The sequence below is a fragment of the Adelges cooleyi genome, unplaced genomic scaffold (assembly GCF_023614345.1).
Source record: "Adelges cooleyi isolate 19-005CV unplaced genomic scaffold, UGA_ACOO_1.1 ACOO_flye_CR_arks_rails_tigmint_CR_PRNA_30, whole genome shotgun sequence".
Taxonomy (NCBI): Eukaryota; Metazoa; Arthropoda; class Insecta; order Hemiptera; family Adelgidae; genus Adelges; species Adelges cooleyi.
The window spans coordinates 23,985,540-24,057,628 of record NW_026095971.1 but is presented as its reverse complement, the minus strand read 5'-3'; the positions used below and the strand labels follow the sequence as shown (position 1 = coordinate 24,057,628).

Genomic DNA, 72,089 nt, shown 5'->3' with positions numbered 1-72,089 from the left:
TCTTAATTCAATAAATAACACACAACTTAAAACGTGGTTTCGATTCGATTCCGGGCAAAAGTAAATAATCGAGTATTTAGAAAAGCAATAACAACGATAAAACCATAAAATATTACAAAAGGTTTTGAGTGAATTTAAAATTAAAATAGTAAAATTATTCATGACCGGATATTGTAGATATTTTTAGGTGCCCTAAGACCAACTGTAGCTTATTATTGCTTAAGTAAAAAAGGAATTGTCCTACAATATAATAATAATCTAAATTGTTTTGACTATGGGGAGTTTAAATAATACAACTAGGTGGATTTTACAGATGTGGTTTTTGTTTTTAGATATATTTCTTATTTAGTACAGCAGGTAACGGTTTGAACAAGCATGGAAAACAATCACAAGCAAATATTTTCTTCTTATTTCAATAAATAACACATCTTAATACGTGTTTTCAATACGTTTTTAAGCCATGCAAGATTTTTTAAAAGGTTTTAAAATATGAATATAAAAATAATAATATAGTAGGTAACATTATTCATGACCGCATGTAGACATTTTTAGATATTTTAAGACCAATTGTAGGAATATGGATAAAAATAAAATACTATACAAAAAAAAAAAGTTTTTTTTTTATAATATATTATATACGTATTTTAAAATAAACGTATTTAAAATTGTCTCATTTCTGTAAATTCTGCCTAAAGGTATACAACACCTTTGTGTCTATACAGAATATGTTTAACATAGTAAAACTTCAAGGTCTTTTATATACTAACGCATTTAAAAGTACGAAAATCCGTGTACGTCTACGATTATGGAGCTTTTTTATGTGTATTATTATTGCTCATATTTTTTTTCATACCGATACGAATTTGAGGTAAATAAGACGCAAACAAAATATTACTAACCGTGTGTTGTATACACACTTTATCGTTTTTTTATAATATACTAGCGCATTTCATAGGTACAACGAAAATTCAGAGCAAAAAGTAAAAACTTACACATTATTATGGTTTGGAAACCCAAATTTGGGCCTCTGGTAAAAGAAATCTGTACACAATAGAAAATTTGATTTCACCTCGTTACAATTTCTTTGAAAAAATACCAAGCCAGTACAGTTAGGTCGAGGCATAGTGGGCAGGGGGAGGTCACGGTCTACTGGGAATTATTATAGCTGAATGTGAGATAATAATTTTTAAATAAACGCTTTGATGCAAATCTATGGATAGTTGGTTCACCCCGGTACAGTCTCAACTAAGCACATTAGGAAAATATTATATATAAGTGAGTGAGTAGTAGTAGTATGTGAGTAAGTAAGAGAAGTCCAGTGTTCACAGATGAAAATACAAATGTCGATAGAAGCATTTTACCTAATGACAAATATTTGCTTAGAAATTAATTTTTAGTTTAAGGGTGGATACGATTCGGGTTATTCGCGATTAAACTTAACCACGACCTCGACTTCACAATCAAAATAAATAAAATTTTATAAGATTAGATAGGTGAAATTCTAAAACAATACATTGCGTTGGATACCATAATCTTTGTTGGCTGGGTATTTAGCGGGTTTGTTACCCTAGTACCACGCAGAAAATATTATTGAAACTTTAACTACCTATTACATACTAGCTTCAATGGTTTCTCGGTTTTATTGACGAACACACAAAAACCACTGTGTCATATTTGATGTAAACGATGAAAAACGCGTGCGAGGATGCGCACTTGTAACATAATACGTCATTATCTTATATCTCGCCGTAAGTTTATGATACACAATTAGTAAATTTTTGGGCGATTTTTCTCGACTTTGAAAGAGAAGGGATGAACATTTTAGAAAGACACTGGTTTGTTTATATTATAAAATATCAAACGCGGTTTTAATGAATTATCCATTTATGAATTAACCAGTTTTGTTGGTATACCTATGTTCAACATTACTCGTCGCCTGTAAAACCGTTATTTGCAAAATGAAAACGTGCACCGCCATGCCCCGACCCCACTGCACGTATTGCGTTGAAAAACCCAGTCTAAACTCCGCTTTCCAAGTAATGTATGTACACGGTAAGTTACAAAAAAAAAAAAAAAAAATGACCGAGTCGTGAGTCGTGTAAATAGATGACATAACATTTACACTGCCAAAAAATATTTGGATTGTGATTTTTCGGTCGAAGTAAAGGCTCATCTATCTAAGTCGCAAGTAGTACATTAAGTTTCAAAAGCAGAACAAGTCGATTGTTGTCCAAGAACCACTTTCGGACTTCACAATAATTTAAGTAAGTATTTCTATTAAACTCTGAAAATTTTAATTACGGTGAAACTAAAAAGGCATGAGTTAAAATGAGTCTAATGAGTTATAAGTTGTAGTGTAAAAAACCCGTAGTAAGGATTTTATATTGCAAGTTATTTTTTTATTGATTCGTAACCATCGTTTTACATAATCCAAATTTTGGAGAGAATTTTATAATAGATTCTCGATTTTTTTCGTTATTGGGCTTGAAGTGCACTAAAGGATGCGTAGTAAAAAAAAAAATCAGTTTTTAAAATCGTTTTCATAATATCTCACTAAAGTAGATAACTTTTCGTATACAACCAAGATTAACAAAAAAAAAAATATATATTTAGTCCGCCCCAAGTCAAAGCATTGACATTTATAAAAACCCATTTAGATTTTCTATCATTTCCATCAAAAAGTTTCAACTGTACAAAGATGGAAAAAACAATTGTAGGAAACAAATTCATATACGTGTAAAATTTAATTATTTTTATTTTTAATAAAATTTCAAAATTGAAAACCTGCAAAAATAAATTTCTTTATACTTTGACTTAATTTTCAAGAAACATATTTGTCATTTTCCAAATGAAAAAACAAATTGATTATAAAACTAAAAAGCACTTATAATTTATCGTTTATTTAATACACATTTAAATCAAAAATAAATCAATTTAAAAAAAAATTGGTCCGCCCCAAGTCAAAAATACAATTTTTATTATTCAGCAGATTTCCCATTATAACTAAAAAAATGTAAATAGCACCAAGATGAAAACAAATTACTGTAGGGAACTGAATATTCATATATGTGTACAATTTAATTTTTTTTTTCGCCAAAAAAATAATTCCATAATTAAAGCATACAAAAACAAGTTTTTTTGACATTTTCTTGTCTTAGCTCTTGCACATAACCCTGGCACATAACCGAAAAAAGTGTTACGCTGTTATCTGATATGAGATAAGAGATATGTTGTACGTTCAACGTTCAAATTAGAACTAAATAATAAATTCAAAATAGTTTAATTCTCTATGTTAAGTTACTTTTGGCCAGATAATAAGCACTACAATTTTAGCCAGAAACTTGACGTTTTTAATATACTAACTTGTTACCGCTTGTTAATATACTATCTATATCTATAATTCCACCACTACTGTAAATTTATTCGGTACTTCAACGAGACATGAAAATGCTCTTTCGTGGTTGCAGACTCGGCTGAAAAACTTTTTTTACTATGACTTAATTTTTAATAAAAATGATTTTTTCTACACTGTAGACTAGTATATTTTAAATCAAATGAAAAAAAAAATGATTATAAAACAATTAAAAAACGAAACATAAAACCCGAATAATAGAAAACTGAAAATAATGTTTTTTTTATATTTATAAGAACGTGGCTGCCGTCCAGAAAAGAAAGCCTATATCTTACACAAAAAATAATTTTAATGCTAAAATGTAAGATACGTCTATTTTCTTGTTTGACGAAATATTTTCTTACATTTATTATCAAGACGTTACATTTGTGAGGTATTAGGAAAACCGATTAAAAAAATGCCTTTATTTACTACAATTTAGCGAATTACTTGAAAGGATATTTCAATACTTTTCATAATGGCAATAACTTTCTAAGGACATTTTTTTAAAGCGAATTTGACATCCCAAAAAAAGTATAATGTCACTTCACAAAATCTAACTGTAATAACAACATTTAGTAAATAATTTGTTTGGTATCTATTTTAAATAACGACCCCTAACTTTTTTTATACAGTACAATTTAAATAGTTGACACAGACTTAGGTTTGTCTATTTTCATTGGGGTAGATTAACACCAATTTTGGCTAAATAAAGTAATATTCAAGTTAGATTTTTACTTAGCTATACAAAAAAATCTGTTAGTGGTCTAGGAAATATTGTTGGTCTAGTAAAAAAAAACGTTTAATTAAATGAATATATTTTTAATTTTTTAAAAATACCTCGCAAAACCATAATCTTCTCATCTCTGAACCGGATACAACAATTAGTAATATAAAACGTATTTTTGTTTACTATTATTTGCAGATAAAAATGAAACTCTTCTTTTTCTTAATATCTTTTTTATTCGTGGATGTTTTGGCAAATGAATATGGTAATTATTTTATTTTCACAGTTATCAAATTAAAGTACTTGAAATTTAAAAAAAAAAATCAATATTTAATTTTATTACAGATAAGTATATGAATTACGTTTCCTTTACAAGTCAGTAACATTTTTATTTTATAGAAAAATGTTTTTTTTTTAAACCCACTGATTCTTTACATATTTTTTAAATTATGTAACACAGCTGCTACCATCAAACGCGCTTCTTCTATGACTGTTGGAGGTAAATCTGGAGCAAGTAAGATAATATATTATTTAAAATAGTATACTAATATATTTAGAAGCTTTTTTATATGTAACTAATTTTCAAGTTTTTACCTAGTAAATAAAAAATTGCAGTTTTTATCAATAGTTAAAAAAGTGCACCAGATATGTAGAACGGCCTACATTAGCGATTTCTAATAATATAATCTAGGGAGAAGCGTTAAGTTAAATGGCTACTGCTCATAGCCGGGTTCAAAATTATTCTAAACATTTGTATGGTACCTAATATTATTTAATTTTAATATTTTAGTATAGACAAAATCTACATTTGTTTATTCTAGATAGATTGGAGTGTCTGATTGAGACAATGGTTGATGGTGTCAAGGATGACCCTGACTGCAAGGATTTCCGTAATCATAATCATATTAATAATTATAACAAAAATCATTAAGACAAGAGTAGAAGAAAAATATTTGAAAATAATATAAAAAATTCATATCAAGTTTATCTTTATGAAATCGATGAGTTTTATAGTTACTATATTTTTCACCAAAATCTACATAGAAGCTTTATGAAAAATACTAATGTTAGCTCTATCACAACCTCGTCTGATTAATATGTTTTATTCTTATCGCCTTAACAGCACCAACTCAGGCATTACGTTTCATAAGAATTCCCTAGTCCATATATTACAGTTTTTTTCTACATTGACCTTTGTCTTTTAATTTATAATCTTATATTGTAATCATTTTTTTATAGCAAATCCAATTCAATGTCGTTAATTTATGTATTGTCGATTTCAGGTAAAATCAATTTTTTGATTGCTATACCGGGTAAGAGTTTTTGTTGAATTTTATAAAATTATTTCCAATATTTTATTCCTTTAGGGATTAAACCCTATGAGATATTTAGTGGTTGGTGATAAAAGAATCACCCTGTATTAGATTAGAAAATTAAATGCAATATCAATATTAATTTCAGAATGTATGGAAATTGTCCCCAGCACACCACGTAATAATTTTCATAGCTTTTTATGAAACCATTTCGACACAGTTGTTTGATATTCTCTATGCACATAAGAGTTCTGTTTAAATTTCAGGTTCTAGAGACACAGGGGAACTGGAAAGTAACTGCATCTTTATACTTAATATTTTATATTATTACTTTTATATACTATGAGAAGAATCTTATGTACCTATTTTCAAATACCGATATGACATATCTGTTTCAATCATAAAAAATATGAAGGTACATTTAAATTTATTTTGTTTTACATTTTAGAAGCCAATTATTACCTTCAAATAATGCTAAAAGACATAGAACGTATATTAGGTAAATATATAATTAAAATATAAAGAAAGTTACATATGTTTGTAGTTTTAAAGAAAAACTAGATTTATAATTCAAATTCATAATATGTATGTTTTATGTTTAAGCTTTCAAGAATCATTCGAAATATAATTTAAACCATTTATTTAAACATCGCTATAAAATATAAATTAACAATTATATATAATATTTTGTCTTAATTAATATTGGTCTAATTAACTTGAGTTTTAGAGTGAATGTTATGTATAAAATGTATTAAACTGGTGTCACTAACTGTATAATGATTTGATGTTTATGTATTTGTTAGGGAAAGGATTTGCGTTCAATGGATTAAAAAAAAGTAATAACGAATATTTTTTAAGTATTAAATGCTTGTTTATGGTTGATATTTGTTACGTTTATTTATTTAATGATTCATGTCAAATAATAATTTTAATAAACTAAACTTTTTATTGAGGAGATAGAGAGAGAAGGGGATGACTACAGAGTTAATGTGTAATACATTCTTTGAGTTTTCAAGTACAGAAAGAATACATTTGTTAAGTTTCAACACTAATAAGACGTGGTTGTACAAAAAGTTAGTTCTTTTTACAATTCTTTGAAATGTCATGCAATAATTCTGTATAAAGGGCTACTAAAATATTATTAATTTGTATTATTTCTTCACAACACGGTCATTTAATAATTATTTTCATAGATTTGGGAAAATTGGAAAACCTTGCAGACGAGAGGAGAAAATATGTTGCTCAAGCTTTATTAAGTATAATCAACCGTCGTTTAAAAGGTAAATATTATTATTGAATTGTTTGGCCTTTGAACTATTAATATATTTATATATATTTGCTAAGTTAATAAACATAACAAGGATACTACCGATTTTAGTTTTTAACAATTAACCAAATAAATTATAACTCCTTCCACGTACTTTCATGTAATACAAACAACACAAACCTGATAGTTAAAAAGTGCCAAGTTCCAGACCCCCTCTCAAATAAGTCAGCCTATCAAAGTAGTAATGTCGACATTGTGGCCAAGTTTGCTAATTTTTTAGATCATAACCTCACTTCACTCCTACTTTCATTGGCAACACTACTCTTTTTTTTTTTGCATTGCTTATCGCTTGGCCAGTTTCTAAATTAAACATGACCTTTCTGAGTAAGGTAAATATTGTTATAGAGTTCGATGGTTTTTGAATGCTATCAATATATTTATTTATGTATACAATTCTTTTTAAGTAATTTAATAGGAACAAGGATACAACTAGTTTTCAGTTTTAACAATTAATCAAATAAATTACTACTAGCATGGCTGTACAAAACGGACACCATGCTTATTGTGTTATTTTTTAATGACATCGTATAAACAAATAAAATATTTGTGTCCTGCATTATAAAGAAAAGTAAAACGGCAACTAATATCAGCAAATTAAAAAAAAAACTTCAAATTTTTCAGATGGATATGTGCACCATGAAGATCATGAAGCCTCTTTATTACCTCAATGTCGTTTGCTAGCACTATACTTGAGTGCACAATTTCCAAAATCATACATAAAAGACGTTGAGATTAACTTAACTAACCATAAATGTATCTTTACGGACAAAAATAATACCGAAAGAACATTGGACATCTTTAAGTCCCCCCCAACCTAACCTAATGTTAGAAAAACACTGGCGTCTATATTCTGTTCATTCCATAATATATTATAACTTACCATGTTATTATCACTATATTCATTATAATAACTAAAATTGTAAAATATTATATATATATATATATTCTTAAGCTGACGGGTAAAGAACCGTCGGTGGATTTTTTCAATAACATATTCCACATAATACACATTTTTTTGTAAATACATTTTACTATATGTCTATTCTGTTTTACGTCATATCTACCAATAAAATAAATATATACCGAATAAGTAAAGTTGTATTTTTTTTATCTAATATTGAATAATACAAAAAAACTGGCAAATAGACTGTTATTGTGAATTTTTATGTGTATTATAACTATTACTCATATGTTATTCCACATCGATACGGATTTAAGGTAAATAATATAGGAGCGTATTTATACAACGAATGTTCAATGTATAAAATAAAATCTAACACATTATCAGTTGGAAACCCAAATTTGTGCCACTGGTTAGATAATTCTGTACACGTTGAAAAAAATAATCGTTCTATTCGTTAAAATTGTTCTAGATACAAAAAATAAAATATTATTAAATATTTTAATATTTATTAGATGTATCATAAATATCCAGTAAAATAAAATAAGATGACTGGTCGACAATTTTGAGAAATAAGCTGGGGGAAAAGCCATAAGGTTATCGTCGATAATAGAAATTATTAATGTTTTATTTTTCTATAAGTCTTAAATAAATTGTTTTCTATAAAATTAAATCTGGAGAACAACTGACAGCTGTTGTCCTACAATTATTGAAACTCTCAAGGATTGAAATATCATGAGTATGTGTTAAAATAATATTATACAAATAGTATGTAAAATGTAATAAGTATTTATTTAAAAAGAAACAGAGATTTTGGAATTATTAAAGTCGTTATGACGTATTGTATTTTGAATTATTTTTTTGATAACACTGTAAGAGATTTCAAAAAAAAATTATATCATTATTAATATATTATTCAAACATGACATCTCCGTCTAGCTCATCTCCATATTATAATAGATCTATTTCTTGTGTTCTTAAAGAGATATTCATCCAAATCATCTTCTTTACCTTACTTTTTATCCGTTGCGGTTTTTCTTTGTTGGGCAATTACTTCAACAGGCTCTTTTGATAATTCACAATGCATTTTAAAAAGATAATGAAATTTAGGTAAATCTATGTTAACTAAAACAAAACAAAGGCGTTGAATTTAACTATAGAAAATATATGTTATCATAGAAGCATAATATGTTGCAGTTGTCAATAACATAATTTATTTTAGCTTCGATGTGCAGCTGAAAATATATTGTTTTTATAATAGTGTGTTTTTAAATGTCCAAATATGTGTCCGGACGAAGGGGTAGTAATTTTGTTCTTAATTTTACTTATTTTGAGCATCATTGGGTCTCAACATATTCAGTAGTATATTTTATTTTACATGGTGTGTTTGATTGAAATTAATTTCTTAAAACTAATAACTGCTTTACAGTTTTGCATCGAAGGTAAAAAAAATATTATTAAGCGATATATAACGTGTGTAAAATTTTTTTACAATATATTGTTTCATCTTCTTGTATATAGCTTTCTAAGTATGATCTTATAAAATTCCATTATTTTTCGTTGTCACCATTTGTCCTTTCTTCGTCGAAGCCTACCCACTTTTTACATTTCGTGAACGCCTTTTTTATTACCTAAAAATTGTTAACCAACACAAAGTTTAATTTCATAAAAAATCTGATTATAAAATGTAAATACGATAAGACTTAAATAAATACATGATAATTAAGAATCAATAAAAAATAATATACAAGATGTTCCACAATGATTCGACAAATAAAATAACTTTTGTTTTAGTGAATAAATTTAAGATTTTTTTTAAAATAAATTATACTCATTTGCGCTATAAGCACCCCATTTTTTACTGCACTTAACTATTTTACTTTTTTCAAATAATTTTTTTTTGTTACATTTTTATTAAGATTTTTGTTGTAATTATAAACCAAACACCATATTATATTACATAGTTAGTAGGTCGATATAATTATTAGTAAGCATATTTTGTATTTCGTGTACATCGAGTATTTAATTATTGTTATTGGGAAACAGTCGTCGTTTTTACTTATCCGTGTACACATATTGATATTAAACATTTTATTTGATATACTTATTTAACCCTTTTATTATTTGATACGCTTCTGAATAATGATTTTATTCCGACAATTTTTTTTAAGACATTTTATTAAGAACAAGCTGTCCGGACCCGGCGTTGCCCGAGATTTAGTCTGCCAGGGCTAAGTAAAATAATTCCCATTCCCTCATTCCCACCTCCATCCCTCATCTCTAATCTTTAATCTTCTATCTCTTATCAGATAACATTGTGACAGCGTTTTTGTGACACTTTTTTGGTTATTATGTCCTCATCTTATTCAAGGGTCCCAGTCCCGGTTCCACGTCCTGTTCCAACAGTTAAAGCTTGCCCAGAATCGTGGTACATAGATTTGGCCTGTTCCTTTATTAATTTACTAGAGTACCGTGGCTACCATGGTTACAAACCAAGTGTTTATTTTGTGTTACCATGGTTACAAACATTTAATTTATTTACATTTCGTATTTAAAATACAAAGTTCGTGTTTGAGGTCATCCTTAGGGGTGGAATTTTCGAAAAGTACTATGCCAGCTAGGTTCGCGGCAGTGTACTCAACCACATCCCAAAGTTTCATGGAGATCGGATGAATGGTGTACTAATGCATAAAGGACAAACAAACAGACAGACAGACATATATTCATTTTATAAATATAGATAATTTATTTCGACTGGTCGACAACCAGATTAGGATAAACACTTTTCAAGTTACTTAAGGTTAAAGGGTAGGATGAGAGGTGGAGTGCGGTAGAAAAAAAGTGTAACGTGTAGAATATTATAGTCTAAACTCCGCTTGCTAAGTAATGTACGTACACGATAAATCACAACAAAAATGTACCAGTCGTGTAAATAAACGAACATATCTATAGTGAAAAAAAATATTTGCATTGTGGTTTTTAGGTCGAAGTAAAATCCCACCTATAAGTCGCAAGCAGTACGTTTAGTATCAAAAGCTGACCAAGTCGATTGTTGTCCAAGAACTTCTTACCAACTACAAAATTTAAGTAAGTATTTCTATTAAACTCTAAAAATTGTAATCACGCTAAAACTAAAAAGGCATGAGCGAAATGAGTCAAAAGTTATAGTGTTAAATAACAGTGATACGGATTTTTTTATTGCTAGTCATTTCTTAATCATCGTTTTACACAATCCACATTTTGGTGATAAATCTATATTAGATTTTGGTTATTTTCTTTAAATGGCTTTAAATGATCCTTTAGTTAAAAAATTAATTTAAAAAAGTTTTTTAGCCGAGTCTGCAACCACGAAAGAGCATTTTCATGTCTCGTTAAAGTACCGAATAAATTTAGAGTAGTAGTAGAATTATATATAATGAAATAGTATATTAACAAGCAAGTTAAGGTGGCTAGTATACATATCAAGATTCTGGTTTATATTTTAGAGATTTCATAATATCTGGCCTTAAACAATTCACAGGAAATACAACATACCTCCCACTCCCATCTCCCAACCCTTATCTTCTACCCTATCTCCTACGCCTATGTTCTACCCCCTATGTCATACCCATATCTCCTACCCACTGAAACGCTTTTGTAAAGAATGCTTTTGTAAAGAAAGCTTTTGTAACGAACGTTTTTTTCGGTTGTGTGCCAGAGCTAAGAAATGAAAATTTCAAAAATGTATTATCCGCCCCAAGTCAAAGAAGCAATATGATTAAGATTTTCCATTATAACTCAAAAAGTTTCGCAAGCACAAAGACGAAAAAATATAACTTTGTAGAGAACTAAATTTTACATCATATACAATTACTGTTTTTTATTGTAAATATTTTTCAGTAATAGTATTACAAGAATTTTATTTATTAATAACACAATTCCAAAATTAAATACATGCAAAAATAAATTTTTTTTTTATACTTACTTATTTTTTAAGAAAATATTTTAGTCATTTTCCAAATGAAAAAAAAAATGAATTGTAAAACAACAATAAAACAAACAATAAATATAAAACCCAGATTACAGAAATTTGCAAATAATGAATTTTATATTTGAGAAGAGAGTGTGCGCGTAGAGCTATTTTGATTCACGCGCATTTCTCCACCACACTCAACACATCATCCTACCCTTTAACCTTTATTAACATAAAAAGTAATTATCCAAATTTAGTTTACAAACCTGTCAAAACTGTCAGCAAATTATTCTTAATAAAATAGCTATCTTGAATTTTTTAATAAAAATGTAACAAAAAATAGTTAAAATTTTGAAAAATATATTAAATTTGTCCCAACTAATAACTATAAAAGTATAAAAAAAAAATGTTTGAATAATCTTATATCTTCTAAGATATTAAGTGGTCCATAGTTAACCAATCACCCGGTACATGCAAAATTATTAAGCGGTCTAGGAAATATTAAGGTCTAGTAAAAAAATACTTATGCGTATATTTATCATATTAAAACTGCCTCACAAAACCATAACCTACTCCTCTCTGAACTGGAGGAAAATATGACTTTATAAAATTGTTGTTTTTATTTTTACTTTTCGCAGATAAAAATGAAACTATTTTGTTTATTTATATATTTTTTCTTCGTGGATGTTTTGGCAGAGGATTTTGGTAATCATTTTATTTTTACAGTTATCAACTTAAGAATTTTAACATTTGAAAACAAATTCAATATCTCACTTTTTTACAGAGAATTATTTAAAGTATAATATCTTGACAAGTCAGTAACATTTTTATTTTATAAACAAATGTCTTAAAGTTTTTAAAATCCACTGTTTTTATAAATATTTTTTTAAATTATGTATCACAGCTGAAGCCATAAAGCTTGCTTCTGAAAAGAATGATTTAACTGTAGAAGGTAGATCTGGAGCAAGTAAGATATTATATTCAAAATAATAAACTAATATAATATATTCGCTTTGTTATATATACCTATTCGTAATGTTATTAGTAAATTAAAAATTATAGTTTTTATCGATAATTAAAAAAGTGCAACACATATGTAGAACAGAGCAATATTGTGTTAGCAATATAATATACTAGTGAGTGTTTTCTAATAATCTAATCGAAGAAGAAGCGTTAAGTTAAGCGGCAACTGTTCATAGCTGGGTTTAATATTATTCTAAACATTTGTATGGCACCTAATTTGGTTTAATTTGTATTATATTAGTATAGCCAAAATCTTTATTTGATTATTCTAGATGCATTGGAGCATGTGATTGAGAGAATGGTTGATGATAATATCAATGATAAACATAACTACGGGAATTTCGGTAATCATAATAATATAATAATAAACATTGAGACAAGAGTAGAAAAAATATTTGAAAATAACATAAAAACTGCATCTTGAATGTATCTTTATGAAATTGAAGAGTGTTATACTTACAACACTCTTACATTATAATAATTTTATCCAATAATTTATGATAACAAAACCAATTCAATATCATTAATTTATGTGATGTTAATTTCAGACAAAATTAATTTTTTGATAGCTCTACCGGGTAATAGTTTTTGTTGAATTTTATGAAAATATTTCCAATATATCATTCCTGTTGAATTTTCCTAAGATACTCTCGTCGTTTTTAGTACACATGTGTATTCTACCTTGAAATTCGTCTTCCTGTTTATATTAAAATAAAAATTTAATGCAATATCATTAATTTATGTGTTAATAATTTCAGGAAAAATTGAAATTCTCCTTAGAATACCGGGTAATAATTTTGTAATGCTTTTTATGGCAAAGTTGTTTGATATTCTTCATGCACACAAGATTTTTGTTTTGATTTCAGAACTTCCACATCTTCCTGTAATGCAAAGTAAGAACCTCTTTTTGTATTTCATATTTATTATACTTGTTGCATATTTTTTATTTATAAATACTTTGAAGTAATCATATGTACTTATTAATAAATACCATAATGACATATAGTTTTCAATCATAAAAAATATGTAAGTACATTAAAATTGATTTTGTTTTAAATTTTAGTAGCCATTTTATTCCTTCGAAGAATGCTCGAAGACTTTGAACGTATATTAGGTAATTATACAGACCACTTTTAAGGAGTTTTGTATAGGCAATATTTAAGAAAAAAAACGGTTTTTAATAAAGAATAGATTTGAAAAGCGCAGACTTGAAATGGGCAGATTTGAAAAAGGAATTTTAAGAGTATTATAATTCAGAGGAGCAACGTATACTGTTGAGAGAAAATTTGAATAAGAGAGAGAAACAGGAGGAAGAAAGTTTACAGGAGTATATTCTGAATGTTGTTACCGAATGCAGTTGAGTGAACGATAAAATGAGTGAAGATGAGATAACAAAATTAGTATTGAAGGGGATGTTTATTGGAAAATATATACATTGGATAATCCGTCAGCAGAGAAAATAATGAAAAATCTAAAGGCATATGAAAATGCTAATGCGATTCGTAAGACGCCTGCAAAGGAGATTGAGTTTTTGAAAAGAGAGATTGAGTGTTTGACTCAAGAAGCTTAACTTTATCCTTAAGAACTCCAATATATCTACGAAGGCTAGCGTTCTCAGCCTTAAGTTCGGTTATTTGTCTAGATGAGAAGTTTAAACTCTTCTTCAAGTCATTAAATTCAGTAACTTGAGAGGCTGCAAAAGTTTTACTTTATTTTAATTTATTTTAGGCATTCGAAACATAATTTAAACCGTTTATTTAAACATCGCTATAAGATATAAATTAACATTTTTACAATATCATTTTTCATTCATATATAGTGATCTAATAAACCTCAGCTATAGAGTGAATGTTGTATATATATATAAATGTATATAAACTATATTAACTGGGTTTTAATTACTGTCTAATGATTTGATGTTTGATATATTTGTTACAGGAGATAGAGTGACAGTAAATAATGTGGGTAATTACGAATTTTTCGATAGTCGTAAATAGACTTAAAAGCTTGTTGATATTTGCTTCATTTGCTTCATTTAATTTTTTAGGTCAAATAATTATTTTAATGAACTAAACTTTTTTTTGAGGAGAGAGTAAAATTTGGGACTAGTTTTTCATTATTTCCTGGAAAACTGATTTGTTTGCAGATTTGTATATTTTAACAAAACTACATTAAATCATAAAAAAAGGCAGTGTAGTGGAGTCGGGACATTCTGCGGCCGGGGAGGTCACAGATTTACAAATGAAAATGATAAAATTATTTTTGAACAAACGCTTCGATGCGAATCAGTAGTTAGTATTTTCAAACCAGTAAAGTCTAAACCAGCATAGTAAGAAATAATTGTAGTGTTTACAAATAAGCTACAATGCGTTTATTTGAAAGTGATTTCACTCGAGAGGACTAATAGAGTAGGTTTGAGGCATAATGCAATCAAAGCATAGAGCGGAAGGAGAGGTGCCGGTCTAAAGAAATTAATAAAAGTGATAAAATCTCTTTTAAACAAACGCTTTTATGGTAATTTGTAAGCCCTGCACCTCAGTTTTATTCTTTCTTACTGGGTTGGTTTATACTATGCGTGGTTTGGCTTAACTGGTTTAAAAATACTGTAACGTGTCTCTTTAGCGGGATGGATGGCTAAGCAGTAATTACACTTAAATATCCTTAAAGTCTCCTTTTATATTTGCTATATCATTTAAGGAGCTTAACAGGCGATCGTACCTCTAAATAACTTAACTCTCAAGTGTGGTAAACTGCTAATAATGCATATTTGGAGGCGAGTGGTAACGGGCGGCTAATTGTGACCGTTGTCAAAGCGTTTATTGGAAAGTGATTTAATCTTTTTCAGTTGTAATAACTCTTGTAAACCTGTGACCTCCCCGTCCCCACTATGTCCCGACCACACTATGCTCCGTCCCCACTATGCCTTGACCCCCCTATAATGGCTTTTTTAATATTTCTTCGCAACACGGTCAATAAATAATTATTTTCATAGTTTTGGAAAGAGCGCTCAACATTGCAGACGAAAGAAAAGGATATATTGTTCCAGCTTTAAATAATATAATCAGACGTCGATTATTAGGTAAATATTATTGTGGAGTTGTATGGTTTTTAAACGTTATTAATATATATATATATATATATTAGATATTTAATAGGAACAAGGATACAACCAATTTTCATTTTAAACAATTAACCAAAAAAACTAAAACTACTAACACGTACTTTCATGTAATACAAAAAACATGGCTGTACAATACGGACACCATGCTTATTGTATTATTTTTTTTCCATTCATAAAGAAAAGTAGTAAACTAGTATGCTAATATTATCAAATTAAAATTTTTTAGATAGATCTGTGGAGTGTGTAGAGAATGATGATTCTTTATTACCGAAGTGTTGTTTCCTGGGATTATACTTGAGTACACAATTTCCACAATCTTTTACAAAAGAACTTGAGATTGACTCAACTGACCAAAAGTGTATCTTAACGGACGAAAATAACGTGAAATGGATATACAAAAAAATTTGCGGCGTATGGTATAACATGAACCAGCCTCAACAAACACTCGAGGAACAATTAGAACTTGGAATTCAACCAGCTACAAATGAAGACTGCTGCTGCACAGTGAGCTGAAATCCTAAAAAAGGGATCGTAAGTAATATCTTCTAAATTCATGATTAAATTTTTATGGGAACGCTGAATTAAAATTTGACTTTAGATTTACAATAAAATATTTAGATAGTGATACCTAATTATTTTTGTACCTTATACAATGTATATAATATTATATATTATACCATTTATCGTAAATTTCATAAATGTGAATATTACATCTACTATTCTTATTGTTCTACATTGTAACAGATTGCATTAATGAAAATTAAATAAACTAGATAATATTTTTCAGAATATTGTAAATTTTATAGCTCCACTCTACATTCAGTTTGGTTTTATCAACGTATATCGAAAATACAACAACTAAATCACAATCCATACAAATTTGGTGTCGTGAACAAATCGGTCTAGCGATTTTTAAAATCTAAAAAAAATAAAAACGTGTAACGCTATGGTCCGACCCTACGGCGCTGGCTTTTTATACTTAATATTATTACACATAGAAAAAAGTCAAACTGAACGACTCATAGCCGACTTTGCCCTTGACATTGTAAATGCCTTTATCGTTGATAAAGTTTAACGTGCCTGTTAAATGTAATGTAGGTCGCTTTATCAATTTTTCAACTTCTACTTCGAATAATGATAGATGAGAAAAATTCGTGTGATACAGTATTAAGACACGAATCTTCAAAGTTACAGTGTGTAAAATCAACTTTTAATAATACAAAATTAAAGCCAGACAGTGAAGTTTCTCGAGGGTTAAGTCCTAGAGCTAGAACTTTCTTTTACTTGGAATCACTGAAGCAGATCTCTTGGCCTATTACCGCCGAAACTGTTTTTGTAAAACCATAATAAAATTAAATTTAAAAAAAAGTGTATCATGTAGAATATTATAGTCGAAACTCCGCTTTCTAAAGTATTGTACGTAGACGATAAATCACAAAAAAAATGTACCTGTTGTGTAAACATACGAACATATCCATAGTGCAAAAAAATATTTGCACTGTGATTTTTCGGTCGAAGTAAAAGCCCACCTATAAGTCGCAAGTAGTACGTTTGGTATCAAAAGCTGACTAAGTCGATTGTTGTCCAAGAACTTCTTACCAACTCTACAATTAAAGTAAGTATTTCTATTAAACTCTAAAAATTGTAATTACGCTAAAACTATAGAGGCATGAGCGAAAATAAGATTTTATACATGAGTTATGATGGAAAATCTAAATACATTTCATAATCCTTTATACATCAGTTGGATCACCCTGTATTTATACAGGGTGTTCCAAAATGATTAGACAAATTAAATAACTTTTGTTCTAGTACATGAGGCGCTCAGAAGCTAAATTGATTAACTCCATAAAATGAAAATTTTCAGGACAGGCAGTTTAAGTTATTTGAAACAATGTACTATGCAAGTGCAATGGCCAATAAACTTAGCACACTCTAGTGGTGAAAAATTCAACTATGGAGTTGTTTATCTTGGCCTTGTGAAAATTATAAACTTTTGTAATCCAACCGTGCTCTTATACGCAATTTGAAAAGTGGAGTTAATCGGTTTAACTTTTGAGCGCCTCATATATTTTTATGATTTTTATTTTGAAATTAAATTGGTGTGGCTAACGGATCACTCCCTTATCAAGCCTTTCAAGCCATCCTACATACTTATTATTATAACTAACAAATTTACTTACCATATATTGTAAATATTTTCTTAAATAAATAAAAAATAAATTATTTAACACTCATTTGCGCTACAAGCAACACGTTTTTTATTGCACTTAACTATTTTACTTTGTTTAATTGTTTTTTTAAATTTTTTTTGTTAGATTTTTATTAAAAAATTCAAGATAAATTTTGACTGGTCGTAGTCAGATTTGGATAATTACTTTTTATGTTACCAAAGGTCAAAGGGTATGATGGGAGGTGGAGTGCGGTAGAGTAATTAGTACAGATAGAAATAGCTCTATGGGCTTACTCTACTGCACTCAATGCAGTATGTATGTAAGGTACAAAAATGTAACGATAAAAATAATTAAAACAAGTAAAATAGTCAAGTGCAATAAAAAACGTGGCGCTTATAGAACAAATGAATATAAATAAATTAAAACATTTTTTTTTTTTTGAAAAATATTCACTAGAACAAAAGTTATTACATTTGTCGAAACACCCTGTATAAAAATATACATTTATCTTTTTATCATTTGTGTTTTTTACAGTGAAAAAAAGTAAATTATCAAAAAAAACTCTGTTATTCATTTTAAAAATTAAGTCAAACATAAGAAAAAATGTATTTAATTTTTAATTTTATCTTTGACGATTTTAAAACAAAACTCTAAAAACCAATTTGTACTCGTATATTGCAGAGAAAAATTTGGGAGTTACCATTTAAAAATCCAAAGTTAATATGGTTTTGACGCATAAGGGAAGGTTGTTAAAAATTTGAAAAATATATTAAATTTGTCCCAACTAATAACTAAAATAGTATAACATTGTTTTTTTTTTTTAAATCTAATATCTTCTAAGATATTGAGTGGTCCATAATTAACCAATCACCCGGTACATACAAAACCATTTAGCGGTCTAGGAAATATTAAGGTCTAGTAAAAAAATGCTTATGCGTATATTTATCATATTAAAACTGCCTCACAAAACCATAACCTACTCCTCTCTGAACTGGAGGCAAATATGACTTTATAAGATTATTGTTTTTATTTTTCGCAGATAAAAATGAAACTCTTTTGTTTATTAATATCTTTTTTCTTCGTGGATGTATTGGCAAATTATGATGGTAATTATTTTATTTTCACAGTTATCGACTTAAGGTAGTTAAAATTTGAAAACTAATTCAATATCTCACTTTTTTACAGAGAATTATTTGAAGTATACTATCTTGACAAGTCAGTAACATTTTTATTTTACAAACAAATGTTTTAAAGTTTTTAAAATCCACTGTTTTTATAAATATTTGTTTAAATTATATATCACAGCTGAAGCCATGAAGCTTGCTTCTGAAAAGAATGATTTAACTGTAGAAGGTAGAACTGGAGCAAGTAAGATATTATACTTAAAAAATAAACTAATACATATTAGAAGCTTTGTTGTATGTACCTATTTGTCAAGTTATTAGTAAATTAAAAATCATAGTTTTTACCAATAGTTAGAAAAGTGCAACACATATGTAGAACAGTGTACAGAGCAATATTGCTAACACAATATACTAATGAGTGATTTCTAATAATCTATTCGAAGAAGAAGCGTTAAGTTAAATGGCAACTGTTCATAGCTGGGTTTAATATTATTCTAAACATTTGTATGGCACCTAATTTGGTTTAATTTGTATTATATTAGTATAGCCAAAATCTTCATTTGATATATCTAGATGCATTGGAGTATGTGATTGAGAAAATGGTTGATGATGATATCAATGATAAACATAACTACGGGAATTTCGGTAATCATAATAATATAATACTAAACATTGAGACAAGAGTAGAAAAAAATATTTGAAAATAACATAAGAACTGCATCTTGAATGTATCCTTATAAAATTGAAGAGTGTTATACTTACAACACTCTTACATTATAATAATTTTATCCAATAATTTATGATAACAAAACCAATTCAATATCATTAATTTATGTGATGTTAATTTCAGACAAAATTAATTTTTTGATAGCTCTACCGGGTAATAGTTTTTGTTGAATTTTATGAAAATATTTCCAATATATCATTCCTGTTGAATTTTCCTAAGAGACTCTCGACGTTTTTAATACACATGTTTTTCCTACCTTGAAATGTGTCTTCCTGTTTATATTAAAATAAAAAATTTAATGCAATATCATTAATTTATGTGTTATTAATTTCAGGAAAATTTGAAATTCTCTATAGAATACCGGGTAATAATTTTTTATTTTGCTTTTTATGGCAAGGTTGTTTGATATTCTTTATGCACACAAGATTTTTGTTTTGATTTCAGAACTTCCATTTCTTCCTCATACGCAAAGTAAAAACCCCTTTTTATATTTCATATTTATTGTACTTGTTGCATATTTTTTATTTATAAATACTTTGAGGATAATCATATGTACTTAATTATAAATACTATTATGACATATAGGTTTCAATCATAACAAATATGTAAGTACATTAAAATGTATTTTGTTTTAAATTTTAGGAGCCTGTATATTTCTTCAAAGAATGCTCGAAGACTTCGAACGTATATTAGGTATATTTAAAATTAAAAAAATAGTAAAGGGGGCCGCAGCATCGTTTTTACAAAAAAATATTAATTTTACATATCAAAAATATAAAAACGCCACCCCATTAATAAAGATTTTCTCTAAACATTGTGAGAATTTGGTAAGTGTACTCCTTAAGGGGGTCGGAGCATAACTAATTTTCATGCATTTTAGACCAATGAGCAGTGCTAAATTAGACATACTTCCCAATGTTGGATTTTAATTATTAAAGTATGTATGGATTTGTGGACAGAGGTCTAGGTTTCTTTGGAAGCCGATTTACAATTTTCTCTTTTGAAGACCTCCAAAATTATCTTTTACTATTTTTTTTAAATTTAGTGATAATTCCCGAATTACATTTTAATTTATTTTAGGCATACCAAAATTTAATTCGTAAATCAGCTTCCTAAGAAACCTAGACAATTTGTCCACAAATCCATACGTACTGTAAAAATTAAAATCCAACATTGGGAAGTATGTCTAATTTGGTACCGCTTATTGGTCTAAAATGCATGAAAACTAGCCGTGCTTCGACCCCTTAAGGGGTAGACTTACCAAATTCTCGCCATGTATAGAGAAATCTTAATTAATAGAGTGGCTTTTTTATTTAATTGATATCTATATTTAATATTTTTTTGTAAAAAACCATGCTGCGGCCTTAAAGAATAGTTTTAAAAGTCATTCGAATTATAATTTAATCCGTTTATTTAAACATCGCTATAAGATATAAATTAACATTTTTACAATAATATTTTGCATTCATTTATAGTGATCTATTTAACATCAGTTATAGGGTTAATGACATATATATATATATATATATATAAACTATGTAAACCGGATTTTAATTACTGCATAATGATTTGACGTTTAATGTAATTGTTACAGGATATAGTGTGAAATTATACGATGTGGGTAATTACGAATCTTTTGGTCTTCGTAAATAGACTTAAAAGCTTGCTAATACTTGCTTCATTTTATTTATTTAATATTTTATGTCAAATAATTATTTTAACGGACTAAACTTTTTTTTGAGGAGAGAGAGAGTAAAATTCGGGACTACAGTTTTTCATAATTGCCGAAAAACTGTGTTTTTTTGCATTTTTTGTATATTTTAACAAAACTACTTTAAATCATTAAAAAAGGCAGTGTAGGGGTAAGTGATTTCATTCGAGAGGACTAATACAGTAGGTTTGAGGCATAATGGAATCAAAGCATAGAGCGGAAGGAGAGGTCACCGGTCTAAAGAAATTAAAAAAAGTGATAAAATCACTTTCAAATAAACGCTTTTATGGTAATTTGTAAACACTGCACCTCAATTTTATTCTTTCTTACTATGTTGGTTTATACTTTATACTATGCGTGGTTTGGACATAACTGGTTTAAAAATACTGTAACGTGTCTCTTTAGCGGGATGGATGGCTAAGCAGTAATTACACTTAAAATATATCCCTAAAGTCTCCTTTTATATTTGCTACATCATTTAAGGAGCTTAACAGGCGATCGTACCTTTAAATAACTTAACTCTCAAGTGTGGTTAACTGCTAATAATGCATATTTGGAGGTGAGTGGTAGCGGGTGGCTAAATGTGACCGTTACCGTGATAACTACCGATTCTCATCAAAGCGTTTATTGTAAAGTGATTTAATAACTTTCAGTTGTAATAATTCTTGTTAACCTGTGACCTCCCCGTCCCCACTATGTCCCGACCACACTTTGCTCCGTCCCCACTATGCCTTGACCCCCCTATAATGGCTGTTTTATTATTTCTTCGTAACACGGTAATTTAATAATTATTTTCATAGGTATGAAAAGATTGGACGGCGTTTTAGACGAGAGAAAAGGATATCTTGTTCCAGCTTTAAATAATATAATCAGACGTCGTTTATTAGGTAAATATTATTGTGGAGTTGTATGGTTTTTAAACGCTATTAATATATATATTTATATATATATATATATATATATATATATATATATATATATATATATATATATATATATAGATATTTAATAGGAACAAGGATACAACCAATTTTCATTTTAAACAATTAACCAAAAAAACTAAAACTACTAACACGTACTTTCATGTAATACAAAAAACATGGCCGTACAATACGGACACCATGCTTATTGTATTATTTTTTTTCCATTCATAAAGAAAAGTAGTAAACTAGTATGCTAATATTATCAAATTAAATTTTTTTAGATAGATCTGTGGAGTATGTAGAGAATGATGACTCTTTATTACCGAAGTGTCGTTTCCTGGGATTACACTTGAGTACACAATTTCCACAATCTTTTACAAAAGAACTTGAGATTGACTCAACTGACCAAAAGTGTATCTTAACGGACGAAAATAACGTGAAATGGATATACAAAAAAATTTGCGGCGTATGGTATAACATAAACCAGCCTCAACAAACACTCGAGGAACAATTAGAACTTGGAATTCAACCAGCTACAAATGAAGACTGCTGCTGCACAGTGAGCTAAAATCCAAAAAAAGGGATCGTAAATACTATCTTCTAAATTCATGATTTAAAAAAAAGTCAAATTATATGTTTATGGGAAGGCTGAATTAAAATTTGACTTTAGATTTTCAATAAAATATTTAAGATAGTGATACCTAATTATTTTTGTACCTTATACATTGTATATAATATGGTATGTTATACCATTTATCATAAATTTCATAAATGTGAATATTACATCTACTATTCTTATTGTTCTACATTGTAACAGATTGCATTAATGAAAATTAAATAAACTAGTTAATATTTTTCAGAATATTGTAAATTTTATAGCTCCACTCTACATTCAGTTTGGTTTGTCAACGTATTTCGAAAATACAACAACTCAATCACAATCCAAAAGAAATTAACTTAAAAAATTAGAACAACAATTGAACATACCTTAAATACCCTGATGTTCGTTTTAATGTGCCTAAAATTGGTGTAATTTTTGCTAGTTGAATTTAATATCATAAGTCTTTTCTCTTAAACCAAAAAAAATTCTTTTTATTCGAATACCGAATAAAGACCTACTGAATGCCTTAGGATGGTCCAAGATAGTTTTGGTTATTGTGGGCTTTTTACATCACTGTATTTTTTTTCAAGTTACGTAATTGAACAAATTTTAACATTATGGACAGCATATTGCACGATGCCTGTGTCAATGTAATTAATTTATTACAAAATAAATAGTACAAAGTACTTTGTTTTTGGACAATGGTTTCTCACTAATCAAACAAGATTTTTATTGGTGCTCGTTCAAATCTAGACACAGGAATGGTATAGTATAGAATATATACATCACAAAATCGCATAAAGCGAATATTATATGAAAACTAATTGTAACGTCGTTTAGAACTCAAGCGGTTGATTTTGTTTTTCAAATTCAATGTGTATTGTGCATTGGCTGTTCACCTGTGCACACGGGCTTACATGATATTTTCACTTACTGTGGTAGTATTTTACAAATTTCGCTTTAAGTTGTTACATTTAACGTTACGGGTTGTATACACGAATAAAATATTATTCAATATGAAATCTAAATGTATTAACCTTAGCATAAATGTATACATAAAATTACTCTTTGTTCAATTAACCAAGATTAAAAAGCATGGGCCTTGAATTAAAAAAAATAATATATTTATGTTCATTCTGTTTGATACATTAGGTGCATGTTGGAAAAATAAACAACATTAGGAAAATTAATAGGAAAATGTTCAGTTTAAAATTTGTTGGTCACACCTAAGCTAAGATTTATAGCAGTTTTTTTTATTAAACCAAACGTTAAATTCTTTTTTACTTTTTAACAAAATAGTTTACAACGCCTTTAGCAATGTAAACAAGTGAAAACAGCTGATATATGTGGAACATTCTACAAACAATGAATATATCACAAGAAAGAAAAACTATTAGAGTTTTACATTGAATTATTCATGACTTATGTGTTTATGCAGAAAACACAGAATAAAAATCTACATACTATTACACTACAAAGTTATAGAAATTTAAAGTTCAAGTTAGTGCCCTGTAAAAAACATTTTTAGGTAAATTCAAATCAGAAGAAAAAAATGCACAATCTAACTAATGTCATTAATTGCTCTTTGAATTTTTTGTTAAAAAAAACGTAGTATGTATGTTTAAATATGTTAGGTTAATGTTAAATTTTAGTGAAAAGTTGCCTATACAACGCGCCTTAATAAATTCTAGTGTAAATGCCCCTTGAGAAAAATGTATGTGAAATGTTGACTGGTCGATAAGCAATTTTAGAAAATTCACTTTTTTTCGTCATTAAAGTTTTTAATTTAAGACGGGAAGTTAAGTGCGGTTAGGGTCATTTAAATTAAAATAATATCTAAACGAGTTACCAATATTAACCTCCAAGTGAATAAAATTACTCCTGCCAAAAGAAAAGATACCACATAATAAGCACTAGAACAATTTGCTCTGCTTGGATCCTTATTTTGTAACACTTATTTATTAACAATTGATTTTAATTCTACAAATAAAATATTATAAAAAATCGATTCTATTTTATCTTTAATCGTCTCTCAAAGACTTACACCTTGTTACTGTTACAGTTAGAAATGAAACATCTTTGTACGATCAATACTTGCGCCTAATTTCGGGTCATTATTACACGCTTAAATGATTATCACCATTTTCGACGTAACTTTCTTTTTTATATCCAATACAACTGATTTATATTGTACGTTTAAATAAATAAAACATATATTAAACCCTATTACTATATAAAATCGCAAGGTGCTCTATAACCCGGGGCTTAGTGAAAACTACTAGTTAGTAATAATATATACAGACGTTAATATATGAAATTATTTTATTTTTTATTTTTTAGACGTTAATGTTTGTTATCAACGATGCTATCGATATCCTTGAAGGAATAATTATATATAATGTACACAAATTGTTATGCGGTTATTGATTTAGCGTTTTGCGAAAAGTGCCTTGTCTAAAAAAGTGTTTTTCAAAATATTCAATTGTATAATATGGTTATGTTATTGAGCTGGATACAATAAAATTTCATGTCGCAATTTTCGCATTACGCTAAGAGATAAAATGTAAGTGATAAGAGATAATTGATAAGAAATGCGTGATAAGGATTAGAAATAAGAGATAAGATATATGATAAGAGATAAATGATTAGCGCAGATATATATATATATAATAAACTAGATTGCTAACTAGCGATAAGAATTGAAGCCGACGGTCCGCCGTTCTGGTGGGATTTATGTGTGTTATCAATGCATATTATATATATGTGTGTACATATTATTATATCAATATTGTATATATATCTGTGATTGTTATAAACGTATATTATTCTCACGTGATAAGGGTCTAGTTCCCACTAAGATGGCGGAAAGTGGCAGCTTCAATCTTCACTATTGGTGGCATTTACAGCAATCTAGTTTATTATATATATATATCTGTGATGATAAGACATGAGTTATAGGAGATAATGGATACGAAGTAAGCGATAAGTGATTAGAGATAAGATATACGAAATAAGACATGAGTGATAGGAGATAATTGATAAGATATAAGATATGTGATTAGAAATAAGAGATAGTAGATGATTGGTACGAAATAAGTGATGAGTGATTAGAGATAAGACATGATAAATTAGAGATAAGAGATACGAAATAAGACATGAGCGTATAGGAGATAATTGATAAGAAATGAGAGACAAGTGATATTTTTACTGCAATAAACCGCAAAAACACATCCGTGATGGAATTGTTTTCCTTAAAGCGGAGAAAATAACTAGGTCGTTTTTTTAAACAGGCACGGTTTTCGAGTAGATCAAAAGTATCCGTAGTATGTATAAAATACATATTATGTTTACGGTCACAGCCGCCGCCGCCACCGCTGTTTGGACAATAATAAAATATGGATAATATTAGTTGTTCTGCGTTTTAAAACAATAGAGTACTTCTAACACCCGAGGGCGACGCGATTGGTTGTAGATAATAATATTATGGAAATTCAGTGGGAAGCGACCAGCGCTTTCGAGGGACCACCGCGACGGCTTCGTCCAAACACAACAATATAACACAATTAAAAATCATAAAAAAAAAAACCAATGACTATATCGTTTCGGATTATAGAAATTATTATTATTATTATTTATTATTCACCACTGTGAACGGTTACCTGGGTCTTCGGGGCCGGCAGGTCGGACCCCTCCGACAGGTGTATGAAGCCAAACCGAGAGGAGGTACCTACCGACGGCGGTGTGGTCACGCACCATGCATATAGCCGTCGACCGTACCACGAGCCCGGCAGTAGTCATCGACTTGCAGTTGCGCGACCCGGCGGCAGTGCATTATTATTATTGTACCGTGTGTTTTTACCGTGTTCGTTCTCATTGTCCCGACAACAGTGTGTTTTACTGCTATAATTATTATCAGCTCGGTAGAAAATAATAATAAACATTATTCCGTGCGATTACCCGCGCAAATCGTCGTTAAGTTTGCATAATATCACTCGTTGTCTGTGTCTTGTTCTTGTCGGTCTTCGCGAAATGTCCGTTCGCCGGTCTGTCGGTCAGTTGCAATAGTTCCCATTTGGATACTTACATTTGTCTGAAATCTGCAGGAAATCTGTGGCAAGGGACACACGATACAAAGGAGACCGGATGGTAACACGTTGGTGAGTCGATCAGAAGTTTTTTTCTACACAGTTTTTTTCATCACACTATCCTAGTGTCCTTGACAATAACGTAGGTACTTAAAAAAATGTGTTTTTCACTTAATTGATTTTGAAAAAAATCAAGTAAATACTGCCATGGAAATAAAAAAAAAAAATTGGTGTTGACAACTTTAAGAGCTTGTTGTAAATAGAAAAAAAACGCTTTACGCTAATAGTGAGAAGATTTTTTTCTTAACATTATTATAAGATAATAATATACAAGTAGATCGAATTTTATACCCATACATCTTCTTTTAAAATCTCTCTTAACTCTCTTTAACTCTCAATTTTCTTTTAAACTATAAGAGATAGAATATTAACACGATAAGATCATTAAGGTCTCTGAAACCGATGAAAGGATTTTGTTATATTTTATGGTCTTATTAGAATCACCTTGGCATGTCGAAGTGCATTGAAGAGTTTCAGAACTTAATCTGATATATTTCATTCACTATACACTAATTTAAAAATTGTATATCATAAAAACACATTTCCCCCCCTAAATTGTCATCCTATTGCAATTAATTGCTTAATAATAAAAAATATATTTTAAATAATTTTCCAAAACTAGAAATCAAGAAAGTCTACATGCCGACAGGATAGTGGTTACTAAAAAAAAAAATGAATAATAAGGTCATAAAAAGATGCCGGTGATGACCGTTGGGCAACATGTGGTTTTGAATAATAGAACAAGTGCTTAAGATCTTAAATAGTGTTGTGTTTTGTTTCAACATGTTTCATAGCTATTCAATAAGATCCGGTGTTTAATATTGCCGTTAATAGATATCTTTTTTAGTTCAATAAACCTAATTATATTTCAAACAATGTGAAACCCATAAGACATCTATATGATAGGTATACAAATTAGTTTTGTCCCAGAATTCATAGGTAGATTACACGGAGATTGTTTGATAATAAAAATATAAATGAATAATAAACCTCTAGCGATAATATCAAGACATATTTTTTTTTTTTTTTAATTAAGCGATTTTACCTTTACTTGGTTTGTAGTCTTATAACTAATCTTTGTTGTGAAAATTACTGTCAATGTATTGAGCATTCATCTATTAAAAATTGTTTAATCGCAATTTAAATTACACATAAATAGTTGTAATGGTGTTGTTGTAGGCTTTTGGGTAGATACGATTAGGCATGGTCGTTTATTTATAATAATTTGTTGCCCATAAATCATAATTACTAATTAACAATACTTGTTGACTGTTGATTTGCGCTCACATAGTAACCTAAGAAATTTAACATAATATAGCTCCAGTATAGATCTACATTCAGTCTAATTTTTAGACCTTAAAACTTAAACCAGAATAATTAAACTCATTTTTTTAAATATTTGAATGATTCCTACTACTATTTACAATACTACTGACTGTCATTCGATTTAAATAATATTTAGATTTTACTGGTAATACAATTATAGCTTACCAAAATCTGAAGTTAAAGGAAGTCGAGGGCCAGAAATGTATTAGTCCACTTAATCTACACAAAATTAAATATTTTAATGTGGCTGACTTATTGTTAAATTAAGCCCAACTAATTCCTATCTAAGAAACTCACTTTTTACACTTATTATCAAACGGTTGCCAACGGCTATAAAATAACTAAAGATAATAACGTAAGAAATGTGTTGGTTTAGAATAGAAGTATAATTTTGGAATGAAAATGAGAACAATAATAATTCATTGTCTATTTTTTTAATATAACTCCTTTGGGTTTTTGTTTTAACCACATAATAGGCAAGATCAAAAATAGGATATTCAATAATTTTACTTATACATTACCCCGTAGTATATATTTTAAGTATTATACATAATACATAATGAGTGCAAAAATAAAGAAAAATACATTACTAATAAACATGTGTATAATATGTAGAAATATTGTGCGAAACAGATAAATTAAAGAATACCTATTTTTTTACAGACTTTAAAATATGCAAGCATTATTTACATATGATTGTAAAACTAAAAACCTCCTTAGGTATTCGCTCCCGGGCAAAACAAAATATCTCTTTAAATAAACAATGGCAATGAAATACACAGTTATATTCAGTTTACTTAAGGTGTACAATATGCATTTATTTGCGATTTAAAACATGTTTGCACGATATAGGCAGCAATCTTGAGTAGTTTCAGTTAACGTAGGATTATAACCAAACATAGTGGTTTTTGTTTTGAAACCAACAAGGAACAATAAAGTAGCATTGAAATAAAATGTTTTACAACGTGCCAAATGGCGGCCTTATGATGTTGTTAATCATAATAATCAGTAATCGGCAAATGTTGATGATATCGTGTACCGACAATGAAGATCTAATTTTCAGAATCAACTGCATACTGAGCCATCCTGGATGGAAGTCGTTGGACCATATCGGAGGCAAACACATATGCGCGGCAAATTCATTTTCCGGCATTGATCTGTTTGTACCCATCGAAGAACCCGACGGTTTCTACGTGACCGACGAAAATGTCAACGATACATACTCGATGACGGCTCGATTGATCGAATGCGTGTACGCCAAGGCTATCTTAGATCATTTATCCTTCGTTGTGTTTATCCTGCGCGAAAGCTCGCGTGAAGCAAAACGTGTGTGTAACAGACACCGTTGCCTAAAGTATTACCAAAAAAGCCACGAGACAAAACGTCGGAGGAGGAAAACTGAATCATACCCGTCGAGCTATCACAGATTTTGGCATGTGCTCGACTTGGCGATAGGTCAAATAGAAAACAGCCACGCCATGTACGACTGTATGACCGACGCGTTAAGTTTTCTAGACGAGTCGTTGACTAAATTATACGGAGGCCCGTTGGATTCAAACGATGTAGAGCTTATAAAGAGCAGTGTCTTGCTGGTCCGCAACGCGAAGCGAACGTTAAGACATTACAACAACGAGAACCGTAATGAATACAATTCGGGCATTTCGAAAATTCCCAAAGCGTTGGAAAGATATTTCAACAAATTTGTCGTAAGCAAATTGATTGATTTCACAAACGAAAATTGCGTAATGCTACCAACGCCAAACACAAGCGAAACTCAGACGAAGGCGACGAGTGTGCGTCCGGCGTGTACCATTGAACAAGCCCGATTAGAAGTCGAAAACATCATAAGCAACGTCGTCAATAATTACTACAAAAAATTAGGTCTCTCGAAAGAAATAAAACCGCCGGAAATTCACTGAACGTAAATATTGTTGTATTCCGAAATTATATACCAATGTGTACACTATGACGTATAATGTTATATAACGATTTTCTTAATAAACTAATATTGCGGATGTCTATTAATTAACGATAATTTTTATAAAAAAAAAAGCTTTGTAATTAACAAATGAATATAACTAACGGTTCCGCGAACAACATATTGATAATTCTTATTGTAAGGTAGAAAAGTATAATTTCAAACATACAAAATACTCCCCCAACCAAATTGGGTGTCTATACTTTTGGATCTAGTACGCTACGCCTAGAATAATTCTAAGACAAGTACTAACTACTTTAATCACCTACAAGGTACATTTATTATTTGGCGTTGTTATAGTGTAGGCGGATATTAGCGTTTGATAGGATGGGTTTGCGAACAATTACATTGTAATGCAATTGTTGTTTCGCTCACATATTTTATACATGATTCGACTAATTATCATTATGGTTTTACGGCTCATTAAGCATGTCTAATCAGTTTTTTTAGACAGCATACGGAAACTCCCTCAATGACTAGTATATAATGCCTTGTAAGGCCGGAGGTCGAGAAAATAGGACGTGTTCTATGGGTTAAAAAAAAAAACTACGTTGATTGTTGTTGATGTAAGCACTTCGGACAAAAGTTTTTTTGAAAATAATTACCTTACCATTAGAATATATTTTATCTGGACAATCAATTAATTGCCAACGTATTCTTCAAGAATAGCAAAACACCTTGTTATTTTCTCAGCTCCACCGAAAAAAAAACAATTAATCGTTGACATGTTATCTCTTATCACTTATATTTTGTCTCTTATCTCTAGCTGAATGTGATAGTGTAAGGTGAAATTTCTTGTATCCAGCCCATTAACATAATATTATCTCATGTTAAAATTAATGAGACTTTTCATGTCATCAAAAAAAAAAAGCTATAATGGATTTAATTTTCGGTTTAATAATTTTTCACTCAATTTTTATAGCTCATAAAATTGGTTCGATCTAGTTAAAATTTGCAGTACATGTTTTTCTGATGAAAAAAATTACCGTCATGACATTTTGTACAGTTTTAGCTGTATTATTGCTATTGCGCAGATTGACTGCGTTTGGACGAATTAATTTTAACCATTTCGGTTGCAGCCATTCCTCGACCACCTGAATGCATAATAAACTGTGGTGTATTCATTAAAAACGAGTACCTATGTTAATGTGTTGTGCTCTGTCAGGCGTAACCGCCCCGAAAATTACGTTGTACACAATTTGTTGTATGTGTTTCAAACAATGGCAAGTAGGGTATTATCGTTTAAACGTTAATTCAATGTAAACGATATTTGTATGTATATTTTACAAAAATAATTTTCTAGTTTTAAACATACCCGACGAATATCATCATGTGGTCTGATAAACGAATTATAATTGCCTTAATAAGTGCGTACAAGGACCATGTGTTTTTTTTCCTGATGAGTATCAGAACTGATATTTTTTTGATAGGTTAGGTCTTGAGCTTGAAATATTTGCCCTGTTACAGTTATGAAAACCAACGGATAATCATTTTTCTCGCTTCACTGGCGTTGTTTGGTGGTGTTCGTGCGAGCAGAATTTAAACGAGGAAAAAATCAAGCTTAAACGTCGTCTGCATAACGTAAAATATGATAAAAATTTAGTTATTATTTTTTTTTTTAATATAAATACATTTAAATATATTGATAATTTAGCGGTGCGATTGATGCTATAGAATTTAATAGTTGTAGAAGTCATATCTATATAATATTAATTAGTTGACATTGAAAAGGAAAAGTAAGAATGACAACAACCCTCTCCTCGTTGATTTCGAAGAACATTTTTAAAACCAGACTGTTTTATTGTGTACTCACAAACTTCAATATAAGGAATTTGATGTGTTTGGATTGATATTATGTTCTTATAATAATATAATATAATTCTCATTGGTGTGCATCGGATAAAGACAAAGTTCAATGTGCTATAATATAATCTTGTACACAATCTCATGTGTACCATTAAGTTTGCCAAGTGCATATTATATATATTGTGTTATAGCTACACAAGTTTGACGAATTTAACCGTAACAAATTTAAGCAATCCCGGATGTGTCATCACCTCCTTTGTTGTAAACACACACACACACACACTGTACCATAAATTATAATATTTAGAGCGTCCTTTTTGCCCGGGTTTGTGTTCAAATATCCGCAGGCCGTAGCCGGTAATGTTCATTAAACTATATATTATTATTATTATTATTGTATTTTTTTTTTGTTTGTGAATGTTGCGCGAACACAAAAGGGCGAAGCCGGTGAAAGCAAACGTTTTTCGCCCATACCTATATTGTCATTATCGTTTCAAGTGTTGTTATTAAATTACAGCCTCTTGATTACCATTGTCGATGGGCGCTCATTGTAAGTGTATCAATTTCGCCTGTACGTCACACACAACGGATATTATTTACAATGTATGATTTCTACTCTCTTTAATCCTGCGTCTGATTCTCTCTCTATATATATATATATATATATATATAGGTTAACTCTGTTGCTGTATAGGTATGAATTTTCATCACATACACACACACGCACGGTCCATAGTGATAGTAATGAATAATGATAGTAGGTAATATACTTTTAGTATGTCCTACAGGACATAGGTATCACATTGTATGTTCAGCGTGTCAGCACATAGGTACATACAATAATAATAATAATAATAATAATAGGTATTCACGGTGTGTTTTCCGAATAATCGATGTTTGCGTTAGTGTAACAACGATATTTATGATACAATGATGCATAATAATAATGTGGTATAATCGCCGTTAGTTAAGGTAATAAACGAAGCATTAAATTCGCTACAAGTATTACAATGGTGGTAGATTAGATGTATTCAAAAATAAAAAAAACTCGGTGTGCGGCGGATGTACAGGATGAGCACAGATGTATTTAGGAATTATTTCAGCGCCCCAGGTCATCAATCATTTTTACGTTGACTTCCTGAAACATTAAAAAAAAAATACCCACCTTAAATCAACTACCGTCTAAACCGTCTAAGCACCTCGCTTTTGTCCCATCTCAATCGGTCTCCGTTACACACTATATTGCATTGACACACAAGCCATTGTGGATAATAAATCGTTAAACTGTTTAAATTATAATTTATAACCTGACGCGTGCGAACAAAAACTTAAAAATCAAGCCAATTGCAACGCCAATTGATTAAATAATAATATGTCAAGTACGACCTCAAGTAGAATACAACGTTATTTAATAATTAACAGTCAAGTTATAAACGTGGCATAGTGAATTTTGTTTAAGACGCTTATTTTTTTAATACATTCATTTTCTACACAAAATCAATTCCTACACCTTTAGATTGCTCTCTGTGTACCGTAAGTATATGCCATAGAAATAGTTTGGCCTAGTTTTTCGTTCACATGACAGGAAATAATTTGTTCCACGTTAATTGCAGCTCTATCGTATCAATCGGTGTACTTGTAATAATTGTTCCAGATTTTATCGACAATTTTAAATAACCAATTTATTGCACAGCTGCAATGTGCATAATACGGTGTACATTAGCCATCTTGAGAGTAGTATCTTGACACTATATGTAACTTGCTTAGTACGCCTTATTCACAGTCATCATCATTTGGCATATAATTATTACTATCATAATATTGGATATTGATCAATAACTACTAGGTATTGCCGTTTGTTTTGAAATATACTTGATGGACACACCTGTGTAATATGTTTTACATAACCCGCTGCTTATTGAAATGTATACAAGACAATTTTAAGAGTAAGTCGTAACTACTCGAAAGGTCGTTCTTATAGTAATATATTATTAATAATAAATGTTATTTACGAATCGTGAGGTAATAATATTAACATTCTGGAATAATCGAATACGCTCTGACGGTTATTAATTATTATTGTTTAACGGCCTAGTATTTTTTTTTTATGCGGTAATAGGTATTTTAATGACATGCCTCTTCTAATACTTACCTTCCTATTCTATTCGTGTTGTTAACAACTGCAGCGATTTGGTTGAATTGACTTTACCTACGTTTGATTAACATAATTAGTAATATGTAATATAAACTAAATGTAAAGTACAATGACACAACACATTTGAAATATTATTAGCTTATAACTATTTATTTCTATAATTATTAAGAAACACTATTGAAAAATCAATCAGCTAATACAAACACCCGAACCGTGTCTCACCCGTGGTATGGAAACGACAATCAAACGTCTTAGACATGTATATGTTTGTATTTTAGACAATAAAGCTGTTAGAATGGTATAAAAACGAAGAAAACCCATTTAAAGCACATGTCAGCTTCTTGTCAAGATTAAAAGCTAAAAATGTTACAAATAACGTAAACTGCTCGTTAGATTAACTATAATGGCAAATATATTCAATTTTTAAATATACTCTCTTAATTTATCCAATTAATCAATAAAATATTACTCTTTGAGTGTACCTGGTAAAAATCGTTCAAGCTATATAATAATGTAATAATTTTGTTCACACATTATTTTTCACTGTACGTGTGTGGAATGACTTTAACAGGACATAATTGGATCGAAGTGCTAGGACAATATGTCGTATACCTATGTTTAATTTTGCGCAGTCTATTATTATATATATATTTTTTTTTATCTCGTTTGTACCGCAAAAAAGAAGCGACAGTCTAACGTCTAGTGTGACAACTATAATTACTACCACGACAGACCGCGTCATAAGTGTACCGTGTGTGTACACTTATGACACTTGTGTACAGTTACAAAACCATCATAAGGTCCGTTATTGTGGTATAAATACCACGAAAAATACTTATGATTAACACAACATAACTTGATTGTACACTCTGCGTGAATTAATGCATTAAAATACACCGAATATGTATCTGTCGATTGCTCTACTTTTTTTTTTTTTTTAGCTAAAAAATGTATACAATTTGCGGGTGTCTAAAAAATTATCATAGATTATTTTAAATTTTTTTTACGCTTAGACAAAGGTGTGACCTAATTCAGCGCAAAATATGTAAACTTATAATAATCAAATCGGTGTACAAGTGTTGCGTGACAATGTAATAATGTCTACCCATCAAGTTTGAGATGTACCTAAAGAACAAAGCGCAAACAAACGATAATATTGTTACACACAATTTGAATCGATTCTGCTATAGGTCAGTAGTTCACCGAACAGGCTTAACTTGTGTACTTACTTTTATTGTAATAAAACAACACATACAAATTGCAGTTTTACTGTTTGAGTCCTCGTTAAACATTATACTTGGTTCTTTGGCAATATTAGAATAAATCTGGTTGTTGACACCTTGTCACTGATTAATAATTATTGCGACTCTTTATTCTCATTTTATGTTGCTATATTTACTTGACTTGTGTTTAAATAATTTCAGGTAGATGCAGGAATGTTACTATTGTGTATAGAATGCCTACGAAAACCATAGGATGCTTACTTGTTGGGGTATTCATCGCGATATGGTTTGGGAAAGTCAGGAGCCAAGGTAAGAAGAACATTGTTTTAAGTAAAAATCTATTATGAAGTATAATAATAATTGAGTACCATTGAGATAGTTTGGTCTGCGAATATTTACTATGTTTACAATTCAATTTTTTAACAACTCAATTTTAGATTACAAACAAAATTAATGTCCCAAAACCAATGTTATTTTTATGCGTACCTATCGAGGGAAACTTAGTTACACGTTATTTTATAGTTTTAAAAGTACATGTTTCAACGTATTCTGTTGATAAACTTATTAGAGAAATCTTATTAAAACAATATATGTTAGGTATCCAAACTATAGTTAATTAGACCAATTATAGACATAATATAATAATTACAATTACACATATGTTTGTTTTGTTAACGTTTAACTAAAAACTTTAATTAGTTTTATTGCGCTAGACGAGAGATCAAATATTAAATGCTAAAAACTGAGAATTTCAAAACAGTTTTGTACATTATCTTAAGGAATGTTAATTTAAGGCCAGTGTAATTATACAAATTATAAGGTAAAAAAAAATGTAATGGAAAGTCATTATTATTATATTATTACTTACAACAACGAAACTCGTCAGCGTGCAAGATACTATTAATACGTCGTATGTAATCAATGTAAGTGATAATTATCATTATTAAATTTGTTATATTGCTTTCTCTATGACAGAACACTTCTACGATAAATCACCAATTCGAATCAGTCACGGAAGACAGAATTGATAGGGGAAAAAAATAGCGAAAAACGTTACAATTAAGTATAGAGCACAGTACAGTGGAACCCAACGGTCATTTCACTTACTTAATATTATATAGATTAAAAAAAAAAACGTGCTACACATTTTATTTTTTTTTTCTTACAACTTTCTTTCTTAGTTTCAATTTTTTACTGTTGAATAATACTCAAGAGTGTTCCGTAGTGAAATATATATATACTTAAGAAACGGTCTCCGTGTTTATTTAATTCGTTTGTCAACTCGCTTTGGATTTATATAAAAAACAAATTGTAAAAAATTATATTTTAGTTAGAGATATTTCTTCCTGACTTTCTTGTATTCAATTTGTATATAATTTATACAGTCTATGACTTACTATAAGGATATTAAACAATTGTATACAATGATATACCTAGATACTTACCAGCTGATATTTAAACGTTGCCATTGCCCATATTCCACTAATAGCACAGATTAAATAAAACCAAATAGTGCACTTCATAATATGATAAAACAATCGGTTTTCAAATAACGATTTTTTTGTAGTGCCAAAAATATTGTACACGCCATTTACAATAAGAACGCCAACTGATAAGAAATACTGATAACAAGTAGTTGATATGAAACGATGGTCGACGGTGATAACAGATAACACTGTACAATACAAAGGATCATTTTTTATAGTGCACTATCTGGTTTTATTTCATCAGTGTGCTAATAGTAATAATTAGACATGATGTTATAATTGTTTTGGGTCTATGAAGAGCCCACATATCTGACAGACCATGTCCGTTTACCTACGGTTTGGTTTGACCATTACCGTATAGTAGTAATAATAATAATAATAATAATAATAGGTAATATAATTTGTTTCGGTTTGATTTTGGGCACCGCGCGCCTCTTAGATGTACCTTAGATACACTTACCGTTGTTGAATTACTCATAATTAAATGCAGACACGGTTTATTTTTCCGTCAAAACCGTATTTTGTTTGACACGTTTTTTTTTTCAACATAGACAATAGACTACCATAGTAAATAGATATTTTTGTTTTATTATTAAGCTGCCTGTGGGAGGTTCCCGAGATAAACAACTAGATTCCCAGCAGCAGACGGTATTGCACCCGTGTGCTCTACAAGTTATAACTGTATATAATATATAGTGAACAATCCAAATGGTAATGAAGCATCTAGTCACGATCTGCTGTTCTTTTGTCAGGTAGTCCGAGGCGGCAGCGCACGCATTGCTAATTTTTTTATAATTATATATTTATGTTTTTTTTTTCCTATACACATACACGAGATCATATAGCACACAAACACACACACACACACAAGAAAACGGGTCATGTGTTCGTGTCGGTTATTGTTTGGCCATGTTCCTTGTATTATTATGTTGTGTGAGGGCGGTTTTAAAGAAAGTCCAAAATTGGCCAACAGATTCAACGAATGGTGTAACGCGTCGTTTTTGCCAACAAATCAGATTTTCAGTTGCACCGATTGCATTTTTAGTATAGTAACCGCGTTCACCGTCATCATTGATGGCCTAATTCCAATAACCTTTATTTGTAGTGTAGGTTGATGGGTTTAGAGCTACCTATGTCACTGAAAAACATATATATATATATATTATATTAGAAGCCTAGGGTGTGACTAATGTGGTCGGAGATATACCTGCACCAAACGTCGTTCACCTACAAAACTATTTTTCAGCCATTCCAACAATGTTACATTTACTTTTTCAACGAATTCCGTTATCAACAAAAGGATATTCCTTGTTTGAGGTGAACATTTCTGGGGTTCGTCTGTACTGTTATAGCTGAAAAACTATAATGTATTTGTTATTTAATGTAATATAATATGTTCATTAATGTTGTTAGTTATTATTAAATTTAAATTAAATAAAACTATGTTTAGTATGCTAACCATATTATGTAACTAATGCATATTTTAAATATTTTTAATTATTATGCCACCTTATCATAAACTTCAGTCTTCGGGCCCAATTAGTGTCACGCGGGGGGTATGCAACAATGATTTATGCTTAAAATAGTAAAATGATTACAGTTCAGCGTTCACAAACTCACTCTGTAATCACTCTTGCGGATTCTGAAACAATACAATATAGCAAAACTGTGCATTTTGTTTTTGCCAGCGTTGCTCCACGAAAGCGCATAACGATTGTTAGGGATTACCTAACAACGGCCGGGTTGTATCTAATCTCGAATCAGCGACATAATCTTAATATCAGCTATTCTGCTACGGTTTGTTTTCTTAGCCAATTATACAGCTGTACTAAAACAACATTGGAACGACGAATGTTCAGTAGACCGTTGGTCACAGTGATGGTGTTCGGGTCAAGTGGATTTGACAGATTCACATATTATACATTTTGGGTAAAAAGTTGTCAAATTCAGTTCTTTTTATTAATTTATTTGATTACAATGCAATACGCGTCTTATGGTTTGTAATCCAAACGGAGACTTTAACGCGTGTCAATAAATCCTGGTCGTTCGACACGCATTTAGTTGACACAACAATCATATTATTATTATTTATCCGTTTTGTCACTCGTAACAATGTGTTTGGTATTATATTTACTAAAATATTTTTTCAAATCCCATTCCTCGTTTTGACTGGCTGCGTTGATACTTCTTTTTTAAACATATATTAAAAACATTACAGCGATTTTTGATACACACTCTGTATATATTTTTTTTAATTTGATTCTTGCCACACTCGAGTGTACTGTTTTTAAACGAGACAAAACTAAAATCGTGCATGCTCGTGCAAATTATTGTGTTCGATCTAAGATCGATATTATTGGATATCATGTACTACATATGACCCAAAAAGAGTTCATTTGCGATACCGAAGACCTGCACATATTACACACAGGTGGTGTAGTAATATGGGTTGGCCCAGAGGGGACGATACACATTAAATCGCTTTGGAAACCGCTTGTAGGGCTATGGCCAAGTGCGAGTGCGTGTTCTGGACCGGTCACGAGTGCCCGTGTAAAACCTTCGGTACACAAACAGCGGTATAATATTATTATAAAAATCCAATATTAAATATATGTATGGGAATGATATAGCGGTGTTCTGCTACATTGCAACACGGCACGAGCCCTGCGGTTTTACCGCAATACGGATATAGTATTATATGAATCGTATCAACGTCGGTAATCATAGGCCGGTGCGGGATAAAACAATGACACTATAAGTACATAATATTATTACCTACAGGTCCACAATACAATTTCAAAACAATCCATTGTTTTTACTGATCTTCGATTTATTTGATCTACTCGGAAATATATCACTATATCAATTACAAAGTAATCGAGCAATCGTTCGAATGATGTGCAATGAGCGATATCGTTTTTGTACTTCTAACAGCGTTCTGGCGTTTCAAGTGGTTTTTCATGATAAAAACGTGTCAACTATCTTGCTTTACATCATAGGGCATTGTTGATTATAAGCAAGCAAATTTTAGTTTAAACCGACAGCATGAATAAAACCATATAGTGCTCTTCGCAGTATAACAATAGATTTTCAAATAACGATATTTGATTGGTTAGGTTAGGTTAGGTTAGGTTAGGTGTTAGGTTTGGTTAGGTTAGGTTAGGTTAGGTGTGGTTAGGTTAGGTTTAGGTTTGGTTAGATTAGGTTTGGTTAGGTTAGGTGTGGTTAGGTTAGGTTTGGTTAGGTTAGTTTTACAAATTATAGATTAAACTGATAACAAGTAGTTGATTAACGTAGAGTGTACTATTTGGTTTTATTTAATCCGTGCTAAAGCCACATGGGATATTTTATATTAATTAGGTATTGGTTTAACATTTGTTGGTTTTTTTATATTAAAGATATTCCGCCTCTCCCCCCGATTTCACTGCTCTCATTCACATTTTGAGTAAACGGACTTGTGAAAATATAAACTACTACACTACAATTAGAATTGGAGGTCACATATCTCACATCGCATCTGTGCGTAGACCACCCATGAGTATAGTTGATGTGCAGATCTGAGACAAGTTAAATTGTCGACAAGAGACCTGTTTACTACTTTTTGACATACATAATAATGATATAATCGTATTTCTTCTATTTTATTTGTTCGATACAACCGGATTCTGTGAATTACTGGTCTGTAATTTACTTTTTTTTTTTTACACTCTTGTAACACATTTGTTTATATGCTCTGTCTGAACCGAATGATATTCGCCGTCCATAACTGGACGTTTTCAAGTCCACCGAGACAACAAAACGCGTCTTCAATGTGTTTTATGAGGTATTTTTTTTTTTTTGTATATTTTGTCAACAATGCGCGAGACGAAACAATATGGAATATTATCGTACAATTTCAGAGCGGTAAGAACAGGTGATTGTTAATAAAAAAAAAGAATCGTATCAAAATATTGTCATACGAGGTACTCTTGTTTAATTTGTTTGAATACAAATATCGTGAAAGCGTCCATTAGTTTTTAAACTCTGTAAAAATGCTCGTCGAAACAATGTCAAGCCTGTGTTAACGGTGAATACAATGACTACGTCGTTTCCAACTATTGTTTGTCCGTTTATTTTTTATTACCCTCTTTTTAAAATAGATTTTTCTAATACATAATTTGTGTCCCATACCACCATTAGCACGGATGTCTACAGATGCACTTTTGTACAGCATGACACACAGGTACTACACAAAGAACATAATATAAAAATATATATGATATACAGTCTTTAATAAACGAATTCATATGCAATTAATATCAATATCTTAGACATCATAATTATTAAGTATACTAATCTATTGACTAGCTTACCTTTTGAAAGTGTTATTGTTGTCCAATGTCCAACGACGTAATCAAATCTTTTGTTACTTAAGACATATTAGAAAAATTGATGTTTGCACTATGTAACGAGCGAGGAATTTCGTATGCGCCGCTCGGTTTTGCGGTTTTCTTTAAACCATTTAAGCCGTTAAGGTTGACAGAGTTTTGTGTTTTGACGTCTTGTTGAACTCCATTTTGCGGTTTGATTTTTTCCAGTAGATTCCACTTTTAGCGAACCGCACTACAATAAGCGTCGACAGTAGAAAAAAGACAGCAGGTACTTGGTCAGAATATTGTCAGTCGATAGTAATGTTGTTTTCCAAGAACAATAGTTCCCCAAACTATTCAAATATTTAACAAAAAAAAAAAAAAAAACACATTTTTTTATGGAAATCGAGTATACCAATATTCAATTTGGCCCGGCTGCTATCGCAAAACAAATAGTTTCATCATAACTATATACTATGTAGTTCATAACATCTTATATATTTTATAACACAAGGTGTAATGTGGTCTTTGGATTTTTGGTAAATACCTATCCGAGTCCTGAGAAAAGTCCTACTCGAGTAACGACTTTTCTAACGTTAATTGTCATGTATCGGTAAGGCGATACTTCGGATCCAAAACCAATTATTATAATTATAGTGGTAAAGAACCGCTCGTGAAATTCTTCAGGATTAATTTTCGTTGGATCACATTAAACGCTTAATCGTTAGAGTATAGCATGAATAAACTAGTCATTATAATGTTTAACTAGTATAATAAATAACTCAGGTATAATTTTAGCAGAGAACTGCATACAGTTAATAATAAATTGTAACGTCTAATGAAAATTATAAAGATACAAAAGTGCTTTGGCTGAATGTTGAAGTTTAACTAAAACAAACTTAGAATCCAAAAAATACTTAACAATGACAGTGATACTGTCAATAAATACTTTGTTTTTCTTAAAAGTAAAGACATGTTCAAGTTATTACTAAAAACAAGAACTTTATGGGATTATGTAAATTCGGTCAATTTACCGCTTATTTATAGTTAATACAAGTTACACAATTTTTTCCCCCTGGAAAATCACAATATTAGTTTTTAATCAATGTACCTACTAAGTTATTGAAGATCCAAGTTAAGAACCGGAAGAGTGGTGAAGTGTTGTATTGTTTTTATCTGCTTTAAAAAATGTTGTTCAAAACTGGTTACCGACCTGTCAAAATTATCACCCTTGTGTCACACACAGTAATATGTAGGTCTCGTAGATGGGTAATTTTCTGAAACCAAGGAATTTTAACAAAATTAAGGTACTTAAACTATCTCCTTCTAATTAAAAAAAAAATTCAAAACGGTTGAATTTTCAGTCCCTCACAATGTCCCACACCCCGGTTTTGCATTTTAAACATGTCCTAGATGTTTGACTTCAATTCTCAAAAATCAAAACCTGACATTATTCAGTAGTTAAGCAAGTACTCTAGTTTTCAGAATCAATTATGGTTTTTTGAATACTTCAATAATTTCCTCATTTTACCCTATAAACTATGGGTTCCTTACTTTTTAGCTGAGGACCTCATATTTTTCTTAAAGTGACACTAATTCAAAGCTTTTACTTAGAATTGGCTATGGCTTTTCTCCAACCTTATTTCAACCAGTAGTTAATGTTTTTGTGTGCGATTTTCAGTCCCTAATTTTTTCAAAGAAACATAATTATGAGGGACTGAAATTTTACATTTAGTTTTATAAAAGTCCAATGTGATAACCTACTATATTATGTCAATAACATATTGTTATGTATTATGTTGTTAATTAAAAAAAATTGTTCGTTTATCTGAATACTCGTTTAGTCCTTGGCACTGCAGTTCAGTGTTTCACCACTGCCGTCCAGCCCCTTATAGTGGCAATTTCTTTAATTTCAATTTTCTACTAAACTAAGAGTTTCTACGAAGGACCTTCAAATGGTCTTTAATGTGAACCCTACGCTTAATCAGAAACCAAAAAAAAAAAAAAAAATTAACTTTTTTAAAATGAAAAAATGGATGTTAAAATTCCATAGTTTCAAAGAATCGCCCAAATAGTTTTGATTACACGGATTGTTTTTTTTTTTTTATTTTTTTTTTTTTAGGAAGATTTTTTAAAGAATCGGCCTGTCGGTTTTCACGCGCGACACGGTGGGCGTTTCCCTAGATGTGACTGATTTTCCTCGAAAGAGAAATCGATTCGTATATACACTTAATATAAGTCAACAAGACGTTTTTACACGAGCCCACGCCTGTGCAATATCCTTTCGTGCATCGGTTAACGTTCAAGCCCCAATAAGCACGCGCGTTAAAAAACGTGCCCCCGGTTAGGTTTTATTGTATTATCGTATGGTTATTTTGCGCCGCGTGTGATAGCCCAGAGAGACCGGTGGTTAGCAAGTTGGTCGTGTGCATAGCATGCGAGTAAGCTGCTTGTTTGCACTGGCACAAGTCTGTGATAATAATAGTTTTTCAGCGTGACGTAACCATAGCGTTGGGTTGTGGGCAATTGCAGTCATTGGAGCACAGTGAAGTTATCATTATTGTGCGTTGTCCTTATGGGTACTAGTACTTTCTACTTCCGTAGTGCGAGAATCTACACACTCTGATAGATGAAAAAAAAAATATATATATCTGGATTACTGATAATTTTACATTTTTTTTCTTCAGAAATGCTACCCCGACTTTCTTTTTTGCCGGAGAAACGCCCATTTGCGCCGTCACGTTTTTTATGCTTAATATTGACTATATAATCTAACAATTGCCATACGAGGCCTCAGGCGTACTACGCTAATTATATTATTGATTATTACAAATATGTATTTGTAAATATAAAATCGCACTACTTTTCCTCTGCACATATTTTATTATGTTAAATTGTTATCGGCGGCCGATCTAATAATGCGGATTTTTTGATAAACAAGTTTTCATATGTTCAATAGGACGGTAGTTTGTTTATCAATTGAAAAATCGCTTCAATAATAAGCTGTTACTTAAACTCTTCTACAGAAAAAAAATTATAAATGTGAACTGTTTATTTTTTTCCCTTCACGATTTCCCGATAGAAAGGTATTTGATCTTTAGGGCGGGTAGGTTTGGGTAGGTTAGGTTAAGCTGAGTTTGGTTAGGTTAGGTTAGGTTTGGTTTAACTTTGGGTTAGGTTAGTTTTGGACGGGTTGTAACGATAGGTGCAGTTGTCGGTCTAATGCTAATCAGTAGTATATAGAACTATAATCAAATAAGTTTAGGTTCTCTAAAATATTACAAACTACATGGGTATAGCATTATTTAACATAAGCGAAACAGTTGTTGGTTAAAGGATAATTGGTTTATAAAATATGTAAGTACTAATTCATAATTTTACTGGTTTAAAATGTTTATACATTTTAAGCCAATACAATTATTAGGTAAAATTGGTAAAGGTTTATCGGTTTTTGTTAATAATTTTACTGGTTTTTAAAATGTATAAAATAAAAATGTAGACAACTACCGATGGAATATATTAAACATAAAGGTTTAAAGTATTACAAATAATAATTTGAATGTGCATAAATTATTTACAATATAATCATAATATTCACAAGTAGAGAGTCTATTCAGTCTATACCTAACGCCGTAACTATGTCGTGATTAACTTTTGATGTAAATTTGTAATGATGTCCACAGTGTGCTGTGATTCACAACACTGCATTGTCTACGTGTGAAAACCACTTCACTTTTAATCATTTAAATGTTATTAATGTTTATAGACAATAGCTGTTAAATATCGTATCATTATAACACTGTGTTTATCGACTTTACGTTCACGATAAAAAAGTTATTAAGATTTGCGATTAGAAAAATAATTTATTATACAAACACCATAAAATGAATTCTAATCGTATACAAATATTTACATACAAGAGATGGTGTTTGTATAAACAGTGTGTACCTAATTTTCTCATACACTATTTACTATGTGTTCCGTTAGCCTTAACTAATAACTTGGCTAATAAGCGTGGAAATAAACGTATTATGGAAGCAGCATTACTATATCATTTATTAAGTAGCTACTGGCCAGGCACCAAAAAACCGCGGTTTAATTGATTTAGCCATTGCAATAAAGCGGGGTAGATAATCGTCAGAATACAGTAATGCTGCACCGTTATTGTCCTTAATTGTTAAGGCGATTAATATTTCCTACATAATTACTTTAATGTTAAATAATACTGTTGAGTTTTTGGGACGACGTTAAGTGGATCAATGTACCTCTATAATGTTGTATTGAAAACGTTTTTGAGTATTTTGACATGCCTGTGCTAAACTCTGGCTGTTTTTCTACGTAGAAAGTATGTACTAAGTGTTTATTATATTTTAAACTGATCATACAGAATTTGGATTTATTTAAAAAAATTATTTTAGCTTCGATTAAGAGCTTGTTTTTCTCTCGTGTAAAATTGTATAATTATTGCCTTTCGATGCATTTTTTTTATACATTTATTATAGAAATAATTTTTCTTTAAAAGCACATAATATTACTACCTATTTTGTCATAAATTATATAAAAACCCTTTTTAATTATACAGGCGTACGACATCTGTGTGCTGTCTGTCAACTTTTTGAAAATTAATTTTATTTATATTTTAAATTATTTGCCCCCTATGAAAATACTACATAATATTGTCTACTGTATCTACACTTATAAAAAAAAGAAAATGTATGTATTTTATAAGCTTTATTCGGCTAATTTAATTTCATATTGTTGTCGAACAACACCAAGCTGCGTCTAATGCCTGGATCGACGTTGTCCATACAGATTTCATTATTATAATGTTTGTGTATCGATCACGACTGCTAGTTTCCTTATTCACGATTCTTCACAGCTGTGTTTACTGGCTTAATTTAATATAAATATTTATTTACACTTCGCTATTGACCCGCTGCCGTATACTACTTACGGGTTAATTGCTATACTTTTACTCTACTCTCTACTCTGAATGCTTGCATTATTGGTAGCGCAGATTAAATAAAACCAGATGGCGAACTCTAACAAAATCGAAAAATGTAAACAAACTTTAATAATCCTGTATAATTTCTAATCACTCTGTATAATCCTTTGTATGTAATGGTGATAACACCGTCGATCATCGTTAATCAACTACCTGTTATCAGTTTATTGTAATTTGTGAAACTAACTTAACCAAACCTAACCTAACCTAACCTAACCTAAACCTAACCTAACCAAACCTAACTTAACCTAACTGTTGTATACTTAATTGTTGAAGAATACAACTCAACTTTAGGATTAATAAAAGACGTTTATTATGAAACGCTATAACAGCAATGACAAGTAATTATTTTCAATATTAGCGTACGCCGTGAACAGTCCCCACTGCGTACACATTAATTAGTGTTATCTGAATAACCATATTATAAATATAACAATATAACAATATACAACACTAAACCAAACCTAACCTAACCTAACCTAACCTAACCTAACCTAACCAATCAAAAATCATTATTTGACAATCTATTGTTTTACACAATGAAGTGCACTATCTGGTTTTATTCAATCTGTGATACTAGAGTATGATAAATAATTGAAATACAATATTATGATGTTTTAGACAATTTAATGAACTGACAAATCGTCGGTGCTATGTTTTTTTCTCGAATTCTCAGCGTACTGGGTTTTTGGAATTATTATTATTTTTAAACTCTACATCGGCAGTAACGTTGTGTTATCCACCGTATCCGCGTAAATGGGACTTGGACAGTATTAACTCTGCTCTAATAATGATAATAGCTCGACGTGCGTTCTTTTACGTCCTCCCGGACGAACTAGGCTATTGAACACACCTACTGTTCGATTATTATCATTATTTGATTTAACGTGTCCTGCAGATGTTACGTGACGCATTATCGGCTATTATATCCATTGGCCGGCACGTTCTTGTTTTGCGGTACTTCTGTGGAGATTTTTTCGTTTTTTTTTTTTTTATCTTAAGCCCAGGGTGCTAAAAAATGAATTGTATATATATCCAGCATACACACACACACAAAATATGGCTATAAAACGTCATGTAAGAAAATTATTTTTCCAGTTGTCTCGTTAGCGCTTCACGTGGAATTGGGTCGTTCCGTCGTCTTGGTTCCTCTCTCATCATATTACTTCTGTTACATACACGCATTATACGAGCACTGACCGGAAAATTCCAATATTATCTGTTGTTGCTGTTGTACGCCTCTGTAGTCCGTGATCTCGGAGTATCTGGAACAAACACCGAGATATATAATTGCAAGCTGTATAATTGCCCATAGTTTTCCCGTTGTTCTTTTGCCCGCACAATCGTTTTCCAGTGTAGTAACACAAAGACGAATTTAGACTATTTCATCATAACATACAATAACGATGGCGAGCAATATTTTTACCGGAACGTTTATGAACAAAAATATAACGTCTGTAGAATTTAATATCACAGTTGTTCTTTCAAAGTGTCTCCGTCAAAAGAGGATTCAGGTAGGGATAAACGGGTCGCTGATATTAGGGATTTAACAATTTCCTAAATGTATTAGCAATGTGTTCAAGTTGGTACTATAATGGTACTGTACAAAACTCTAATACAGGAAAACCGCACAGAATAAATACTTGAAATCAAGTACAATTTTTAGAAAATCATATTCAAAAGTATGACAGGCAGGTTAAATTTTTTGATTTTATTACATACAAAATTAGGATGTATTTAAAATTAGCCAGCAATTAAAAATGTAATAAATTAATAATGTAATTTTGGTAACCCAGTTGCTTATGGAATGAATGATGAGGGAGCCAATTCAATAGTACCTTTAAGAGTGAAAATATCGACTACCTGATTTGGGGGGGGGGGGGCAATTTAATTGCACCGCTTATATATTTTCACAACCCTTATGTGCGTTTAAGTTAAATAATTGAAAAATAACGCAATTTAACGGTTCAGTTACTAAAATAAAAGAATATACGATTGTTCTTAAAATCGTTTGATAACTAAACCAAGAAGAGCTATTGTCCCGTTTTATAAATTTTCATCTTACCGTAACGATACACGGACAGTAGTGTATTCATTTTTAATAAGAATATTTTTTAACAAAAACGACGCTGGCAATTATTGAAAGCAAGGGTTAACAGTGTTTTTAAATATTTATAAGATATCTAGCCGTTTAAACTTGTTTTAGCCAGTAAGCGACACTGGTTCTATTGTATCAAGCCACAACTATGGTGTGTTTGAAGAATCTAAAGCAGTAAGGACTAATAACACTTAAAAACAAAACTATAACGATAATAATATATTGATTAGCGCCACACATACTTAGATGAGAAACTGTTATGGGATTAATATTTGTATCGTAGCTGTGATCCACTCAATACCTCACCCTTCTTGCCGTCCTAAGCTTTAAACTTTAAGAACTTTACAAATAATTCAACAAAACTGGTTATCAAATTAATTTCTATTTGAAAATTTTATTAAAAAAAATTATAATATTATATGTGTATGTATTACTATGATTTAAGTATTTACACTGTTTTTAAAAACCCTGTACAAAACAATGGGCGGCCATTGAAAGTAAGCTTTTTACTCGATTTTATCGCGGACAATCAAGGTTATCCGATTATTATTATAATATATAATTATTATTATGAAATAAATGTAGGTACACGGTCCATAGTTCGGTAAGTATCCTGGACTAATATTAATCATATTACACCGGGCTGGAGTCTCTAAAACAAAGAGCCACATATCCGTTGATATAGCAGAGACCGAAGAGATTCGTTATTGTTTTTTATTTTTATTTTTTTTTAAGGAGAAAAAATATACCTTGTTTGCCTGCGAGTCCTTGATGAAACTTACTGACTAATCCCGTAGACGCTTTATTCTCGTGCACGGTTGGACGAGGAACAGCCGGATGTTCCGCAAGGGCAAGCGTAACGTCACTTCCGGCCCTATTTCTTCCTATATAATATTTGTTATTATGTGTCCAACCCTCCTCTGGTGCGCGTTGTTTCTAATTTGGAACAAAATTAAAACGTTTTTGTCGATTAAAAAACTGTTATTAATAATAATTACCACCGAGGATTTCCCGACATTTTCCACGAACGGGTTATGATATTTTAATAATTTTTTTTATATCCGACCAGCCGAAAGTCCCGTAACATAAAAAAAACTACTATTACTATGTATCGATATTATTGGAACAATGAATTTTGCTTTTTATTATTTATTTTTGAACTCTTTAAAATATTATTTTACGGTTAACCGTTTTTCTATGCTGGAAAAAGAAAACAAACACCATCATAGTATACGAGTGGTTTTCTCAGCTGTTGTGTATCATAATAATTGACATAACTTAAATTTTAAGGGCACACATGGGAAATAAAGTGTAATAATTGGACCAACTAAAACTATTATTGTGACATAGGAACACAACAAGTGTACAGTTAAAATAACTAAATAAATAGTTGGGATACTAGTTGAACCGACATGTAGAATACACTGTACATATACTTCCATAGAAGGTAGATTGATTCAAATAAATTTATAATTTTAGTTTCTATGCAAAGCGAACTGTATAGAGATAAGGTATAGGCTAGGTTATAATAATAATAATATAGTCATTGTAACATAGTTTTATACTATAACTTGCCTGTAATGAATAAATCGTAATTTCATTTTTTGTATTGTTCCATCTGTCAATAAATCAAATGACTTGGTACCTAGGTATTGCACGTTTTTCAATGACTTGTGATTGAATAAAATCACTTGATAACTATCACTTTCTTATAATATAGGCGAGGGGGGGGGGTATGGTTGTCTTATCGAATTAACAGGACTCGATGCAGCAGACGACAACAATACAAATGATGTCATATGCCAGCGATGCTAATCGATCGAATCGTGATGTGTCTACTTGTCTTTAGACCGCTCGTGTCTTGTGGTACAGAAAGAATAAGGCATTATCGAGTGAAAACTTATACGGTCAAATTAAACGGCGCAATGTAGGCGAAGTGGCTATTGTGATTCATGAGTTATAGGCCAATGCGCCGTTTTGCGTTGCTACAGATCTTCAGCGCTTTGTTCGTTAAATTTTCAAACCAAAATATTATTATGCAACGCTTTAGTCGGCTGATAGTTTTGCACAAAAGTGAAAAGTAGATGATCGTTGATATTTCTTTGTACGGTTGCATAACATGTATTATATATGTATGTCCGTTGCCCACGCGCACCAGCTTTGAAAGCTTAACGCCTGACAACAACCCAGATGACTTAAGACATTTATTGTGAAGAGAAAAAAAAATACCGTGACTGTTTATCCTCATTTAAAATATCTAAAATAGTAAAACGTCCACATGATCTCCGTTTCTAACAGGGGTGGGTTGACATGGGAAACCATGACTTTATGCATTCATAGCTTGACCCTGGATTTCTTATTTAGTTATACAAAATAAAATACAACAACTGAAATTTGTAAGGAAACGCCAGCTATAATATACTTAGAGGGAGGTGCGTCCAAAGTAAAAAAAGTACCCATGAAATATTAAAGTATTTTCAATCCTACCATAACTTGAGTAAAAATCAACATAATATTGAAAACCTTAAACCTGGTTGGAAATATCTTATGCAATACTTTTAGATAATAGGTTGCCTTAACTATTATTATTCAATTTTTTTTTTAACCAACTATTGTCCGGTCAACTCATCCATTTTTGTTGTAGTTTTTTAAACGCATAATTTTTTTTCCTCATGTGTAACAATATAAATCATTCAAAAACTTTTTTTTTTTTATTTTATTGTACTTCTATATTCATATCAATATGCAGACGTGCGTGTATTGCGCGTTTTCCAACCCACGTTTATAATTATTATCAACTGGTGGTATAAAGAACCGGGAAATAAGAGAATTCCGTTAATCTCAAAGTTTTTTTTTATTCCCGTAGTACCCATTCTTTCATTTTTTATTTAACCGTGAAAATCTCATCTTTATCTAGTCACTAGACACAAAAGTACCTACCAGTGTGGCGGCATTACACGGATTAATCAACAAACGGTTTTATGCCATAAAATAAAATATTACATGAGGTTTTTTAAAAAAAACTGAACATATTAGAATGTAAACAGTGGATAAAAAAAATAAAAGGACGAAGAATGTTAAATGTGATGTCCATGCTTCAATGTGTAAATAATGTATAGTTATTTTTAAATCATTTTTTTGGAAAATTCGTCACTAGAAACTTCAAAAATGATGTGTTATTATATTAAACCATCCACATAGACCATGATGATATGTAAATATCAGGCGTAGGAAGTTTAACTTCTTATAAAAGGTCTATATAATATATATGGATAGGTTTGTAGAAATGTATTTTTGGTGTTGAAAACAACGAATGAACGAAAAAATACCAAAAACGCCACAAAATTGTTACTGCAGACTTCACCCCACAATTATTTTATTATATACATTTTTTTTTTGGCTTCGTCGTGTAGCTGAAAAGGTATTGTTTTTACAATGATTTGTTTTAGTTTTTTTTTTTTTTTGTGTCTGGACCCAATTCTAAACCGCTGAACCGATTTCTTCGTGTAGCAACTCTTTAGATCAGAAACAGTACTAGAAAAGTACTTTATTGGGCCGAAAATGTTTGTAAAAGTTCACTTCAACGCTTATGTGAGCTCCCTTTCCCCAACATACCTCGACCCTACTGGCTTTTTGTTTGTTAATATTTTCCTAATCAAACTTTCCACCGACCTGGCGTTCAATGCGCAGTCATGTCCAATATAACGTGGGCGCTATTGCGGAAAACACATAACGAACGAATAATGTGAATTATGCATGAGTTGACGGCGAAGACGGTCACGACTTGAGCTCTTTGACGAAACGTCAAAAATGTTGGCAATTATCCTACCCCAGTCTCCGTACAGCATCAAGTGAAAAGTGTGTACAGAAGAAGAAAAAACGATAAAGTTAATGCTCAGTCGAATAATATTATGCGCATGCACTAGCTGCTAACATAATAATAACATCACCGGTAGTCGGTCACGATTGTTCATCAACAAGAGACTATTGCTGCCTTACGGTTTCTCTATTATTCGACGGTTTTTTTTTTTTTTTTTTTGCAATATAGATAGTAAGCTAACGAATTAACAAGCACCCTCGGAGTGTTGGATGAGTCTCAAGATTCTCACGGTGATGTGTATTTGCTCGGTGATCTACTTAAGGAGTCGCGACGTTCGAGTTGCCCAGCTAATTGGAACGAGAAGAAAATAAATACAATTTTCGTTTTTCATCCAATATCTACTACGTACTATAAGTGGTGCGCTTGAAAATCATGATTTTATAGCCAGCCATTTATAGCTATAGTTTGTTTGTCTCACGATTAGGTAGTACTCGATTGATAACGATTATTTCAAAATATTTAACTGTGCATTTACTTACACATCAACAGCCTCCAGTTAAAGCCAAAGGCTGGATCCGTAGATGGTGAAAATTCTTGGATATCAATGGTTGATGAAATATAATTCTAGGGTACCATCATTTTTAATATTGTATCTAAATGCAATTCATCTTATCGCGTTTACGCTTAACCCCACAAAAGAACTTGACGAGTATAGCTTCGTAAGTTTTAGAAAATTGAATTTAAACTTGTAATGTTATGACATCAAAAACAATTGTAAATAGAAAAACGTGTCAAGAGGTCTATTTTGATGGACAGGGTTACCGTGTTGAATACCTGAGGTTGGTCAATTTGTAGTGTCTTCGGAGGATCATAGGTCGAGCTCGTGAAGTGTTTTTAATTGGTTGCAAAATGTTTGACGTACAATATGCCTGAGACAATCAAACGTATTACTCTGTTGTTGTTCTATAAAAACATAAATAATAATACTAATATTTCAAAGCAGTCTTGATGCGAAAACCACAAGTCATTTATAATTGAATTTTGAACTGTGCAATATCGTTATTTTTATTTTCCTTGTAATTGCACACATAAACATATTACGTATTATTATATTTATTTGTATATTAAATAGAATAGACGTGCCTATGCATTATCATAATATCTACGCACTACTTTGTAGAAAATAAATTGGATTTCTAATTAAACTAACAAATTATGTTTTAGAAAGTTTTTATCAACAGTCGGACATCGCGGCCGAAACGTTCTTCCGGCCTGTGGTTTTATGATTTATTGATACTGTTTCGGGAATTGATTTCTGTGGCAAAACGTTTGATTAAGATTCAGAAACATTTGTTTAGTTTATGAAGGGAGTGAAAGTTTATACCGTCCATTCGCTATAGGACAACAGCTAACGTTCCGGTGGCGGATCAACGATACGAATCAACCCTTTTTTTTATTAAATTTTAAGAGGCATTTATTTTTATTTTTTTTTTAATATCACGCCAAAACATAAACCCAAACCAAGAAACGTTGGTATTTTTATAAGTTACACACCGTGAGGAATATCTTGCGTGCATCAGTGGCGATTTGTTCTGTTAAATCCGAAACGGATTTCCTGTTACTTCAAACATAAAATACTTGCCTATACAGTAGAAGCTGATACACTTGAGCTGCTCAACAGCCACCTGTTCGCTACACACACACACCACCATCTGTTACATGCTTATGTTACGGTTGGCGAAAGCCGAATTTTCCATTTCATTGTTTTTTATCGAGCAACAAAGAAAATAAACGAAACATCAAAACAGTGATTATCGATTTTTTTTGTTTATTGTTTTTTTTTTCACTTACCTATAGGTTTTTTTGATTTTGTAAAGTATAAAAACCCAGTGTTAAACATTCATGTTGTATGTGCAGTATTTCTGTCAGTTTTTCCAACATAGTAAATGATTCTAAAAAAAAAAAATGTTTAACATGGATATGTTATCGGGCTGGATACAAGAAATGTACAATTTCACTTTGAGATTAGAGATAAGAGATGTGATAAGTGATAAGAGATAAGATAACCATTGATAAAATATTGGTTTTGTCCGTTATTTGCATTAAAATAACAAAAGAAAATTGATTATTTCATGTATAATGTTTCAATATTATAATAAGTCATTTTAATGAGCTTATCAATGTGCGATACATTGAATATTAGTTATGTTAATATTATAATTTTTATGACAAAACCGATGGGACATTTTACATTTTTATAGTTGAACCGGTTTTGACTATCATTGCAAAAAATTAAATCGATTAAATTGTACTCAAAGCAAAAGACTAAGACCAATTTTAGTCGACCTTGTTTTGACATATTTACTGTAATTTAACCGAGGTTCTGTTTATATTTACAGTTGTTGCGGACAACCGCTGTTACCTGGAAAATGGAGGGTCGGCCGAGAGCTTTTTTGTATCCGAAGACGTACCAGTTGGATCCATTATTGGTAGGCTAATTTTTTTTTCAATAATATCATTATCACATTAACCGATAATATTTAATAAGGCCAATAATACTATTCTAGGAATATTGAAGATAAATGGCGATCCGTCGGAAAATGGGAACGTCCAATTGACTCTTAAAGAGTCCGACAGTCCAGTTGCCATTTTACCTGGCACCAAAGAACTAACGTTGACAAAACTTTTGGACAAAGAAGTACGGATAGTATATTATGCTCATATCACGAGATACATTTTTACTGGGTTTTTAACGACTTGACGTTTTAACGAACTTGACATTTTATTGCAGGGCATATCAGGACCTTCTTCTGTTTACGTTAACGTTGTCTGTGAGCGAAAGCATACCGCTGATCCGGTTAGTAAAATTACATTCTAATAGGAACCTCATTGATGTGTAAAAAGGAAAATAAATGATGGGTTATGTTTTTTTTTTTTTGCTTAGAATTTTGCAATCCCCGTGAGCATCAGAGTAACTGATGCCAACGACAATGCGCCAGTGTTTGTTAATGCCCCTTATGTGCTCAACATATCCGAGGTAAAAACAAGAAATGTCAATATTATTAAATTACAATATTGATATTGACTATGATTAAATACTATTGCAGGTGACTGTGGTGGGAACTAGAGTTCTACAAGGAATCAAAGCAATTGACGCTGATCAACTTGGACCATTTTCTACTGTTCATTACACTGTTCTTCCAGGACCCCATTCGGTTAGTAACAGCTATAGTGAATGTATCTACTTAATATGCTGTGGTACAGCAGGTTAATTATATTAATTATTAGACAAAACAATAGAAAATGTACAAGCGCATTTGTTATATTTTAAGCAGCCAATTTTTGTAAATGGAATTAGAAAAAAACTCGAGGTAAGCAAACCTAGGCTAGAGCTTCAAAATGATTGTTAGACTACACTAGGCGAATAGGATATACAATGTATACCGTTTTAGATTAGTTAATTTTTGGTTGACAAGACTTCCGTGACTTGATAACACATCACGACAATATGTTTCAGGATTACTTTGTGTTCGTGAATGGTTTGGAAGGAACGTTGGTTTTGAGAAAAGCTTTGGACTATGAAACGCTCTCCAACTTCACCATAGGAATTCGAGCTCAAGTAAATTGCTACTCTGCTTTGCTTCGAAACATTTTGACCACTATAATTTTGCTGCGTTGTCGTTTGTTCTCAGGACCAAGGCAATCCTCCTCAGTATTCGGATACGGTTATCTTTGTTAACATCATCGATGCGGACGATCAGAACCCAAAGTTTTACGACGAAAGATACACAGCCACCCTACCGGATCACGCGGTTAAGGTAGCATAATATTCTACGCTAAATCAAGCATTTTATAGTAAACCCTATAATAACATGGTTAGTTGTGACTAAATGTGTAACGTTATTGATCCAGGGCACAAAACTCAGAGTATTCCCCAGAGAAATCGCAGCTTACGACCAAGATCTCGGGATCAACGCAAACATATTTTACACCCTTAATTCTGGTAAGTCAACGTGTATCCGATAAGTATTTATCATTATGCATATTTTAAATAAATCAAACATTTGTTCAATTTAGATTCTCAAGATTCTCGATACTTTGAACTGGACAGAGTTTCGGGCAGTGTTACCATCAAACGTGCCATTCCAGAAGATGACTTGCTTCAGCCAGCCACTATGGTTATTCGGGTACTTTCAGATTATATCAATACAAGTCTATATTATGTACACCTAACTAGTGATGCAATTTAAACTTAAAATAATCTACTTTAGGCTACCCAGTTTGATAACGCCGACCGGTACGCGTTGGCCACTCTTGCAATAAGTCGGCCAGGTACTTCGCTCAGGGAACTTCAATTCCTGCAGGATCACTATCAGGCTGGCGTGTTGGAAAACGTTCCACTGGATAGTGTCCTGATGACTGTGATCACTAACAAGCCAAAAGACAAACGTCTGAAATACTGGCTGAGCAATTATACGGACGTGTTCTCCATATCGGTCAACGGTGATATCGCGTTGAAAAAAACGCTGGATTATGAAACCATGGACAACTATGTGTTCTATGTTTTTGCTACCGATAGCTTTATGGTGAGATATTGAATTGAGTCTTTTGGCAATGGCAATTATATTGAAAATAAACTGTTACAATCGAAGAAACATACAAAGGACTACAAAATATTTAGTTGTAGTTTCGACAACTATTTTTTTTTTCGCTCATAAATAAATGATGTCGGATTAAAGTATGTACAAAGATAGGGTTACAGGGAACTTATCTTATTTGTAATGATAATACGAATATGTTGGACATTAGATTCTATACACTGCAATGATAAACAACCCATTTGTTTGTTATTATTTTTGATATAGCTTATGTTTAATTCAATGACAATACAAAATAAGCCAGTACAGTGTGGTCAAAGTGTAGTTTTACCCTTTTTTGAGTGGTTCTTCCTTAATAAAAAAAAAGCTTGATTACAGATTTAAAAAAAAAGACTGTAAATGCTACTGCTCCACACTATATCTATCTTCTGTTTAATTTTCAGACCTTAAGCCCTTAAAATTTGCTGGAAAAAACGAAATAAAAAAAGGGTTTCATTCCTTTCTATGGGAAAGGTTTATAGTATTTTTTTTAAAGTCGTTGATAATACTATGTCTAAAAAATATTCCATACAAATTTTGAACTAATTTGACAATTTTTCAAAAAAATTAAAGAGCTCCGTAGTTTTAAGATTCATTTATTTAAAAGAGCAATAGAGGACAGATTGAATAATCTTATAAAAATGAATTAAAAATAATTACAATACCACAATAAGAAAAATGTTGTATAAAACATTAAACAACATTATTTGAAACACTTCTCTAGTCAGCTAAAGAAATCGTAAAGAAAGAGATTAGAGATATGAGATACGTGATATAAATGATGATATAAGTGATAAATCATAATATTATCCATGATTCAATTTTTTTCTGTGTAGCGGAGAAAATAACTAGGTTTTTTTTCATGTAGTTTATTACTAAACGATGAAAGAAAGAAAGCTTAATATTTTGAACTATGACGTACAACTGAAAGAAACGTTTAAAAAACGGTTATATGTTGTAGAACACATCTGCGTTTGTCAACATCACCGTGTTGAACGTAAACGACTGGGATCCTCGGTTTCGGTACCCTCAGTATGAGTTTTACGTGCCAGACATATCACTGTCCGAACTACTACCCGGTACGGTCATCGGTAAAGTCGAAGCAGCCGACGGGGACCGCGGGGATCGCGTTAGTTTGGCTTTGCGTGGTCCCGAATCGAGGCAAGTCTAACATATTATATTATTTTCATTTATTGCCCCTCGTTCACCTCGTTTGACTCTGACGATAATAATAATTGCTTTTCAAACAGAATGTTCGCCATCGAGGATTCCGGGGACATTGTCTTGGGCGATATATCGGACCTTGGTACTTCGACGGCACACCTGGTGGCCGTGGCAACGGACACCGGCATCCCTCCGAGACAAGTAATAACTGAACTCAATTCGTTATGAATTCACTATCTAAGAGACCACTTTTGCACAGGCTTCGGTTCCGGTAATCGTACACTTGCCGGACACTATGGTCAGGGCGGCCGGCCGAACGTCTTCGGCCAATAGTTACACTGTCGTGGTGGTGTTTGGGATCATCTTGGGCGTGCTGAGTCTGGTGATAATTGCTCTGATCGTGCACATCCAGAAGAGGTACCCGTTTTAGAATGATAGTCCGAAACGTGATCAATTGTGGCACTAGAATAATAACAATTAAATGCTAACTATTTGTTTTCAAGCAAACGACCGAAAATCGGACCACCGTCCACCTTTGATGTGCGTAACAAATTCGAAGGATTCAAACGCACCAACCCGATATACGACGAAAAACGATTGGTGGGCGTGGGCACAAAAATGCAAAATCCTCTGTTCAATCCCAAAGAAGAATCGACCGATCCTCTGTACACGGCCACGGTCAAAAGTTAGTATAGGTAGTTTATTGATGGTAGAACAACCATGGCTGGAGAGCGGATTTTCACATAATATTATATTTACTTGCTTTGTGCAGCTCAACGGGGGTTAAAAGTGTGGACGATTTGTCGATCACAGAGTTTGTAGAAAACAAATGTTTTACATATTTGGCCATTTTTTTTTTTTGGAGATTAGACCATATTTTGCATAATTCACAATATATTGCATTTAAATGTCTGTAAAATATCGTACTTTTTGTTGTTCTTATTAAATATGTATTGATTTTATGAGAGTCTGTTACTACGAATAAATTAATTACCAAAGAAATTATGAGCAATAATAATAGTTAACATTATGTGACATTAGGTTGTTGTCCCTATTCAATTAAAATGATTTCCTTATGATTTGTTGTTACAATTTAGAACATTTGATACTTTTTTATAACATACATATTTGTATATAAATAGAGAGAGAGAGGGGGGGGGGATTTTTAGGCTTTCATATATTTATTGTCCCAATGCACAAAATATAATTTTGCATATTAGAACATATGTTGGAGACTATTTTAAGGGTTAAGCATTTTTTAAACCCATTTTACCGATTTTCAATGGAATATTTCAAGATTTGATTAGTGCAATTCCATATGTAATTATTGCACTGTAAATAAATATTATGTTGATTTTACCGCAGACTAAACAAAACCAGATGGTGCACTTCGCCATTTTCCAATAACTGAAACACTCCTTTAATTTAGCGTGACCACTTTTGTTCTCATTACATTGTCATCTCCGCTACGCTCGTTCTCTGTTACATTTTATTGTCTACTGTCCAAAATTCTGACTCGTACAACACTGCCGGCCTAACTACCGTCCTATACAGTTTACCTTTCAATCCTGTAGGCGTCCTCTTGTCACACAACTTCGTTGCCGCGAATAAAGTGCACTATTTGAGATTTATTCGATTTATGTACCTAGTAGTATATATTATTATATTCTCACGTGCTCGTTGACGTTTTTTAGCGACCAGAATGTTTCCGGGCACCGCTTCGACCAACGGCCGAGCTAAGATGACAGGTACTGTGCAACAAGCCATTCCTCGGACTCGTCATAAATTTCCAGCACCAGCTCCGCCGCAAGTACCGAAAGTGGGCGGTAACGGTGGTCGGTCGCCGGCGGGTTCTTCGACCACGACCACCACGGCTACACCTAGCCCGGTCAACAGGTTCTCCAGGACGCCTCACTGGCCCACAGAAGCCATTCCTAAGCGAGTGAAGAAACTCAGCTGGGACGATCGTAATTCTTGTGCTCATATGACGGTACTTGCATGATTTTGATTTTGGTGTATCGCCGAACCAACAGTAACCGCTTGGCCGTGTATTAGTGGGTTTCCCGACAATGGAGACTTGATTGTGTCCTAAAATTTGAATTTCAGTACTGTCAATGTCGAATCATCATCCACGTTGAACAGCCCTTTTTATTTTAAGCCGCCCCCCACACTAGAGTCGAGTCTAATTTGGTGAAACGCGCTATAGTATTATTATTATTATCATCATATTTGATTGCAATGTCCAAACTAGTTTTAAATTTACAAAGGTTCTGATCGCCTTATAAGGGAATTGATCTGTTTTATCTATTACTTAACATGACGTTAGTTTCAAATCATAATATACAATTTATAATGACCTCAAGCAATAACTTGTACAATGTAAAACAGATACAATCACTAAATAATGTAAAAAAAACTGTTTTTTAATACTAAAAATATCTCAAATTTAATTTATTTAATTACAAAATACTGCATTTTTTAAAAATAATAAACGGTTTCTTAAATAACCTAGTAAAGTAGTCAAAGAAACTAAAATGGCTTTTACTAATAGAAAAAATTATATAAATTTAAAATCATACTTTGGAGCTTACACAAATCAACCTGAACATTAGTTGACATAGTAGAAATTAATCTAACCACTTTTTTCTTAAATATTGCCTATATAAAACTCTTTAAAAACCGCCCGCTTCTAATCCTCTTAACCAAATACAGTATTTTTTTTTTAAGTTGATGACTCAATTCTCTTCACACATATCTATTGGTCCGAAAACGGGATAGGGATACAAAACACGTTTAAACTCATCATCATGTCTTCTTAAAGACAACTTCTCCGTTTTTTCCAAATTTAGACTTAAAGTATACTTATTATAAAAAAAAACAGTTACGGAAGATTTACCTTAAAATAAAAAAATATTCTCCTGCCTTAGTAGCAAAGCCTAAAACAAATGAAATAGGTAGACAATTTAATATTAAACAAACATAATGATATATTATACATTAGAGTTGTTAGTGCATTATGATAAAGACCTCTGTGTTAAAATGTATTTAAATAATTGTATTGGCAAATACTACAATAATGTCGATAAGCGAGTATGCGTGCTAGTAGATAAGCTTAATTGTGTTGAAACAGATTAGACAAAGTGATACAACACACATTGAGGAAGACCACATTTGGAAAATTACATCTAAAAAATAAATTGTGGTTGAATAGTTCACATAAAAGTATGAGCGTTCAACAGTTTAAAATCGCCATTTATACAAAATGTGTTACTGTTTCATTTTAATCCATTGTTGTTTATGAATTACTATTGTGATAAGCAAATTATTCAAGTTAGATGTTTGTAACAACACTTAGTTCATTGGTGTTGATTAGACATGTATGTTTTAAATTTCCATGATGAAATTTTTCGACATTGACAGTTTTGTGGAATATTTATTTTTAACTTTCATAACGCTGTGATGTATATTTTGAGAGCCACTTGTTATTAGCAGCCAATTCAGTTATATGCATATTTTGGGAGCCAATCATTTTTATTTACATGGCAGTATATGTTGCCTAAGTACATAGCTCCTTATCCCTAATCCAATATTGATTATAATACTCAATGAGATGCAAAACAAACACAATAATATCCCAAACCCCAGTATTAGTCAATAATGACCGTTCTCGCCAGTTTAGCTTAACGTTGAACTTTGAAATATAGTCTGGCATTAATTTTAGTAATTTGGAAAACTAAATGTTTACTTAATTTTCAAACTGACTAGATATAATAATATATGTGTATACATTTTTCAACTAATTATAAATAAAACATTTTTCAGCGAGAAATTGATCCCAGCGTCAGTGTCACACCAGTCGAAGAAACCAGAAGGGACGATCATTTAACTGTTTATTTTTAATCAATTGTTTCTTGTATTAAATTCATAATATATTTTAACTTTTATTCTTCCGTTATAAAACGTTTATATATATATATATATATATTTTTATGTGTAATGTGTGTGATAAGATCAAAATTATATCTGTAAGGTATTTATTATTGTTGTACATAGTTCATTGGCGCAACCGACTTTAAAACATACTCTTTTATGACCTCGCCAAATTTGTGATAAACATTTTAGTAAAAAATTAAATAAAATACAGTTTATTGAAATGAAGTATGATTTCCTTATTAACACTATATGGCCTGTTTTTTTAATCACTTACATTGAAACCGTTTTATCGCATCAGGCACCATTAATAATATTTGGTTAGTAAGTTTGAGCTAATCTCAATGGTCTATTACAAAAACATTTTAAAAGTATTAAATTATAAATTATTTTTCTTGGTATTTTAATAACAGTCAAATGTTGACTAACGGTAATTATTATTATTTTTTTTTTTATATAAAAATCGTATATTTGCATACATTTTTTTGTAGGTATTATGACATTAAAAAAAAAAACCATTTTTTTTTTTATTGGAAGGTTAAAAAATATTTTAGGGGACTAGGGGCTAACCGGTTCCCAACTTAGGCCTTAAGTTGCGCCAATGTGTTAATAGTTTCAATAACTATTATCATTTATTTTTAAGACTTATAAAAATAGCAGATACTACCCTATGTTTTTTGTGCATAAATAAATATTTTATTATTGTATAATCAGTAAAAAAAAACAATTGTTTGTTTAAATTCTAATTTTCCGACGTTCTTATATTTTTTCAGATATTTTTTATACTTATGTACGTTTAATTGTACAGACTGAAGAATATAATTTTTTATAATAAATAGAAAAATGCCAATTTATTTTACAACACTCTCTCTGTTACCTTTAAAATATTTTGTTTCTTATTATTATCACAGCGAATCGCTTTGTAAGAAATGCAAAATTCTAGTCTACAGTATATACATGTAGAAAAAAAAATATTGTGTAATTTTAAAACTATTAATATTAACATGTAGTGCGCTTTTTAATCGCGTGACTAAATCAGCAGACTGCTGTTGTGCAATTCTCTCGAGAAAATTCTAGAAAACCTAATTATTGATTTTATACATTTTAAAAGGACTTTATTTTATTATAGTAATAACATAATAATGGTTTTTTTTTTTAAACCAACTTGCAATTCAGAAAATTCCTTTAAAATCGATTTTAATTTTCCTTTTTAGAGAAAATATTATAAACTGATACACTTCTGTCTCATAAAAATATATTTTAAAAGTTTAAATTTTGAAACGCTACATCATTTAATCTAAAACATTAAATTCTAGGCTCTCCAAAAGTGTAGGTATTAAGTCACAAAATGTAAATTTACAATATGTTTTTATACAATGAGATCTCAACCGTTTACATTTATTTTTGGTTTTTACCCCTGCTAAAACTAAAATATTCCTATGTTACCATTTTAAAAGTAGATAGAGCTCTAGAAAAAATCGAAAAAGATACAAGTTTGAATATTTTCTAATATAGGAAAATTGTTTAAACTCAAATGGGTCGAAAAAGACAAACTACAAAATCACAATTATCTCAAGAGTAATACTAGTGTATACATAGGCCGCATAATAGTATTGTTATGAACTTGAATAATATCTACAACTTGGACTAAAACGATAACGTATACGTCAAAACTATACTCGTTTTTAGTATGATATAAACAATACAAATATTATTTTATGAAATTGTGTCAAGTAGACTTTGAGTTTGTTATCGGCTAGACTGACATCTTACCGAAGGTTATATTATTTACATAAATAGTGTTTGATAATATTTACCGACGAACGTTTTTCAAATAGTTCAAGGTCTTACACCTTAGCCTTATTCTTTGACTCGAGTGAACTTCCGGTAAAAAATACAATAATATGATCAATGATGACAAAGTAATGTGTACACTATACCAGTGTTGAGAAGGAATTCGTTCCAAAAGGAACGGATAGATGCTATTATATTTAAATTCTTATAAAACAAATTATGTTTACTTATTTTTTGGAAATAATTTATATTTGTTCTATTTATTAATACACAAATAAGTAATAATCATTAACGTACTTATAGAAAATAGTTTTTGAAAAAAAAAATAATTATTACAATAACATTAATATGTTAATGATCAAAATGATTAACAAGAAAATAATGCAATAATATTAAGTAGAATCAAATACATACTTACAGTAAATTGAACAGGTATGGGTGGAGGGGTAGAAGGTGCAAGCCACAAGGATACGTTAGAAACCGGAATAATAAAATCCTCGGTCGACGGGCATGTCCGGGTACCGTTGCTTGCTTCTTTGGCTCGTGGCCATGGCCTGTACCCTCACGAGCCTATACACATACTACTCCATACTTTTATGCATTTTAAATAAACAACAGAGTACAACCTATTGATAGAAAAACTTTGGCGTGTAAGACTTTTAGTATAAGATCGTTTACTCTGTTCAAAGTCTAAGAGTACTAGCTGATTTTTGTTTCTGGGTTTGGCGCTCATAGATGATGATGTATTTTTAAAAAAAGAAATATAGTCTTGTAAATAAAATCACATCCGGCTTACAGTCTGTGGCAAAGCACTACGCCTCTTTTTAAGGACTCCTTCGAAAGGCCTGAAGTCAAAAATAATAATTTTTTATTTGCAAATTTTATGGCTATGCCAATTAAATTATTTTCAATTGTTACAAGTTGTAACCGTTGCTGCTGCTACTGTACGACGATCGACGGTCATTTAATATTGTGTTTAAACACACAAAACTCCTTCCGGTCCATTGTTCTAACATTGTGTGTAATTAACCCGTGGCGATACGGCTAATCGAGAAAAGTTAACACGTGCTACCGTAAATCGTGCGATTCGTACAACCATAAGACGTATTTCCACACAAAGCCCGACTATTAGTGTTTTTGTGTTTCTTTTTTTTAAATGTCTTCAATTTATGATCGTCACACACAAGCGGTGAGTAGTTTAAAAAAAAAAATCCTATGATCGCCCCTCGTGTTGACGGTGTGGTTTCCTTCTCTAATTAATTTTCTCAACAACCTTCGGATAAATGCCTGTGTTCCACTCGGTGTAAACAGTGAGTTGTACTTGCGACACGTTTGATATGTAACAATGAGATGCCATAATTTACAATTACACAGCACTGCTTCGTGGTCGTCAGTAAAATATTATACAAAAACAATTTGTATATTTTCTTGGATTTTTTTTTTTTGCAAGAATGCAACACACTCATAGAGTTATGTAGGTACATACCTACACCTATAGTTACACGGGACCGGCGCGGCGGAAATATACTATTATCAAAAAATTTCATCGATTATTTAAAAAAAAAAATCATCTATACTTATTCTCCTAAGATACCTAATAACGACCGAAAAATAACTTTCATTTTGAAATCACATAATTTATTTTTTTACACAGCATGACAATATTAGATAGGTTATAACAATACAAATTCATTTAACACATATTAACAAATTTTACATTTTAACAAAGTTTAAAGTACAACATCACACAGTCACAAATACAACATAATTAAACAATTGAATATATTAAATACAAATCATAAAAACACAAGATATTATTTTAAGCACAAGATATTATACAAGGTTGACATTCAAAATATTAAATACAAATAAAACAATTGAAAATAATTATATACAAAACATAAAAACACAAAATTATTTATAGCACAAGATATTATACAAGGTTAACATGGGTACAAGAAAAATTTAAACACATTGAATTTATATTCAATGTGTAATCCTTTTTACGATATTTACATATTAATATATATAAATATCACTACAAAATAAATACATGGTTACCAAATAGTACTCGTTTACCACCACGCCGTAAACAAATATAAAGTTGATAGTAGCTACCCATATGGAATTCATTTCGCCTTGCCGCCGCACTTTGCAATCAGTTTGCGATTGGTTTTGGTCAAAGCGTCGACTTCTTTTTGTAGTGTTTGGACTTTATTCGTTAACATTTCCGCGTTCCTGTTATAAACTTTATTATCGGAGTCCATCTTTTTGCGAAGCTCAGTTTCGGCGGCGAAACGTTTTGCTTTCAGATCGAAAATCTATCAAAGAAAAAAAAATTCACCAAAAATTCAGGATGGAATCTCCCTCGTTCGTTCGAGCCCTACCGGAGCCGGTGTACATTTCTACTTACCAATTTATCTTTCATCAAAATTTGCGCATCTTTTTGCTTCGATGTTTGTTGCATCTTAGCTATTTGTTCTCTGAGTTCAGCAATGATAGCCGTGCAAGAAGCATGCGGGTCTTCGGTTTTTTGCATTTTAAACGGCGGCGGAAGCGAAAAATCCGGTACACCATCGTCGTCGGATCTGCAAACATATGAGAAAAACCAAATAATTTTTTTTCATAATTTTCAGAGTTAATCATCAACCGACCTTCCACGTTTTCCGGACAACGCTGGCTTCTTTTCGGCGAGGTGTCCCTCGAAAGACTTGATGTCACTCATTTTTGTTATAGGTAAAAATGAAAAAACAAAGAATAAACAATTTATATATTATGCGAATAAATTATGATATGTGAAAACACAACCAAGACTAACTATGTTGCTTAATGAAATAAACCGTGGTTTCTATGATACCGGCGCCTTGGCGATCCGAATAATGACAATAATTATAAATATATACAAAATATACATCTAATCGTAGGTCTTTGGATATTTCACACAAACTAGTTAAATAGAGTACTATTTTATGAAATGTATCGACTAATTCCATACCTCTAATCATAGGAGAATTTCGAATAGTACATATTAAAAAGTATTTTGTTGTCTAAATATTATACTTGGCGTTGCATCTGGGCCAGGACACATCATGTTTTAAAACTTAAGCGGTTTAGAGCTTCTGAAAAAAAACTATTTCAACAGCATTGGACCAAAGCGATTATAAACTAAATATTATGGGAGATTATAATATCACCTAATAATAAAAAATTTAAAATTTACATGAGTGCATGAGATTGCCAATGACATAAAAATGATTATTATATACAGCAGAAACATTTTATTTAGTTCATAACCTCTCAGTTCAGCAACACTGCTCTTTTATTTGTATTAGGACTTGACACTTGGCCAGTTTATTTATTACTTTATTCATTGGAATATCGATTAAGGAATAAAATTAGCAAAATGTAATTAAAAAACTTACCTCCATCAACACCTGAAACGTGACTAGTAATTTTTTAAATATATAAATACTTAATAAATACTAAATATTTTTTGGTTGTTTGAGTTGAGTCCCTTCAGTCTATTAGCGTTATCCAGGAGACACCACATGGAGTTTGGCTGATTAGTCTCCCAAAAAATGTGTGTGCTTGCTTACACTGTTTATAAATGGTCAAAACAAATTTTTAATAATTTTTAAAAATAATTAAAATAATGTCGAAATTTTAATAGTTGCTGGTAATAATTGACTTTTTTAAAAGTTGTTTCTATGTAATTTGGCTGAACCGAAATATTAGTGGTGTTGTATATAAGTCAGCGAATGTCTTGAGGTGTATTCATAGAACTATTATCATACGGTGTGGCCATGTTTGATTTATTTACTTACCGAGTCAATTTAAAAGTCAATTAGACATTAGATTTCGATCTGTGTGTAGTGTTTAACACTAAAAACTGCGCCGTTCAAATGGAATAATTTAGATGTTATACTTTGTACGGTTACAGAGTGTACCACTTTAGTCATAAAAAAAAGGGTTAAATATAGTAACCGTGTTTATTTATACACACACTGGCGCATTACTTGATCGATTTGTAAATCAAGATAACATGCTGTTACTTAGGCTAAGTGTAACTTGGCTGAAGTCGTTATTGAGATTGTACGTCACTCTGGATCCAGAGATCACTGATACTCATCTTTGCTACCTATTTATTCGTGTAAAAAAACAACAAAGACAATAACAGTAAAATGTAGTATTTTTGTTTTATAAGGTAAAGTAATGAAATTGAGGAATTTAAAAAAAATATACACACAAAAGTTTCATAGAAGTATTTATATATTTAAAAAATTACTAGTCACGTTTCAGGTGTTGATGGAGGTAAGTTTTTTAATTAAATTTTGCTAATTTTATTCCTTAATCGATATTCCAATGAATAAAGTAATAAATAAACTGGCCAAGTGTCAAGTCATAATACAAATAAAAGAGCATTGTTGCTGAACTGAGAGGTTATGAACTAAATAAAATGTTTCTGCTGTATATAATAATCATTTTTATGTCATTGGCAATCTCATGCACTCATGTAAATTTTAATTTTTTTATTATTAGGTGATATTATAATCTCCCATAATATTTAGTTTATAATCGCTTTGGTCCAATGCTGTTGAAATAGTTTTTTTTTCAGAAGCTCTAAACCGCTTAAGTTTTAAAACATGATGTGTCCTGGCCCAGATGCAACGCCAAGTAGAATATTTAGACAACAAAATACTTTTTAATGTGTACTATTCGAAATTCTCCTATGATTAGAGGTATGGAATTAGTCGATACATTTCATAAAATAGTACTATATTTAACTAGTTTGTGTGAAATATCCAAAGACCTACGATTAGATGTATATTTTGTATATATTTATAATTATTGTCATTATTCGGATCACCAAGGCGCCGGTATCATAGAAACCACGGTTTATTTCATTAAGCAACATAGTTAGTCTTGGTTGTGTTTTCACATATCATAATTTATTCGCATAATATATAAATTGTTAATTCTTTGTTTTTTTCATTTTTACCTATAACAAAAATGAGTGACATCAAGTCTTTCGAGGGACACCTCGCTGAAGCGAAGCCAGCGTTGTCCGGAAAACGTGGAAGGTCGGTTGATGATTAACTCTGAAAATTATGAAAAAAAATTATTTGGTTTTTCTCATATGTTTGCAGATCCGACGACGATGGTGTACCGGATTATTCGCTTCCGCCGCCGTTTAAAATGCATAAAACCGTCGACCCACATGCTTCTTGCACGGCTATCATTACTGAGCTCAGAGAACAATTAGCTAAGATGCAACAGTCATCAAAGCAAAAAGATGCGCAAATTTTGACCAAAGACAAATTGGTAAGTAGAAATTTACAGCGCTCCGGTAGGGCTCGAACGACCGAGGGAGATTCTTTTGTGAAATACCCTGAATTTTTTTTTTGTTGATAGATTTTTGATCTGAGAGAAAAACGTTTCGCCGCCGAAACTGAGCTGCGCAAAAAGATGGACTCTGATAAAAAAGGCTACAATAGGCATGTGGAAATGTTGACGAGTAAAGTCCAAACACTTCATAAAGAAGTCGACGCTTTGTCAAAGATATGTCGCAAGCGGAATGCTGCTGCAAAGTCCGGCGATAAGGCGAAATAAATTCCATAGTAGGTTACTATGAGTTGTACTATTGAGGTAGTACCCTATTTTATAGGGTCTACCAACGTTATATTGTTTTCCACTTAGATGTATAAGTCCACCATAGTCTGTTACGTGGCCGCCCAAGCTGTCGATATCCGGATGTCCTAGTCTGTTGTATTGAGTTGAACTTAAGTGTTCCCGGGTCGACATTGGTGTATAAGTCCACCACAGTCTGTTACGTGGCCGCCCAAGAAGTCGATATCCGGATGTCCTAGTCCTACAGACTAGGACTTAAGATTAACTTGATACTACATATTAAGTTGAACTTAAGTATTCCCGGGTCGACATTGGTGTGTCTTTATTTTCTTATACCCATGTTAACTTTGTATAATGGCTCGTGCTATAAATAATATTTTTTATGATTTGTATTTAATATTTTGAATGCCAACCTTGTTGTATACCCTGTACTATAAATAATATCTTGTGTTTTTATGATTTGTATTTAACATTTTCAATTGTTTAATTATGTTGTATTTGTGACTGTGTGATGTTGTACTTTAAACTTGTATAAAAAATAAAATGTGTTAATATGTATAAAATGAATTTGTGTTGTTATAACCTATGACTATACACATAGACCTACAAAAAGAAAATATAATATTATCTCCAAGACTATTACCGTATTTTGTGTACGGTAATTTTTGCCTTGTTGTTGGTAACACTGGCCCCGTAACGTTATCGTACCGCTCTTATCATTATTAATCGCTCGTCGACCGTCGTCTACCTGAAGTCTGAACTTCATTAATCATTATGACAAGTACTCCTCTCGCCGGTTGAAGTCCGTTACTTGTTGGCCATTTCTACATTCTAAAATATATTATACTAGAAAGCACACCGTCGTCATGGCCAAGAAGTTGCTGAAATTGACATCCGGACTGGCCAAGTCGACAATAGCGTCGAGTCGCAACTGTAAGTAAAAAAATAAAAAATTCCATCAAGAGATCATGCCTCGTACACTTTTTATTTTATAAAATATAATTCTGTTTACCAAATTATCAAATACTATGTCGAAAAGATCTAGTTAGGGCGTATCCATACCCACTTAAGTTGGACGACCTGCTGTTTCGTAGCGGTGAATTTTATTTGTTTCCGATGATATAAGTCGAAGGAAAAATAAAAACAAATGTATTATTCTTATGTTGGAATAGATTTGATTTTCAAGAAATACCATACTGTCGTATGAGTTATTTTTTTTTTTTAGTTTGAGAGTAAAATATATATTATTGACCGGAGTTGCTTTGATAACTGGTCGTCCCCCTTAACCTATTGGCAGTGAACAAAATAATTTCTTAACAGGAATCAAATTTCATATTGTTACTGAAGAAATTAATTTTTTTAAATCCATCCCTTTTAGTGTTCAATTGTTAAATCTTGTGTATGGTAATCTTCTCAGTTCTCTCTCTTATCGTATCCGAAAGTTTAACTATTAAAATCATTCTAGCACCTTTGTTTAAAGTATTGGTTGGTTAAGATTTGTATATCTTTAACTCCTTAAATCAATGATGGCTCTTTCATTGCCAACATTTATTGTATCTACCAATGTATTTTATGAAATTTGACAGTTATTATAATATTTATGCTTGGAAGGATAAAAATGTTTTGAAGAAAATATTTGTTCATACTTTTTATAAAATATCTAAGGATATATTATTATTTTTTGAAATAATTATTTTGAAAAGCCATCTATTCTTAAACCTTTGGTTAAGCTACTGTTCAATTTTAATGTCATTAGTTACTCATTTTTTCACATTATATTGCATTGATTTCCACTTAGTTTAAAATACTATATTGGTAGGCGGTTTTAAGAAGTTTTAAGTTTGAGTTAACTAAACTTTTAGTAATAGGTATTACCTTATTACCTTAAGTCTACAATTATTTTGTGTATTAATCAAAATTGTTTAGTTAATTTGAGTTTTCCATTGAACGTTATTCTGAAGTAAAATCCTTATCATAATTATTATTATTATATAAATAAACATGCCAAACACGTTAAGTACACGTTGACCAAGTTGACTAGATTTTAACTAAATGTTATTGATTTGTTGGTTCAAAATTGGGTAAATCTTAAAAATAGAAATGAGGTGTACCCCCCACGTACCTTTAATTCCCGTTTGTATCTATCTGCTACTTTCAACAATAGAATCAAGAAATACTATCTTATCTGTATGTTACGTAATCTCTATAGGTGTATTGGAAGATATTTACAATCCAATTAAAATACTAGTATGCAATAAAATATAATCATGTAATAATCGGTTTGAATTTGATACTTTGGATGTTTGAATGAAGCATCGGCAAACAAATAGCACAATCATACGTATAACAAAGTATGTTTACATGGAATTTTGTTTTTAAAAAAAGGAATAATAAATAACCATATACATGATACTACTAATATTAATAATAAGTTGTGTTTATAGTCTTTTAATGTGTTATCAACTGTAAAGTAACGGGTTCTCATTTTGCAATTAGTATTCCTTCTTATTAATACATTTAAATAATATT

The 72,089-nt window shown here is 31.0% G+C and overlaps 2 protein-coding genes and 1 long non-coding RNA gene across 5 annotated transcripts in view; all 3 read left to right on the top strand.

The window, feature by feature from the left end:
- Positions 1-18,968: 18,968 nt before the first annotated feature.
- On the top strand, positions 18,969-19,293 carry LOC126837974 (uncharacterized). Its single transcript, XR_007685658.1, has 3 exons — positions 18,969-19,035; positions 19,115-19,144; positions 19,235-19,293. It is a non-coding gene; the product is annotated as an uncharacterized LOC126837974 (long non-coding RNA).
- A 7,812-nt stretch (positions 19,294-27,105) lies between these two features.
- LOC126837962 (protocadherin Fat 4) lies at positions 27,106-62,913 on the top strand. Of its 2 annotated transcripts, none has more exons than XM_050571999.1 (18): positions 27,106-27,172; positions 35,850-35,957; positions 54,807-54,896; positions 54,975-55,105; positions 55,199-55,264; positions 55,352-55,444; positions 55,515-55,622; positions 55,925-56,026; positions 56,100-56,225; positions 56,320-56,410; positions 56,485-56,594; positions 56,679-56,993; positions 58,006-58,205; positions 58,295-58,409; positions 58,468-58,625; positions 58,712-58,893; positions 59,903-60,198; positions 62,031-62,913. In XM_050571999.1, exons 2-18 carry the CDS (start codon positions 35,882-35,884, stop codon positions 62,106-62,108), a joined length of 2,337 nt encoding a protein of 778 aa, XP_050427956.1. In that variant the 5' UTR covers positions 27,106-27,172; positions 35,850-35,881; the 3' UTR covers positions 62,109-62,913. The 2 variants fall into 2 exon arrangements, with proteins under 2 accessions (XP_050427956.1, XP_050427957.1); XM_050572000.1 differs by having other exon boundaries at positions 27,126-27,172; positions 35,854-35,957.
- Positions 62,914-70,297: 7,384 nt separating this feature from the next.
- Positions 70,298-72,089, top strand: part of LOC126837963 (isocitrate dehydrogenase [NADP], mitochondrial-like) — a 6,330-nt gene continuing 4,538 nt past the window's right edge. For both annotated transcript variants that reach the window (XM_050572003.1, XM_050572002.1), the window contains exon 1: positions 70,298-70,493. In XM_050572003.1, the coding sequence (XP_050427960.1) occupies positions 70,427-70,493 (67 nt within the window). In that variant the 5' untranslated portion in view covers positions 70,298-70,426. The remainder of the gene's footprint in view (positions 70,494-72,089) is intronic.

Excerpts from the sequence above, each read along its gene's own strand:
- LOC126837962 (XM_050571999.1), top strand. The coding sequence starts at position 35,882 with ATGCCTACGAAAACCATAGGATGCTTACTTGTTGGGGTATTCATCGCG. Across the intron at positions 58,626-58,711 it reads ATCGTGCACATCCAGAAGAG|CAAACGACCGAAAATCGGAC; the intron begins GTACCCGTTTTA and ends TTTGTTTTCAAG. Across the intron at positions 58,894-59,902 it reads GTACACGGCCACGGTCAAAA|CGACCAGAATGTTTCCGGGC; the intron begins GTTAGTATAGGT and ends GACGTTTTTTAG.